A 56,655-nucleotide genomic window follows, 5' to 3' on the forward strand; every position below is an offset into this window, starting at 1 on the left:
GTTCAGCCTTGTGGTACAATACCACAGAGTCCAGCCTCCAAACCATTTTCTCCAGAAAAATTGATCTCTGTAGTCTTGGAGATAAACTGTAATTCCAGGGGATCTCCAGGTTCCACCTGGAGACTGGCATCCCTAGCTGGATACAATGGATAGTTTTTGTGCTCACAATAGCTCTTGTGAAAGTGCTTAAAATGCCTGCTCGTTGTCGGCTTGCACTTAGTGAAAGTGATTATATACCTGTGATCTCCCTGTGAATAAGACACAGCGCAACGCATTTATTGTGCTGCGATTGCAAAAACATAATCCCGCCGGCCATCTGTTGCACCATAAGAAGACCATTCTTCTGTTTAAAAAAAATCACATAGCAGCACTATGTGTAGCTGTCAGTTGTGCGCTGTTGCTTGGACAAATGCAGGACTTTTTTTGTAGAAAAACCCCACCAGGGACTCATTTACATATTAGACCACACCCCCTGACATCACCATTGCTTTGAACACGGCTTTTTTGGCAGAAAAAGCCCAGCAAGGACTCATTTGCATATCAGGCCCCCTGACATCACCATTGTTTTGCACGGAGCTTTTTTGGTAGAAAAAGCCCAACGGACTCGTTTACATATTAGACCACGCCCCCTGACATCACTATTGTTTTGTGGATCTGCACTAAGTGTATTTTCGTTTCGGCTTGCGCATTGCTGGGTCCGAGCCCATCTTAGATGAAGACAAGCTGGTGATGGGGGGACAATTTGGCAGTCCTTTCCGCTCCAAAATACCCACAGGGAGCAGCAGGTTGCTGTATTGGATATGGTGATCCTAAACCACAAACTCGAGGCAATTTGTGTTGAAAGACTATGACAAAGTCCATTTCAGCTGCAGAACATGTTAATCATTTCTGCCTTTAGTTTAAACCGGAGAGTGATGGGAAATTACCTTCATGTTTCTTTTGCCAGCACAGAAGCAATTGTTTTATACCAGGGGTGGACAAACTTGCTTAACGCAAGAGCCACAGAGAATAAACATCAGATGTCTGAGAGCTGCGAAACATGAACATTAGATGTTTGAAGAAGAAGACTGCAGATTTATACCCCGCCCTTCTCTCTGAATCAGAGAGGCTTACAATCTTCTATATCTTTCCCCCCCCACAACAGACACCCTGTGAGGTGGGTGGGGCTGAGGGCTCTCACAGAAGCTACTCTTTCAAGGACAACCTCCATGATTGCTATGGCTAACCCAAGGCCATTCCAGCAGGTGCAAGTGGAAGAGTGGGGAATCAAACCCAGTTCTCCCAGGTAAGAGTCCACACGCTTAACCATCACAGCAAACTGGCCGCAAGACATGAACATCAGATATGGGAGGGAGGGAGGGAGGGAGGGAAGGAAGATGATAGATAGATAGATAGATAGAGAGAGAGAGAGAGAGAGAGAGAGAGAGGAAGGAGAGGTGGAAAGAAAGCAACTTTAACTTTTACATGCATTTTCCAAGCCACCGGCTGGCTTGGAGAAGGGATTGAAAGAGACAAATGCCTTCTCCAAGCTGGCCAAAGGGGTGGGGGCGGTTAGAAAGCCATACAATATGTATGAAAGAGCCACATGTGGCTCCTGAGCCAGTTTGGCCACCTCTGCTTTATACTGATTAGTCAGTCAACAAAGCAATGATTCCTGGATTGGGAAATACCAGGAGGGGTTTTTTGGGGGGTGGGGGGATCCAGGAGAGAGAAGGGAGAGCTCAGGAGAGCTCCCGCCACCCTGCAACGATCCCCCCTCTCCCACTGCACAAAAAAGCATCCTGGTTTTCATTTTTTCACCTCTTGTAAAGCCATATTTAAGCAAGTTATTAATGTCGGCGGGAACAGGATTGCCTGTAGCTCTGCACAGGTGAAATATGGTACCTTTATACATTGAGAAAGAAGTGATTTTCTCTGATGGAAGCAACTTTTGAAATTGCTATTATTATTAAGAAATTCTCGACTTCTTAAGCAAAGAAGACATCGTTTATTGGAGAGGCGGAAGTTCATGTGCCGTTAGTGGATCAAGCAGGCAAGCCGGCTGAGAAGGCGCAGCTGCTTTCAAAACGCGAGTTTTTTCCAAAGCAGGAAATGTGAACTGAATGAGCAGGAAGGCGATCCGGAAGTCATTTTTCAGTTCTGTCCACGAAGCTAACCGGCCACCAGCCGAAATAGCTCAGTTGGGAGAGCGTTAGACTGAAGATCTAAAGGTCCCTGGTTCGATCCCGGGTTTCGGCAAGTGGGTCTCCTCCCCTCCCCCCCCCCCTTCCTTTCGGAGTTCTGCATTTGCGCAACTGAGCGAACTCTTTCCTCCGGGGGTCCCGCAGAGAAGCCTTCTGGAATCTCAGCCTGAAAGCGAAACTCTTTCGCCCTCCCGAGCTGATGCACAAAACCTCCCGGGGCATTGCAACATCCGCTGGGCGGCGAGGCTTGCAACGGCGCGCCCCTCTGCACAAAAGCCTCCTGACTTCTCCAGCCCGAGGGCTCGAGCTCAGCACCGCTCGCTCTGAGACCCTCCCCCCCCCCCGGGAGATTTTTTGGGGGGGGCAACTTCAGGGTTGGAAACAGGGATCCTCTGGGGTCAGCGGCGGGGCTCTCCAATCTAGCCATCCTGAGCACCCCCTCGGCCCAACCCTTGTCTACCCCATCTCGAATTTGTACCGCAAACCTCCAAAGGGGCACCAGGAGCCCACCTCCAGAAAGTGGGGCCGGCCTTGGAACCGATTGTCAATGTGTCCTCAGGGCTGGCCCTAGACTGTCTGTCACCCTAGGCAAAGCTAGCTTCTGGCGCCCCCCTGCACTGATAAAGTCACCCAATCACAGGGGAGTTGCCCAATTTCGCCCCTCAGAAGGCTGGCGCCCTAAGCAATTGCCTAGTGGCAGGGTCAGACTTTTCCACCCTCCGCCCCCCCCGCCAGATGTGTCTAGAGGCCCTCCACACTGGAAAAGCGGGGGGGGGGAGCATGTGGAACGGAGCCCCCACCCCGTGCTTGGTTGCATGATTGTGTTTTTTGTTTTGAAAGGATGCACCTCCTCCCACCCCCTGTAAAAATCTGGAATTAGTATTACATTTCTTAAAAGTAGTTTCAGTTGCTGATGTTGGAAAGGAGGCGGAAGCCGTGTCCTTTTCAGATTTACTTGGAAGGTGGACCCCCCCCCCCCCCACACTAGGAAGAGCACTGCACTTTCTTCACAAAAGTTCTCTTTAAAAAAATTAAGTATCAAAGAAACTCCTTATTTGCATGGCCTTATTCAAGGAGAAGTGGATACTCTTTAATGGATTTCTGGAATAACAAAGTGGTATGTTATATACCCGTTCATATTTTCTTCAGGCTTTGTAAATAGGTTTTTTTTTTCCCTTTGTATTTTTTTTTCTTATTTTGGCTTTGCATTTTGTATTCCGTTGTTGTTATTAGGAATAATGAAGTGATAAGATATATACCCTTCCATATTTTTTTTCAGGCTTTGCAAATAGTTTTGTTTTCTTGGTATTTTTTCTTCATATTTTGGCTTTACATTTCTTCTTCTTCATCGTTCCTCCCACTACTACAGTTTAGGGAACCCAGTTTCTGTCATGGCTGCCCAGACAATTTACTGTTTTCAGGTAGACAGAAACCGGTGGTCTTGGCAGCATTTGTTTGAGCTGGGATTACTTGCTTCAAGGCTTCTCTCATTCTAGTTATTCGTATGGTCTTTTGGCTGGAGTAGATTTGTTGGTTTAGAGAATTCATGTCTAACCACTCATTGGATATCAAGATGAAACATTTATGGGACCAAGAAGCAACCAAGAAATGCTCATTCTCCACTGAAGATTATAAAAGTGACATTAAATACAAAACACCTTTGTATGCTCCACTAGTGACCCACTGAGGGTCTGGGAGTTTTCCTTTTCCGCATGGGTTTTTTCATCCCTATAATCAGAAGTTGCCACTACGAGAACAAAAGAGATCTCTGGAAAATGAGGAACGTTCCCATAGGTCCAATTTGCGGGTGGCTTTGAGTCCCTTCCACCACCTTTCAGAATTATTTATGATATTTTCTGCCAGTTTTGCTCACAGTCACAATGTCTTTACCCTGGTCTTTTTTTGAGAAAGAACACACAGGAATGCAGTTCTGGCTGGCTTGGCATCAGGGTGTGTGGCCTAATATGCAAATGAGTCCCTGCTGAACTTTTCCCAACAAAAAACCCTGTGTGAAACGGTGATGTCATGAGGTGGGGCCTAATATGCAAATGAGTTCTTACTCGGCTTCTTCTATTAAAAAAAGGCTTGCCGTTATCTTTAGGCATTCATATAATCTAACAATGACAAGTTTTTCTATCAAATTCTGAGGTTTGATCCCACTGTGGCATTTGGTGTGTCCTTTTCCTTCCTGTGCGCATTTCCTTGATGTGGCACATTTTGCTTTCTCTCACATTCCATGCACAAAGTGAACTCTGTTAGGATTCAGGATGTCTTCCTCTCTTTTTCAGGACATGGAATAGTCCTGATGAGTGTCATGTTGCTTCCAGGTATATGATGCAAATAGCGCATGGTTCCGTGCTTCAGGAAAGTCTTATGACTTACAGAAAGATGTTTGAATTTGTAAAGCTGCCATTATTTAAGTTTGTTCCAGACGATCAATGGTGCCATTGTTTCATGTGTCAATGAATTCCAATAGGATGTGGATAACAGGACATCTGTGCTTGCTAACAACAGCTCCAACAACCAATATAAAAATCCTTATGTGACATGTGATTATTTTATATGGGTTTGCTCTTGCACACAGACTGGAGTACAGGAGGGGCTGTGGCTCAGTGGTAGAGCATCTGCTTGGCATGAAGAAGGACAAGAAGAAGAAGAAGATATGAACATATGAAGCTGCCTTATACTGAATCAGACCCTCAGTCCATTGAAGTCAGTATTGTCTACTCAGACTGGCAGTGGCTCTCCAGGGTCTCCAGCTGAGGTTTTTCTAGGGTGGCCATAATGTCTGAAGGCCAGCCAGGGACACCTTGGGGGGGGGAAGGCAGGAGTGCGCGCGAAGCGCGTGCGCCGCCGGAAACAGGAAGTGACGTCACTTCCGGCGACGGCACTTCCGGCGACGTCATACCACCGCCGGAAACAGGAAGTGACGTCACTTCCGGCGACGGCACTTCCGGCGACGTCATACCACCGCCGGAAACAGGAAGTGACATCACTTCCTGTGACATCATTTCCCCCGCGCCACCTGCCGGAAACGGGAAGTGACATCACTTCCTGTGACATCATTTCCCCCGCGCCACCTGCCGGAAGCAGGAAGTGACATCACTTCCTGTGACATCATTTCCCCCAAATGGCATCATTTCCCCCAAATGCCACTGCCGGAAACAGGAAGTGACTTCACAGCACTTCCTGTGACGTCCCCAAAAATCCCCCAAATATCACCGCCGGAAACAATTTGTTCTCAAATCCTGTATATACTTCATCAGTATATGGGATAAGGCACTTTCTCAACTGTGCTGCATAATGCAGCCTATTTATTTTGTCCTGTTGGCTCTGTTGGCTCTATCTGCGCCACCTTCATCACTTTCGGGGTGTGGATCCCCCAGTGGGGTGGGCTCCCGACTCCCTCCGCCGGCTGTTTCTGATAGCCCTGCGCCCCCTCTTTCATTTGATATGTGTCCCGTGCGGGTGCCACCCTCCTGCCGGGAGATGCCGCAAAATGAGCCCCCTTGAGGCTTATGGCGGCAGGGCTCGGGGGAAGCAAGCTAGACTGCTGTTCTTTTGAGGGGTTATAGAGTGTTTCGAGCCCCTCCCTGTGGCATTGGTCCCATCGTCGTGGGACCCAGGGGGCCGGCGCAGCAGCCTGCCGAAGCAGCCTGTCACTAATAACACAGGTCGAGATGCGGAAGTGACTGACAGGCTGCTTCAGCGGGCCGCTGCGCCGGCCCCCTGGGTCCCACAACGATGGGACCGATGCCACAGGGAGGGGCTCGAAACACTCTATAACCCCTCAAAAGAACAGCAGTCTAGCTTGCTTCCCCCGAGCCCTGCCGCCATAAGCCTCAAGGGGGCTCATTTTGCGGCATCTCCCGGCAGGAGGGTGGCACCCGCACGGGACACATATCAAATGAAAGAGGGGGCGCAGGGCTATCAGAAACAGCCGGCAGAGGGAGTCGGGAGCCCACCCCACTGGGGGATCACACCCCGAAAGTGATGAAGGTGGCGCAGATAGAGCCAACAGGACAAAATAAATAGGCTGCATTATGCAGCACAGTTGAGAAAGTGCCTTATCCCATATACTGATGAAGTAAATACAGGATCTGAGAACAAAATTGCACCAGAAGACACAAACACAAAGCTCCCTTACACTGAATCAGTGCTTGGGTCCACCAAAGTCAGTATTGTCCACTCCAGTCACAAACACAAAGCTCCCTTACACTGAATCAGTGCTTGGGTCCACCAAAGTCAGTATTGTCACATAAGAACATAACAGAAGCCCTGTTGGATCAGGCCAGTGGCCCCATCCAGTCCAACACTCTGCGTCACATAAGAACATAAGAGAAGCCCTGTTGGATCAGGCCAGTGGCCCATCCAGTCCAACACTCTGCGTCACATAAGAACATAACAGAAGCCCTGTTGGATCAGGCCAGTGGCCCATCCAGTCCAACACTCTGCGTCACATAAGAACATAAGAGAAGCCCTGTTGGATCAGGCCAGTGGCCCATCCAGTCCAACACTCTGCGTCACATAAGAACATAACAGAAGCCCTGTTGGATCAGGCCAGTGGCCCATCCAGTCCAACACTCTGCGTCACATAAGAACATAACAGAAGCCCTGTTGGATCAGGCCAGTGGCCCATCCAGTCCAACACTCTGCGTCACATAAGAACATAAGAGAAGCCCTGTTGGATCAGGCCAGTGGCCCATCCAGTCCAACACTCTGCGTCACATAAGAACATAACAGAAGCCCTGTTGGATCAGGCCAGTGGCCCATCCAGTCCAACACTCTGCGTCACATAAGAACATAAGAGAAGCCCTGTTGGATCAGGCCAGTGGCCCATCCAGTCCAACACTCTGCGTCACATAAGAACATAAGAGAAGCCCTGTTGGATCAGGCCAGTGGCCCATCCAGTCCAACACTCTGCGTCACATAAGAACATAACAGAAGCCCTGTTGGATCAGGCCAGTGGCCCATCCAGTCCAACACTCTGCGTCACATAAGAACATAACAGAAGCCTGTTGGATCAGGCGAGTGGCCCATCCAGTCCAACACTCTGCGCCACATAAGAACATAAGGAGGGAAGGAAGGGAGGAGGGAAGGGAGGAGGGAAGGGAATGGAAGGGAAGGGAAGGGAGAAGGGAAGGGAAGGGCAGGAGGGAAGGAAGGAAGGAAGGAAGGAAGGAAGGAAGGAAGGAAGGAAGGAAGGAAGGAAGGAAGGGAGGGAGGGAGGGAAGGGAGGGAAGGAAGAAAGAAAGGAAGGAAGGGAGGAGGGAGGGGAGGAGGGAGGGAAGGAAGGGAGGAGGGAAGGGAGGAGGGAAGGGAAGGGAGGAGGGAAGGGAGGAAGGAAGGAAGGAAGGAAGGGAGGGAGGGAAGGAAGAAAGAAAGAAAGGAAGGAAGGGAGGAGGGAGGGAGGGAAGGAAGGGAGGGAGGGAAGGAAGGGAGGAAGAAAGGAAAGAAGGGAAGAGGGAGGGAAGAAAGGAAGGCCGCCCCCCCCCCGCTTTCGGCCCCCTTACCTGCGGTGGCGGTCGGCGGCGAGTCGGGCGGCGGCGGCGGGTCGGGCGGCGGCGGCGAGTCCAGCGGCGGCGGCGGCGAGGCCAGGGAGGCGTCGGAGAGGCCTTCCTTGGCCGGCGCTGGCCCGGGAAGGCCTTCCAGAGGCTCTGGAAGGCCTTCCCGGACCAGCGCCGGGTGCTCCGCGGCCTCCCCGCGGCCTCCGCTGGTCGCTGGGGGCCTTCCAGACACTCTGGAAGGCCCCCAGCGACCAGCGGAGGCCGCGGGGAGGCCTTCGTTGGCCGGCGCTGGTCCGGGAAGGCCTTCCAGAGGCTCTGGAAGGCCTTCCCGGACCAGCGCCGGGTGCTCCGCGGCCTCCCCGCGGCCTCCGCTGGTCGCTGGGGGCCTTCCAGACACTCTGGAAGGCCCCCAGCGACCAGCGGAGGCCGCGGGGAGGCCTTCGCTGGCCGGCGCTGGTCCGGGAAGGCCTTCCAGAGGCTCTGGAAGGCCTTCCCGGACCAGCGCCGGGTGCTCCGCGGCCTCCCGCGGCCTCCGCTGGTCGCTGGGGGCCTTCCAGACACTCTGGAAGGCCCCCAGCGACCAGCGGAGGCCGCGGGGAGGCCTTCGCTGGCCGGCGCTGGCCCGGGAAGGCCTTCCAGAGGCTCTGGAAGGCCTTCCCGGACCAGCGCCGGGTGCTCCGCGGCCTCCCCGCGGCCTCCGCTGGTCGCTGGGGGCCTTCCAGAGTGTCTGGAAGGCCCCCAGCGACCAGCGGAGACCGCGGGGAGGCCTTCGCTGGCCGGCGCTGGCCCGGGAAGGCCTTCCAGAGGCTCTGGAAGGCCTTCCCGGACCAGCGCCGGGTGCTCCGCGGCCTCCCCGCGGCCTCCGCTGGTCGCTGGGGGCCTTCCAGACACTCTGGAAGGCCCCCAGCGACCAGCGGAGGCCGCGGGGAGGCCTTCGCTGGCCGGCGCTGGCCCGGGAAGGCCTTCCAGAGGCTCTGGAAGGCCTTCCCGGACCAGCGCCGGGTGCTCCGCGGCCTCCCCGCGGCCTCCGCTGGTCGCTGGGGGCCTTCCAGACACTCTGGAAGGCCCCCAGCGACCAGCGGAGGCCGCGGGGAGGCCTTCGCTGGCCGGCGCTGGTCCGGGAAGGCCTTCCAGAGGCTCTGGAAGGCCTTCCCGGACCAGCGCCGGGTGCTCCGCGGCCTCCCCGCGGCCTCCGCTGGTCGCTGGGGGCCTTCCAGACACTCTGGAAGGCCCCCAGCGACCAGCGGAGGCCGCGGGGAGGCCTTCGCTGGCCGGCGCTGGCCCGGGAAGGCCTTCCAGAGGCTCTGGAAGGCCTTCCCGGACCAGCGCCGGGTGCTCCGCGGCCTCCCCGCGGCCTCCGCTGGTCGCTGGGGGCCTTCCAGAGTGTCTGGAAGGCCCCCAGCGACCAGCGGAGACCCTGGGGAGGCCTTCGCTGGCCGGCGCTGGCCCGGGAAGGCCTTCCCGGACCAGCGCCGGGTGCTCCGCGGCCTCCCCGCGGCCTCCGCTGGTCGCTGGGGGCCTTCCAGACACTCTGGAAGGCCCCCAGCGACCAGCGGAGGCCGCGGGGAGGCCTTCGCTGGCCGGCGCTGGTCCGGGAAGGCCTTCCAGAGGCTCTGGAAGGCCTTCCCGGACCAGCGCCGGGTGCTCCGCGGCCTCCCCGCGGCCTCCGCTGGTCGCTGGGGGCCTTCCAGAGTGTCTGGAAGGCCCCCAGCGACCAGCGGAGGCCGCGGGGAGGCCTTCGCTGGCCGGCGCTGGCCCGGGAAGGCCTTCCAGAGGCTCTGGAAGGCCTTCCCGGACCAGCGCCGGGTGCTCCGCGGCCTCCCCGCGGCCTCCGCTGGTCGCTGGGGGCCTTCCAGACACTCTGGAAGGCCCCAGCGACCAGCGGAGGCCGCGGAGAGGCCTCCCCCACCGCTGCCGGCCCCGCGCGCGGGCGGGGAAGGCGGGGAGTGAGGGAGGGAGCGTCCCTGCGCGTGCGCAGGGGCCCTGCGCAGGCGCAGGGACGCTCCCTCCCTCACTCCCCGCCTTCCCCGCCGGCGCCCGCGGCCCACCGGCTCCGGGGCTGGCTAAACCGGGACCTTTAATGGTCCCGGTATAGGCAGCCCGGGAGCCGGGATTGGGTGGCCAGAACCGGGAATGTCCCGGGAGACCGGGACGGTCTGGCCACCCTAGGTTTTTCATGCCTGTTTGCCTGGACCTTTTTTTTTTTAGTTGGAGATGCCAGACAGATGCTGGCAAGCAGATGCTCTACCACTGAGCCACCATCCCTCTCCAAGAAGAAGAAGAAGATATTGGATTTATATCCCACCCTCCACTCCGATCTCAGAGTCTAAGAGCAGCCACAATTTCCTTCCCCCCCCCTCTCCCGCACAACAGACAAAAAGCCTTGTGGCGCAGAGTGTTAAAGCTGCAGAACTGCAGCCCTAAGCTCTGCTCACGACCTGAATTCGATCCCTGGAGGAAGCTGGGTTATCAGGAAGCCAGCCTGAGATTGACTCAGCCTTCCATCCTTCTGAGGTCGGTAAAATGCACGACCTGAATTCGATCCCTGGAGGAAGCTGGGTTATCAGGAAGCCAGCCTGAGATTGACTCAGCCTTCCATCCTTCTGAGGTCGGTAAAATGAGTAACCAGCATGCTGGGGAAAAAGTGCAGATGAATGTGGAAGGCAAAGGCAACCCGCCCCATAAAAAGTCTGCCGTGAAAACGTTGTGAAAGCAACATCACCCCAGAGTCTGAAATGACTCTGCTGCTTGCACAGGGGGACCTTTCCTTTCCTTTCCTTTCCTCTCCTTTCCTTTTCCTTTCCTTTCCTTTTCCTTTCCTTTTCCTTTCCTTTCCTTTCCTTTCCTGTCCTTTCCTGTCCTGTCCTCTCCTGTCCTCTACCTGTCCTCTTCCTGTCCTCTCCTCTCCTCTCCTCTCCTTTCCTCTCCTTTCCTTTCCTTTTCCTTTTCCTTTCTTCCTTTCCTTTCTCCTTTCCTTTCCTTTCCTTTCCTTTCCTTCTTTCCTTTCCTTTCACAACAGACACCCTGTGAGGTAGGTGGGGCTGAGAGAGCTCTTACAGTAGCTGCTCTTTCAATGACAACTCCTATGAAGAGCTGTGGCTGACCCAAGGCCATTCTAGCAAGTGCAAAGTGGAGGAGCGGGGAATCAGCCCGGTTCTCCCAGATAAGAGTCCACGCACTTAACCACCACACCCCAACTGGCTCGGGTTCAAATCCCTGGCATCTCTAGTTAAAAAGATCTGGCGGTGGGTGATGTGAGAGACCGCTGCTTGAGACCCTGGAGAGCTGCTGCCAGCCTGAGTAGACAATACTGACTTAGATGGACCAGGAGTCTGATTCACTATAAGATGGCTTTATATGTTCATGTGTATTTAAATACTGACCATGATGAACTGATGGTCTGTTTCAGTATAAAGATCCAGATGGGCATCCGTGTTGGTCTGAAGCAGTAGAACAAAGTAGGGAGTCAAGTTCACCTTTAAGACCAACAAAGTTTTATTCAGAACATAAGCTTTCGCATGCAGGCATACTTCTTCAGACAAGGGTGCCTTATCCCCTCGCCTGAAGAAGTATGCCTGCATATGCAAGCTTATGTTCTGAATAAAACCTCATTGGTCTTAAAGGTACACTTGACTTCTTCGTTTCAGTATGAGGCAGCTCCATGTGTGAGTTTCGGATATATGTGAGAAGTATACATTAGGCTGGGTTTTGCTCAGTTTTGTCCAGTTCTTCTCCTGACTACAGTCCCCAGAGCTTTTGCCTGGGTGGGTCTCCTCAGCATAGCCTTTTTGGGTGGTCAGAGGAGATTCCTTCTCCCCCTTTTTCACCAGGGGAAAAAACAGTTGGATTCAGCCTTGTATGGTCTGCCAATAGAGTTGCCAGATCCTCCCTAGACACTGGTGGGAGGGTGGTGAGGGGGTCAGGTTGCCAGCTTTGGTTTGGGAAGCTCCTCGATATTTGAGGGTGGAAGCCTCAGGACAAGGACCAGTGGAATAATAAGCCATAGCACAGGGGTGGCCAAACTGCGGGTCAGGAGCCACATGTGGCTCTTTCACACATATTGTGGGGTTCTCGAAACCCCCCACCATCCCATTGGCTGACTTGGAGAAGGCATTTGTCTCTTTAAATCACTTCTCCAAGCCAAGCCAGCTGGCAGCTTGGAGAACACATTTAAGGTTAAAGTTGCTTTCTTTCCACCTCTCTCTTCCACAATCCACCTTCCTTCCTTCCTTCCTTCCTTCCTTCCTTCCTTCCTTCCTTCCTTCCTTCCCTTCCTTCCTTCCTTCCTTCCTTTCCTTCCTTCCTTCCTTCCTCCTTCTTCCTTCCTTCCTTCCTTCCTTCCTTGTGGGCTCTCAAACATCATGTCTTGTGGCTCTCAAACAATCTGACATTTATTCTATGTGGCTCTTGCATTTGGCCAGCCCTGCCATTGAGTCCACCCTCCAAAGCACCCATTTTCTCCAGGGGAACAGATCTCTGCAGTCTGGAAACAAGCAGTAATTCCTGGGGACTCTAGGCCCTACTTGGAGGCTGGCATCTCTGGCTGTCTGGCTGACTTCCCATGTGTGATGAGCAGGAACTCCCCTACAGGCCTGTAAACCTGGCAAAGCTGGAAGCTTTCTTCCAGCCGAAGGACTTGCTTTCCAACTTAAAATGACTCTTCTTGCTGCAGTAAGAGTCGCTTAAATTGGAGCAAGATGCCTTAGGCTGGAGGAAAGCTTTGCTGAGCAATGAGGTAAAAAGAAGAGAAGACATTGGACTTATACCCTGCCCTCCTCTTAGAGTCTCAGAGCAGCTTACAATCTCCTTTCCTTTCGCCTCCCCACAACAGACAGTAGGTAGGTGGAAGGTAGGTGGAGCTGAGAGAGCTCTGACAGAAACTGCTCTTGAGAGGAATAGCTCTTGAGAGGGTTATGACTAACCCAAGGTCACTCCAGCAGTTGCATGTGGAGGAGTGGGGAATCAAACCTGGTTCTCCCAAATAAGAGTTTGTGCGCTTAACCATTATACCAAACTGGTAGTAGGATAGTAGTAGCAGAAGCAGTAGTAGTAATAGGGTAATAGTAGTAGGATAGTAATAACTAAAAAGGTAAAGGTAGTCCCCTGTGCAAGCACCAGTCGTTTTTCGACTCTGGGGTGACGTTGCTGTCACAACGTTTTCACGGCAGACTTTTTACGGGGTGGTTTGCCCCTGCCTTCCCCAGTCATCTACACTTTCCCCCCCGAGCAAGCTAGGTACTCATTTTACTGACCTCGGAAGGCTGGAAGGCTGAGTCAACCTGGAGCCGACTACCTGAACCAGCTTCTGCTGGGATCAAACTCCCGGTCGTGTGCAGAGGGCTCTGACTGCAGTACTGCAGCTTTACCACTCTGCGCCACGGGGCTCTATAGTAATAACTAGCAGGATAGCAATAACCAGGGCTTGTTTTGTAGAAGAAGCCCAGCAGGAATTCATTTGCATATTAGGCTACATTCCCTGATGTCACCATTGTTTATGCAGGGCTTTTTGTAGAAAAACCCCAGCAGGGAACTCATTTGCATATTAGGCCACATTCCCTGACACCAAGCCAGCCGGAACTGCGTTCCTGTGCATTCCTGCTCAAAGAAGGCCTGGTAATTGCTAGCAGAATACAAGCTAGAATCTTATTGGAAACAGTAACCAGTCCTTAACCAATTTCAAGTAACTGGAATGCTGATCGCTCACAAAATATTATGACTTGAAAGCATCCGAATAGACTGATTCACATGATCAGGTTTTGGGGGGTTGTTTTACACACAAGCTAATTGTTTGTAGGGAATTTGCTGTAAATGATTTAGAAGATTGGTGTCAACGTCAGCGTATTCAGACTGCCTGGAAAAGTCAATATTTATAAATGCACGAAAACTAACAACATTGGCTTTAATTGTGTCCCACCAAATTGTTGACTTGGTGTTGATTCCGCAGATGTCGCTGAATTACATCTGTACTCTTGATGGGCGCGCTTCTTTGGAGGATTTCTTTGCCGTCTCTTCAAGGGATAATTCTCCATGAAGTGTACTGTAAGATGCTGGTTGGTCGAATGGTGGTGAATATGGGATACCTCTTTGATAAAGTGGCTTCAAGAAATGGTTTTATATGCTGGCGTTTCTGTCAGAGGCGAACCATGACTCGCTTTGAATATGGAAATCGTCTTTGAACTTGACTGAAAAGTATCTAACACAAAAGAAACATCAACAGAAGGAGTTACTTAGAGATTCAAATTTTACACACTGCTAATAGTATCTTTTGTTTTAGTATCTTCTGTTTGAGAAGACCGGCACAGGCAGTTTAAGTCAATCCGTAGAGGCAGGGGCTTGGCTCTTTGATACCTGAACGTATAGGAAGTTTTTTTGGAAGTCCCTCGGGACGGACTTCTGACCGTTTGAAAATATAGGATGAGTATATGTATGCTGCTCACAGCGTGTAACCAAAAGTTTTGAGGAGCCCCATGGCGCAAGAGTGGGTAAAGCTGCTGTACTGCAGTCCAAGCTCTCTGCTCACGACCTGAGTTCAATCCTGGTGGAAGCTGGGTTCAGGTAGCTGGCTCAAGGTTGACTCAGCCTTCTGAGGTTAGTAAAATGAAAACCCAGCTTGCTGGGGGGAAAGTGTAGATGACTGGGGAAGGCAATGGCAAACCACCACCGTCAAAAGTCTGCCATGAAAACGTCATGATGTGACGTCAACCCACAGTCAGAAACAACTGGTGCTTGCACAAGAGACTACCTATATGTATTAGAGGTTTTGTATAAGTCTGCCGTGAAAACGTTGTGAAAGCAACATCACCCCAGAGTCGAAAATGACTGGTGCTTGCACAGGGGACTACCTTTACCGTTTTTTTTATAACTGTTGGCACTTTAAATTATTTATGCACTTAAAGAAGTAGAAATTACAACATACAGTGTTAAAAAATTCCTTACTTGTTTAAGTCCATTCGTTATTATTCCACGGTTTGGTATTCTTGGTCTCTCCGGGGAAGCCTGGCTGAGCCAGCTTACAAAAGAAGCAGAGATGTACAACTCTTCCCTTGAAATTTGACTGCTCCCTCTCAGCTGCTCCCCCAGCTAGGAATTAAAGTGTTGAACTTTGTACCATTCCTGTTGAGCAGACAGATTATTCTTAGACTGACCTCATGGGTGACATATAAAGCACTTTTCACTTCAAGTGTTTATGCAAAAGATGGAAACATGGTTTAAAATGTATCAGGCTAGGTCTTTTATAGCAGCCATGCAGGACGAGGGACTTTTGACCCCATTTCAGTCTCCCTGTGATTTTTGACACTTGCGACTTGAGGTAATCTGAACTATATTTTTAACTGTCCAACTTACATCCCCTCCTCTCTCCCTTAGGTTGCACACATGCCTCTTCACACATCACAAGTACACAGGTTAGGTAGGGTTGCCAGGACTGTGTTGGAAAATAGCTGGAGACTTTGGGGGTGAATGTGGGAGAAGGTGGGGTTTGGAAGGGGAAGGGCCTCAGCATGGTACAATGCCACCCTTCAAAGCAGCCATTTTCTCCAGAGGAGCTGATCTCTGCCAGCTAGAGATCAGTTGTAAAGGCGGGAGTTCTCCAGGTCCCACCTGGAGGCTGGCAACCTTATCAGCTTCAAACAGGGTTCTGCTCTCCTATGAACTACTACGGCCTTCTAGTCAGCTGACACTTTTCAGTGATGATTATCCAATGAAGGGTTTCTTGGCCAGGGTTCCTTTAAACAATATATATATTGTTTACCTCACATTAAATATACTTTATATATATACACACACACACACATACTTTACCTCACATTAAAATGTTATGTATCTCTTGGCTTGTGGCATGATCTCTGATATTAGTAGCTCCATAAACCACATGAGAGGAAGATGTGACGAGGGGGCGCAAATCAAAGGCATACTTCTTCCCTTGCCACACCGCCAAAGTCCTTCACGACTCACTTCTCCCATCTCCCCCACGGGCCTCTCTTTGCCCTTAAAGTCATGTGCTAACCATGAGGGCTTGTAGAAGTCTAATCCTTCTAATGAGGGCATTTCTGACCCCCACGTAAAGCCCCTGAGCTCTGGCATCTTGGCAGGCAACAAAGAGATAAATTGTCTGCTTTTTCAAACCCCATTCAAGGGAACGAGGGATTAAGCAACCTTCCAAACGTCTACTCTAGTAGGCAGAGAGGAGGAAAAGTTAGCTTATTTGGTCAGGTAGGATCTGGCTGGCTCGTTCGGCCTGGAGGCAGTGAATGAAATTGCCTTTGCTCTTCTTATTTGTGAGGTTCAGTGTGAAGCAGCTGGATAGGAGGAGTGACTCTGGAGTGGCATCCCCATGGCCTTTCTGTCGCACTGGGGGAGGCTGCTCTGTTGGGCCGTTTTTGGATGTCTGAACCTTTGGTGGCCCCAAGAGGCTGAGGCGCAATTCCCACGAGCGTGTATGACTGTGGAGGCACTGAAGACCAAGCAGTGCTGCCCGCCGTGGGGGCCCAATCCCAACAACACGTGTGGGTGGCAGCAAGGCAGGGGGGTCTGTAGAGAGGTTCAAGTGGACACCAGGCCCTGGGGTGGCCCCTACACGCTCCGCAACGTGGATGACCGGGAACGATGGCCCCTGAAGTTCTTCAATAGAAGTTGCCAGTGCACAGGTGAGGAGAAAAGGAAGGGAGGGTGAGTGGGGGGAAAGCTCACGAAGCCTGTTCCTGTTTTAGCCATGAGAAAGATTCAGAATATTCTGGAAGATTCCGGAATATTTGGGAACAGGGCGAATTCCAGGTGACTTAAACTAGGCGACAGATAAACTTAAGACTTTTCAGGAAGCAAAACTATTCTGTGTGTAAAGTATTTTTTGTCTTACTAGCATCCAGAATACTTCTAATTCATGACCATTTCTTAGGTTACCTTCCTCCATCCCTGTTCTGAAAATGCTGTAAGGAAAGAAGAGACTAAATAGGGTTGCCAGGTTCCTCCCCACCATCACTGGCAAGGGACGGGGTAAGGTTGCCAGATCCAGGTTGGAAACTCCTGAAAATCTGGGGATAGAGTCTGGGGAAGACAAGGATCTCAATGGTGTACACTGCCACAGAATCCACCCTCCACAGCATCCATTTCCTCCAAAAGAACTCTGTGTTCTGGAGATGAGCTGTAATTCTGGGGGATCCCCAGGTCCCACTTGGAGGCTGGCATCCCAATCAGAGGTTCATCTCTTGTAAATGTGTGAATATTCAGACCTAAATTGAATGGCAGAGAAAATGGCAGAAAAGCTTTCCAGAGGGGCGCCAGGTGCTTGTTTCAGCCCTTTCCCACAAATATATGTCTGTTTCGAGTGCTTTATTCGTTGAACTTCTTATGTGCCTATTAAGAGAAAAGGTTAAAGGTGCAAAGTCCTTATGTGGGGAAACATTCCAGGATTTAGTTTCTTGAAGATGAGGAAGTACTGGAGACTCATGGAGTCCTTACAGTATATTTGCTGTATTCAGAAAATGGTAGAGAGTATTGGAAGCAAACATGCACTCTTGTAGCAGACAGCAGAGCCGATGCCACTCACAGTTCCAGAATACTCTCTTATGCTGCCTGAATGCAAACTACACACTGGTCGCAACTGTTCTTCTACTTACCACCTTATTTGGGCTTAAATTGGTATCAGAGAACCAGAGGGGGAGTGTCAGGTTAGGACTAAAGATTCCCAGGCTCCAGACTTTACTCAGTGGGTGATCTTAGGCCAGTCACGTTATCTCAGCCTAACCTGCCTCAACGCATTGTGATGAGGATAAAACAACTGAAGGGAGAACCACGTATTCTGCCATGAACTCAGGGCTGGTGTGTGGGAGTAGGCAAAGTAGGCACCCACCTAGGGCACCACCTGGCCTACAGGGTGCATTGCTTTGGGATTGTTTGTTTGATTCATCCTGAGCTAAATGGCTAACCACTGAGATTTGTGTAGACTACGGGTGGCCAAACTCTGGAGCCACATGTGGCTCTTTTACACATATTGTGTGGCTCTCAAAGCTTCCACCACCCCACTGGCTGGATCAGAGAAGGCATTTTATCTCTTTAAATCACTTCTCCAAGCCAAGCCAGCCGGCAGCTTGGAGAATGTATTTAAAGTTAGAGCTGCTTTCTTTCTACCTCCACTTCTCCCTTCGCTATCTATTTTCCTTCCTTCCTTCCTTCCTTCCTTCCTTCCTTCCTTCCTTCCTTCCTTCCTTCCTTCCTTCCTTCCTTCCTTCCTTCCTTCCTTCCTTCCTTCCTTCCCCTTAAGCATCTGACATTCACATTGCAGCTCTCAAACATCTGACATTTATTCTATGTGGCTCCTCTGTTAAGCAAGTTTGGCCGCCCCTAGTGTAAACTGTTGACTTTAAAGTGCTGTTGTGCTATCCCATCTTTCTCGCTTGTGCCCCCCTGCCCAGCATTGTACATGAAAGATGCTTTTTTTTGTCAGCTGATTGGAGCCTTACCTACCAACTGCTCAGAATCATGGTATCTCCTCCAAGTAGGGGATCTGGGATCCCTTTTTCTTGCTCAGAATGGAGCATTAGAGATGAGGAAATACTTCATACTCCATTACCACTTTACATTAATACTAAGAGCATTAGAGATTGGAAAATATTTCCCAAAGCTCCATTGCCAAATCTCTAGGAGTTTCCCAACCTAGTTTGGTAAGCCAGTTTGGTGTAGTGGTTAAGTGCACAGACTCTTATCTGGGAGAACTGGGTTTGATTCCCCACTCCTCCACTTGCACCTACTGGAATGGCTTTGGGTCAGCCATAGCTCTGGCAGAGGTTGTCCTTGAAAGGGCAGCTTCTTGGAGAGCTCTCTCAGCCCCACCCACCTCACAGGGTGACTGTTGTGGAGAAGGAAGATAAAGGAGATTGTGAGCCGCTTTGAGATTCAGGGTGGTGGGTGGAATATAAATCCAATGTCGTCTTCTTCTTCTAGTTTTCACAATCTTTAAAAGAAATTACTTATTCTCACGATTTTTTATAACCTATCACAATTTTTGGAAAAATTAAAAATCAGTAAATTAAAAATGTGGAAAGTTTCAAGTTGGGAACTTTTCATTTTCCCTACATTTTTTTTATAATGGGGGGGGGGGGCTAGTGGGTAATTCGCCTAGGACACCAGAAAGCCTAGCATCAGCCCCGCCTGAACTCCATGGAAGAAAGGGGGGGTGGGAAATGCCATGTAGATATTTCCATAGGTTGGAGAAAGATCACCAGTGATGAAGAGACCGTTTCATTAGCTCCTGTCAATGGGAGTCTTTCTGAATCTAAACCATTAGCCATTGGTTTATCTATTGGATAGTCAGCCAGCGTCTGAAACAGTACAATGAAACCACCACCAACAAATAATATAAGATTCAGGTGGATTGTTGTGTTGTCCTGAAGGAGCAGAATAAAGTTTGAGTCCAGTGGCATCTTTAAAACCAACCAAGCTTAATTCTGGTATCAGCTTTTGTGTGCACGCAGACTTCTTCAGGTATCTGAAGATATTCTTCAGGTATCTGATGATGTGTGCATGCGCATGGAAGCTGATGCCCAGAATAGAAGAAGAAGAAGATATTGGATTTCTATCCCGCCCTCCACTCCGAAGAGTCTCAGAGCGGCTCATAATCTCCTTTATCTCCCTCCCCCACAACAGACACCCTGTGAGGTGGGTGGGGCTGGAGAGGGCTCTCACAGCAGCTGCCCTTTCAAGGACAACCTCTGGCAGAGCTACGGCTGACGCAAGGCCATGCCAGCAGGTGCAAGTGGAGGAGTGGGGAATCAAACCCGGTTCTCCCAGATGAGAGTCCGCACTCTTAACCACTACACCAAACTGTCTCTCTACACCAAACTGTCTCTCGAATAAAACTTCGTTGGTCTTAAAGGTGCCCCTGGACTCAAACTTTGTTCCAATGAAGTAAGAAACTAGCTTTAAAATAAGCAAAATAGAAGCAAATGTTCAGGGGTGCCTCATCTACCTCTTACATCATACAATGGGCTTTTGGGCTGCAAGCTTATGCACTATTGAACACAGTCAGGTTTTCTTGCCAGTAAACATCCACATGCCCTGATGTAGTGAGAGATGCAGTTCTTCCTCCCCCTGCTTGTCATTGTTCTGTTATCCGTCCTTTACTTCACTTACTGGTTGTAGGGTTGCCAAGTCCCTCCACTGTTGTGGTGGGGGCCTTGTTCTTCGTACTAAGACTCTATGGTACCATGGAGTTTTACCATGATTCTTACAGTGTCACAGCGGAAACGCTCTAGGAATCATGGTAAAACTCTATGGTACCATAGAATTTTTAGCACGAGTCCTAGAGCGCCCCCACACAATGTTCCCGGCACGATGACATAACTTCCAGGTGACGTCATTGTGTCGACAACGGCGCATGACGACAGGGCTCTTCAGGGGTGGGGATTTTCCCGGTGGCCTGCTCTCTGCCGGTGTGTTGGGGCCCTCCCAGGTGGTGGATCCCTTGCCCCTGGCGGGAGCTTGGCAGCCTTAAGTGGTTGACATTCCTGGAGTTCTGCTTGTGAACAGGAGGCCAGGGAGGGAAAGAACAAGCTTGTTGTATTACTTGTTAGTAGAATTTTCCTTGTTAGAGTGGGCTTTGTTATTTTACATATTGTTCTCAATTACAGATGTGCTGTTAAGTCACTCAAGTCTTTTGTTACCCTGGGGCTTTTCTTGTATTTTATAGCCATGTAATTAACCCCAGGTCTCCTTTGCTTGTTGATTGTCTCTCAATCGCACAGCAGAGCTACTGAGCCAAGCCTCTCTTCCTTCTATTGTCTGAGGCTCTTCCCCCTCCTTGTCCCCTGGGGAAGGAAGGAAAGAGCCAGAGCTTCCTTTACCCAGTTCCCTGGGCCCCATGTGAGAAATACAAAGAAAGCACCTTTAAGACCGAGTGCTAATGTTTTAAGGATGTTTTAAGGTTTTAAAAAAATCTTTGTGTTGGTCTGTGTCCTTTATAAAGTTTATATCTCTGCTCCCTAATCATAAATAGGCATACACATAGCCTGGCCCAACGTGACATGGCCTGGCCCGACAAGGTCTCATTTATTTCAGATTCGTCCCTCATAACAAATGAGTTTGACACCCCTGGTCTATTCTGTCCCTGGAAAATTTCAGCTGTTCTTCAGACCAATTCCTCACTAGCAATTGCTCCATCTGTGGGCTTCTGCTTTCTCTGGCTCAAGTGATCCATTCCCCACCAGTTGCTGCGCGGGTGCATTTTGATTCTCGGCTCCTCCAATTCCCATTGCAGCTTCTTGCCTCTTGCTTGTTTGGAGATCCGGAAGCTGTGAGGGAAATTGGAAGGAGCTGCGGATCAAGATGCACCTGTACAGCAACCGGTGGGGAATCAATCGCTTGAGCCGATGAAAGTAGAAGCCTGGGGACAGAGCAACTGCTAGTGAAGAATTAGTCCTAGTGTGTGTGTCCCAAACAAGAAGCTTTTAGGGTACTCTCTGCTCCTCAGTGGAGAAATGTGAGCGGGGCTTTTTTTGGTAGAAACCCCCCCAGCAGGAACTCATTTGCATATTAGGCCACACCCCCTGATGTCACCATTGTTTCACACGGGGCTTTTGGGTAGAAAAACGTCAATCAGGAACTCATTTGCATATTAGGCCACACCCCTGACACCAAGCCAGCCGGAACTGTGTTCTTGTGCATTCCTGCTCAAAAGAAGCCCTGGGTGTGAGGAAGTGGAGGGGGGCGGGAATGCAAGTAAAACATTTATCTGCAAATGCAACATTTTTCAAATGACACCAGTGCAGTGATCAGATTGCAAACTGGAGATCCACATCTCTGAGCTGAGGAAGCATGCCCTGCTCAACACCTTCTGGACATGGAGGGAGCTAGACTGAGCACATGGTACATTTCCTCATTTTGGAGGTGTTCAGAGCTGCTCCAAATGCCTCTGAGCTGAGGAAACACACTGCGTGCCACTCCTGCCCAAGTCTGGGTGGAGACAGTGGCTTGGCACATTTCCTCAGCTCAAAGGCATTCAGAGCAGCTCCAAATGCGTCCAAGATGAGGAATTGCACCATGCCCGCCACTCAGCCCCTTCAACCCAGGAGGGGCTGGGTGGGGCACATGGTATCTTTGTTCACCTCAGAGGGATTCAGAGCTGCTCCGAATGCCTCAGAGATGAGTGAGAGGTGTGAGCGGGGACAGGAAGGGGGAGCCCACCCCCCACCCTTGTGGCTAGTTGGCACTCTAGGTGGCGGGCTATATGGCCTACTCTCATGCACTGGCCCTGCTGGTAGTCCTTCATTGTGTTTTTTATTTTTTATGTTAAAACTTTAACAGTTCGTCTTATTAACACAATCTTTTATAATGTTATCCTCAGTGCTGAGATAGATTGGACATGTCTCATGAAAGAGGCTGCCTTCATGGTTTAGGTGCACTTAAGCTTCCCTAAATGGGGCAAATAGTAACTGCTAACCCAGCACCTGACAGAACCAGGAGGGGAAGAAGAAGAAGAAATTTGATATATATCCTGCCCTATACTCTGAACCTCAGCGTCTAAGAGCGGTCACAATCTCCTTTAACTTCCCCTCCTTCCACAACAGACACCCTGTAAGGTAGGTGGGGCTGTGAGAACTCTTACAGCAGCTGCCCTTTCAAGGACAACTCCTGTGAAAGCTATGGCTAATCCAAGGCCATTCCAGTAGCTTCAAATGGAACAGTGGGGAATCAAACTTGATTCTCCCAGATACGAGTCCAACTGGGGTTCTATCTGATTCTATCTGATTCCATAGGCCTAATGTTAATAAAATGACAAAATGACAAATACAAGTCCATAATGTACGGCAGCCCAGTAGTCACATCCTTTTCTCCCAGGGCTGGCTGCTCCTGGTTGGAAAATACCTGGAGATTTTGGGGGTGGAACCTGGGGAAGGACTGCAGTGGGGTGTAATGCCACAGAGTCCACCTTGAAACGCAGCCATTTCCTCCAGGTTAACTGATCTCTGTCACTTGGAGATCAGTTGTAAGCCCTGGAGATCTCTGGCCACCACCTAAAGGTTGGCAACCACACTTTATGCCAATCATGGACACAGTTAATCTTGATGGACGTTCATAGGACATCTTTTGATTATTTGCCTGTTTTTGTTTGTACACTGTGGCTTAAAGGTCGTTCTCTTTGAATGTAGGAAACTTTGATGGATACAACTGCGGGGATTGCAAATTTGGCTGGGCCGGCCCCAACTGTGACGTGAAGAAGCCTCTGGTCGTTCGGAAAAACATCCATGCGTTGAGCGAAGAAGAGCTGGCACAATTCTTGGATGCTCTAGACCGCTCAAAGACCACTGTCCACCCTGACTATGTCATCGCTACCCAGCATTGGCTGAGCCTGCTTGGCCCCAGTGGAAACGACCCACAAGTTGTGAACTGCAGCATTTATGACTTCTTCGTGTGGCTTCATTATTACTCGGTCAGAGACACCCTGTTAGGTAGGTACTTTCCGTTCCTGAGGGGCGGGATATAAGAAGAAAGAGTGAACAACTGTGATTGAAGCCAGGCAAGCTGGCTTTTAAACTGGGACTGATTCCCCACTAGCCTTTTGCCGCTCTCACTCTCCTCTTCTCCGCGGGGCTTCTGTCTGATTTCACACTTTCTGCCCTGGAGCTGCAACTCGCTCCACCTCTTTCGTGCAGCAAACAAGATCCTCTAAAAACCAGTTTCTGTTTGCCGCACGAAAAAGGCAAAGCTAGTTGCAGCCCCGGGGCAGATAGTGTGAAATCCGAAGCCCTGTGGAGAAGAGGAGCATGAGAGCGGCGTAAAGCTAGTGGGAAATTGGTCAAAGAATATTTCTTTGGCTTGTATCCTTCTGCTCCACTCAGCCCAATCTGAAGCCTTCCTCTAGTCCAAAGGGTCTCCTTCTGACAGAAAAAGCCTCTTAAGGCTTCACTTTGGCTGAGGAGAGTGGTAGGATGCAAGCCACTGTAGATAAGAATTTCTGGCATACTGTTTGCAATTTATTTAGGCCCATATTTGCAAGATGGAACTAGTTCACGGCAGATCCATCTGTTTTGGGGAGCAGGGGAACTGCTTTGGAGGAGAAAGCCACAGGTGAATAGGAAGGCCAGCAGATCCAAATAAATAGATTGACTGACTCCTGGACCTTTTAAAGCAGCTCCAGCTGCCAATCGCAAGAGGTGCAGTTTTTCACATCAGAGGGATGAGCACTTTGCTTGTTAATAAATATTGATTAAGGGCTATTAAGAGCATCAGAATAGAGGCTGGCAGATGTGTTGACATCTCTGCTTTTGAGAGATTGTAAGTTTTCTTCTCCATTTTCTTAAAGAAATGGAATATGTGTTTATCCTTCAAAGGTTCTCTTCGTATAAAGGAGTTCTCTTGGTGAGGGCGTTTTGTTAAACAGAACAGCTGGCTGGGGAAAGAAGATGTTTTCCCTTTCTGATTTTTCACACTTGTACTTTAGGTCCTGGCCGCCCCTTCACAGCGATAGACTTCTCACACCAAGGACCCGCCTTTGTTTCTTGGCACAGATATCACTTGCTGCTGCTGGAGAGAGATCTGCAGGTGAGCTAAAGAAAACCCCAACCTACCTATATCTTAAGGCTATAACTGGGACAGCTGCTAGCCTCCACATTACCCAGAATTCTCAGCATTGTGAGTGTTCCTAAGGATATGATCATCATCTTCAAGTACTTGAAGGGCTGTCATACAGAGGATGGTGTGGAATTGTTTTCTGTGGCCCCAGAAGGTAGGACCAGAACCAATGGGTTGAAATTAAATCAAAAGTTTCCAGCTCAACATTAGGAAGAACTTCCTGACCGTTAGAGCAGTTCCTCAGTGGAACAGGCTTCCTCGGGAGGTGGTGGGCTCTCCTTCCTTGGAGGTTTTTAAACAGAGACTAGATGGCCATCTGACAGCAATGAAGATCCTGTGAATGTAGGGGGAGGTGTTTGTGAGTTTCCCGCATTGTGCAGGGGGTTGGACTAGATGGCCCTGGAGGTCCTTTCCAACTCTATGATTCTCTGATTTTGGAACTTCCTGTGGTTTCTGCAGCAAAAACTGGAAATGCAAGAAGAGGTTTCTGGGAAAAGAGGAACAATCTGGTGCAGGGATTTGGAGTGTTTGTTTACTGCTTGCGTCTGCTGCACTGACAGGCAGATCACTGGAGGCTCGTGTGGGAATTCAGTGGCCTGAATGAATGCTTTTGAGAGGTCATAACTATCCTGACTGTCTGACAGTCTTACAAGATTTTTGTTTTTGAGATTCTGCCAGTGTCAGTAAAACTGACAGGCCAACAGGTGGTATCTGTCACTCTTAAACTGGCTCCAGGGGAAGGCAAATCAAGAAGGGAAAGAAATCCTGGTATGCCCATTAAAACTTGCTGTAAGTTAATTATACATTGTAAAGAAGACAAATTTCCTTTTTTGGAGAGTTTTCTGACAGTTTCACTGGATGCTCATGGGATCTAATATTCTAAGATTGATATAATAATTTCCCTCTAAATACCCTTGCTACATAATTCCGAATTTTGTAACCATCTATCATGCCTCCCCCTGTTTTTCCCTCTGAGTCTAAAACATTCCAAATATTTTTAGCATTTCTTCATGGGGTGGTGGGGGGGGAGAACCCTCCATTAGCAGATCAGCAATTCACATTTGAGTTCCTTAAGAACCCTTGGGAGAATGCCACCTGGACCTGGTAACATTACTTTTCCATTTTCTTAGTATTCCTGGAATGTCATCTCTTGTCACCTCAATTTGACTCAGTATTCCAGACACTAGGGCTGCTAAGCCTCCAGTACAGGAGGAGGTTCCCCCACCCAGGAGGTTCCCAACCCACCAACCCACATTGGGCCAGCGGGGGGAACCTCCCCCGATGTCGTTGACATGATAACATCACCCAGAAGTGATGTCATTGTGGCGGTGTGTGGTGGCTGCTCTAGGCGTTTCCAGGAGAACTCTATGGTTTCCCTGGACACTCTAGCCATTTGGGAGGCGCCACGCACCGCCACCATGATGACGTTACTTCTAGGTGATGTCATTGCATTACGCACGTGTCAAAGTCCCCCACCGGAGAACACGGGGGACTTGGCAACCCTACCAGACACCGTCCCCCAAAATATATATATATGAACATATGAAGCTGCCTTATACTGAATCAGACCCTTGGTCCATCAAAGTCAGTATCGTCTTCTCAGACTGGCAGCGGCTCTCCAGGGTCTCAAGCTGAGGTTTTTTACACCTCTTTGCCTGGATCCTTTTTTGGAGATGCCAGGGATTGAACCTGGGACCTTCTGCTTCCCAAGCAGATGCTCTACCACTGAGCCACTGTCCCTCCCCTTCAAGCTTGGGTACAGGCTGAACATTTTCCATAGTGAAAACAGACAGTGAAAAATCTAGATTCATATCAATATGCTTACAAAGTTAAGACATTTTGTCCCTATAGCGACAGCTTTGTGTTTATATATAATGAATCATGGCAGCCATTTTGATGACCAGTTGTCTAGTCCTTTGGACTTCTCTCTAGGCTGGTCGGGATTTCATCACAATACATAAAATGACATCATGTGAAAATTGGAAACTTTACTGTTAAGCTTCAGATGGTAGATCAGACTTTATGAATAAGTTAAACAGGATCAACTTTTGTTGGGGCTGCACCCATACATCTGGGGATATTGTTCCATTAGCCAGGGCATTTTTTTGTAGCAGGAACTTCTTTGCATATTAAGCCACACACCCCTGATGTAGCCAATCTCCCAAGAGTTTACAGTAGGCCCTGTAAGAAAAGCCAGTTTGGTGTAGTGGTTAAGTGCACGGACTCTTATCTGGGAGAACCGGGTTTGATTCCCCACTCCTCCACTTGCACCTGCTGGAATGGCCTTGGGTCAGCAATAGCTCTTGTAGGAGTTGTCCTTGAAATGGCAGCTGCTGCAAGAGCTCTCTCAGCCCCACCTACCTCACAGGGTGTGTGTGGGGGGGGGAGGTAAAGGAGCTTGGGATTGCTCTGAGATTCAGAGTATAGAGTGGGATATAAATACAATATCTTCTCTTGGAGGATTGACTAAATCAGGAATTCTGATCTAATATGCTAAGGAGTTCCTGCTACAAAAAAAGCTCAGCCATTAGCAGTATGCTCTTCTTGAACCATAGCAATCAACTTCGCTGGATCTTCCTATGAGAACAAAACAATCTAGGAGGTGAATTGTTGTTATAATGTAACAACAGCATAATACCAAAATGAACATTTACTGGAGTCAGTGAACGCCAGCTTTTCTTTCAAACACTGGGGGTGGGGGGGGGGAAAGGAAGGAGAGGCAGCCCATCTCCTCATTGCACAACACAGAGACGAGGGAAGGAAGGAAGCCAAACAGAGCTCAGATTTTGCAGCCTGTGTCAGTCTTCAAGGCTAGCTTTTCTCTGCACAACAGAGAGATGGGGGAAGGAAGGAAGCAGAGCAGAGGTCATGCTTTGCTGGCGGTGGGGCTAGCTTTGTCTTTTCTTGTGACTCGGTAGTGAGGCTTCCGTGGCCCTGTACCGGGTCGTGACCCTGCAGATGGAAAGCACTGTTCTATAGCTATTCCAGAGAACATCCATGCCATTTATTATTTCAGCATTTCATTGCACAACACAGAGACGAGGGAAGGAAGGAAGCCAAACAGAGCTCAGATTTTGCAGCCTGTGTCAGTCTTCAAGGCTAGCTTTTCTCTGCACAACAGAGAGATGGGGGAAGGAAGGAAGCAGAGCAGAGGTCATGCTTTGCTGGCGGTGGGGCTAGCTTTGTCTTTTCTTGTGACTCGGTAGTGAGGCTTCCGTGGCCCTGTACCGGGTCGTGACCCTGCAGATGGAAAGCACTGTTCTATAGCTATTCCAGAGAACATCCATGCCATTTATTATTTCAGCATTTCAAAGCTGAGAGAATTCTTCATCGAGTAGGTGAGGAGGATAAAACGAAAAAAAACACTTGCTCCTCATCTGCTTCCGGGCTCTTCAGTCTTCTGGTGCTGGTAATTCGGTGTTGATTTGATTGGTTGCTTGACAGCCGATCAGGAAAGAGCTTTTTCAGTTAGGTAGCAGGTCCATCTCAGAGAGGTCCTCCACTAGATCGTAAGTGCTGGAAAGAAGAGTAACGGACCTGGCAAATGTTATATATAGATTTTTGGAGTCTTGTATAAAAAAGGCTATATGGATGTTATTGTTGTGAAGAGAATTTTATCGGGTGTTCTTGATTTGTGCATCCCAGCAAAGAACTGATTCATGGAAGTTTCTTCTCTCCCCTCCCCTCATATTTTCCCTTCCACCCTGTTACTCAGCGGATGATTGGCAATGAGTCCTTTGCATTGCCGTACTGGAATTTTTCAACAGGGAGAAATGAATGTGATGTGTGTACTGATCGACTCCTTGGAGGATCAAGACCAGAAGATCCAAGCCTAATCAGCCAGAATTCAAGATTTTCACGTTGGGAAATAATATGCAACAGGTATCGAAATGCTGGAGTACTGAGACATTGGGCATAGCTTTGTGTTTCTTAACTATTTTTTCTCAGTACTGTCAACTTGTTAAAAAAACCCAGTTGATTACTTATCTGCCTTTTCATTGAATCTCAGGAAGGTGGACTATAAATGAATACATTGATCATTTTTTGTCATAGTTCAATACACGTGGATCTTATTGATACAAATCAATTTCTGAGGTTCTGAAGAATGTTTACTTTTAACGTTTTGAGTAGAACCCAACCCCTCCTGTAACATAGCTTCCAGAACTCTGCGTAGGAAGAGAAATGAACATAAGAGAAGCCCTGTTGGATCAGGCCAATGGACCATCCAGTCCAACACTCTGTGTCACATAAGAACATAAGAGAAGCCCTGTTGGATCAGGCCAGTGGCCCATCCAGTCCAACACTCTGTGTCACATAAGAACATAAGAGAAGCCCTGTTAGATCAGGCCAGTGGCCCCTCCAGTCCAACACTCTGTGTCACATAAGAACATAAGAGAAGCCCTGTTGGATCACGCCAGTGGCCCCTCCAGTCCAACACTCTGTGTCACATAAGAACATAAGAGAAGCCCTGTTGGATCAGGCCAGTGGCCCCTCCAGTCCAACACTCTGTGTCACATAAGAACATAAGAGAAGCCATGTTGGATCAGGCCAGTGGCTCATCCAGTCCAACACTCTGTGTCACATAAGAACATAAGAGAAGCCCTGTTAGATCAGGCCAGTGGCCCATCCCGTCCAACACTCTGTGTCACATAAGAACATAAGAGAAGCCCTGTTGGATCAGGCCAGTGGCCCCTCCAGTCCAACACTCTGTGTCACATAAGAACATAAGAGAAGCCCTGTTGGATCAGGCCAGTGGCCCCTCCAGTCCAACACTCTGTGTCACATAAGAACATAAGAGAAGCCCTGTTAGATCAGGCCAGTGGCCCCTCCAGTCCAACACTCTGTGTCACATAAGAACATAAGAGAAGCCCTGTTGGATCAGGCCAGTGGCCCCTCCAGTCCAACACTCTGTGTCACATAAGAACATAAGAGAAGCCCTGTTGGATCAGGCCAGTGGCCCCTCCAGTCCAACACTCTGTGTCACATAAGAACATAACAGAAACCCTGTTGGATCAGGCCAGTGGCCCATTCAGTCCAACACTCTGTGTCACATAAGAACATAAGAGAAGCCCTGTTAGATCAGGCCAGTGGCCCATCCAGTCCAACACTCTGTGTCACATAAGAACATAAGAGAAGCCCTGTTGGATCAGGCCAGTGGCCCCTCCAGTCCAACACTCTGTGTCACATAAGAACATAAGAGAAGCCCTGTTGGATCAGGCCAGTGGCCCCTCCAGTCCAACACTCTGTGTCACATAAGAACATAAGAGAAGCCCTGTTGGATCAGGCCAGTGGCCCCTCCATTCCAACACTCTGTGTCACATAAGAACATAAGAGAAGCCCTGTTGGATCAGGCCAGTGGCCCTTCCAGTCCAACACTCTGTGTCACATAAGAACATAAGAGAAGCCCTGTTGGATCAGGCCAGTGGCCCCTCCATTCCAACACTCTGTGTCACATAAGAACATAAGAGAAGCCCTGTTGGATCAGGCCAGTGGCCCCTCCAGTCCAACACTCTGTGTCACATAAGAACATAAGAGAAGCCCTGTTAGATCAGGCCAGTGGCCCCTCCAGTCCAACACTCTGTGTCACATAAGAACATAAGAGAAGCCCTGTTGGATCAGGCCAGTGGCCCCTCCAGTCCAACACTCTGTGTCACATAAGAACATAAGAGAAGCCCTGTTGGATCAGGCCAGTGGCCCCTCCATTCCAACACTCTGTGTCACATAAGAACATAAGAGAAGCCCTGTTGGATCAGGCCAGTGGCCCCTCCAGTCCAACACTCTGTGTCACATAAGAACATAAGAGAAGCCCTGTTGGATCAGGCCAGTGGCCCCTCCAGTCCAACACTCTGCGTCAAATAAGAAAATAAGAGAAGCCCTGTTGGATCAGGCCAGTGGCCCCTCCAGTCCAACACTCTGCGTCACATAAGAACATAAGAGAAGCCCTGTTGGATCAGGCCAGTGGCCCCTCCAGTCCAACACTCTGTGTAACATAAGAACATAAGAGAAGCCCTGTTGGATCAGGCCAGTGGCCCCTCCAGTCCAACACTCTGCGTCACATAAGAACATAAGAGAAGCCATGTTGGATCAGGCCAGTGGCCCATCCAGTCCAACACTCTGCGTCACATAAGAACATAAGAGAAGCCCTGTTGGATCAGGCCAGTGGCCCATCCAGTCCAACACTCTGTGTAACATAAGAACATAAGAGAAGCCCTGTTGGATCAGGCCAATGGCCCATCCAGTCCAACACTCTGTGTCACATAAGAACATAAGAGAAGCCCTGTTGGATCAGGCCAATGGCCCACCCAGTCCAACACTCTGTGTCACATAAGAACATAAGAGAAGCCATGTTGGATCAGGCCAATGGCCCATCCAGTCCAACACTCTGTGTCACATAAGAACAGAAGAGAAGCCATGTTGGATCAGGCCAACACTCTGTGTCATGCAGTGGCCTAAACCCAAGTGTTATTGGGAGGTCCTCCAGTGGGGGCAGATCCTCCATAAAACCCTTTCATTTGCCCTCTTCTCTCCTCTCCTCCATTCTTTGCTGTAATTTGGACTTCTCATTGGTAAATTAAACAAGACATTCCTTCCTGAAGCCCTAGCAAGCAATTTATGCATGCATCTTTGTTAAAATTTGTCTCCCATAACTAATTCCTGGAAGCATTTCCCTCCATTGATCTGATTCTACCAAATAAAATTTATGGCCCACCTTGCTCTCTTGGCAAATGTTGACTACACTTAGCAGAAAACTGAGTTTAAATATTCCATGTTGCTCCATTTTTTATGTAAGTCTGGATGATTATAACCGTCTGGTGACGCTATGCAATGGATCCAGAGAAGGTCCTCTGCGGAGGAACCCGTTCAGCAATAGCGGTGACCGGCTGCCGACCACAGAGGATGTCCGGAACTGTCTCTCACTTCAAGACTTTGACAAGCCTCCTTTCTTTCGGAATTCTAGTTTTAGCTTCAGGTTAGTTCTTTGATTCCCATTGGTGGTTTTACGCCACAGTAACATTTCTTGGAGAGAAGCAGATCTCTAGATGGCGGCAACGCTTTACTTATTCTTATTCTCTGCCTCAGGAACGCTTTGGAAGGGTTTGATAAACCCGACGGAACTTTAGATGCACCAGTAGTGAGCCTCCACAACTTGGTTCATGGCGTTTTGAATGGTACTAGTGCACTGCCTCATGCTGCTGCCAACGATCCTATCTTTGTGGTATGTCGTCGTCTTCTTTTGGCTTCCTTCAATTGCATGTAGCCAGGGGTGGAATTCTAGTGGGAGCTCCTTTGCATATTAGGCCACACACCCCTGATGTAGCCAATCCTCAAAGAGCTTACAAGGCTCTTTTTTGTAAGTTCCAGGAGGATTGACTACATCAGGGGGGTCCGTGCCACATCAAACCCTGTGGAGGTCCCTAGGCAGTCAAAATCTTGGGGGGGCCTCTTGCAAATTATCTCAGATTCTGAACGTCTCTGGACTAGACTGTAGCCCCCCCCCCTTTATTCTGTGGTACAGACATGGCTTAAAAGGACTCTTTGAATGAGCTTTTTCTTCTCACTCCAGGAGCTCCCCTTCCTGCTTCCTGTTTTAGGGTGCAGAGAAGTACATGTGCTCCCTCTAGTGGCTATATTAAAACTTGACCGTTGTAACTTGTAAATCAACGATCCCCAACATTTTTGGCACCAGGGACCGATTTTGTGGAAGACAATTTTTCCACAGACCGGGGGGGGGGGGGGGATGGTTTATGGATGATACAATTATGCACTTTATTTCTATTAGTATGGTATGGTGGTTAAGTGCTCGGATTCTTACCTGGGAGAACCGGGTTTGATTCCCCACTCCTCCACTTGCAGCTGCTGGAATGGCCTTGGGTCAGCCATAGCTCTCACAGAGGTTGTCCTTGAAAGGGCAGCTTCTGTGAGAGCTCTCTCAGCCCCACCCACCTCACAGGGTGTCTGTCATGGGGGAGAAAGGCAAAAGAGATCGTGAGCAGATCTGAGACTCTGAGATTTGGAGTGGAGGGCAGGATATAAATCCAATGTCTTTTTCTTCTTCTTTTTATAACTACATTGCAATATATAATGAAATAATTATACAACTCATGGCTTGGCTACTAACAGGCCACGGACCGGTACTGTTCCATGGCCTGGGGTTTTGGGACCCCTGTTGTAAATAAAAATACTGTTACATGGAAGAAGAAATTTGTCGCCTTCATCTTATCTGAATTCTATAACGTAACGTCCAAGGAAAGATATCTACTGCCAAGATGGGCTGTAAACAACTGCTTGATAGAATGTCTTCTAAAGAAGAAGAGATAATCTCATTTTCTGTTACTCAGAGAACGGCCTGCCCAGGCCACAGAAGATGCTGTTTGTTATTCAAACTAGTTTGACCAGCGGCTCAAAAGGAGACCTCAGGGATTCCCATATAAAATGCTGTAAGCCTCAAAGAAATATAAGAATGATCAGGGGTGGAATTCTAGCAGGAGCTCCTTTGCATATTAGGCCACACCCCCTGATGTAGCCAGTCCTCCAAGAACTTACAAGGCTTTTTTTTGTAAGCTCTTGGAGGATTGGCTACATTAGGGGGTGTGGCCTAATATGCAAAGGAGTTCCTGCTACAAAAAAAGCCCTTGGTCCAAACAATCCTGATTGTATGCTCAGAACCCTTCAGGGGCTTTTCTACATTTGTGTTTCTGGCTTTCTGGGGGTTCTTGGAGAAATACTAGAATGCAGGGGTGGAATTCTAGCAGGAGCTCCTTTGCATATTACACCACACCCCCTGATGTAGCCAGTCCTCCAAGAGCTTAAAAAAAGAGCCTTGTAAGCTCTTGGAGGATTGGCTACATCAGGGTGTGTGGCCTAATATGCAAAGGAGCTCCTGCTAGAATTCCACCCCTCAGAATGATAAAGAATACTAATGCCAAACTGAAAGTATCTCTTGAAATTGGATGGAAAGGAAACACAGATATAATTGTCTACATAATTCTAAATCATAATGCCAAATGTTTTAAATGAGCGGATAAATACTGCCCTCCATCCTCCTGCTAAAGCAATTTTGGAGTGTATAAATGGCACAAGGTCAGTGCAGGTTGGAGCACCATTTTAACAAGCTAGTCAGCTCTGCCATCATCTTTGCCTGGACGCAGTAATATGCATTTAAGATTTGTGTGTGGATTGAATTTCCAGCTGCTTCATTCCTTTACTGATGCTATTTTTGATGAATGGATGAAACGGTTTCACCCCTCTGACAGCGCATGGCCGCAGGAGCTGGCGCCCATTGGCCACAACAGGATGTACAACATGGTTCCTTTCTACCCGCCTGTGACCAACCAGGAACTGTTTCAAAGTGCAGAACAACTCGGCTACCAGTATGCCGTTGAGCTGCCAGGTAATTATATGGGAGACTGAATTCTGGTGCAGTTTGTTTATCAAAATACTGTAGCATTTGCTAGCTGCCACTTCATCCTTTGTTGGAAAGGAAAGGTCCCCTGTGCAAGCACCAGTCATTTCCGACTCTGGGGTGACGTTGCTTTCACGTTTTCACGGTAGACTTTTTACGGGGTGGTTTGCCATTGCCTTCCCCAGTCATCTACGCTTCCTTCCCCCAGCAAGCTGGGTACTCATTTTACCGACCTCGGAAGGATGGAAGGCTGAGTCAACCTCAAGTCGGCTACCTGAAAACCCAGCTTCCCCGGGGATCCAACTCAGGTCGTGAGCAGAGCTTAGGACTGCAGTACTGCAGCTTTAACATTCTGTGCCATGGGGCTCTTCATCCTTTATTACACTACGACTAAAGAAATGAGGGCCACAGTCTTAAATTGTAGGGCCGTATAGCCCATGACAAAAGTATTATCATAATTTATTATTAAGCAAATAGGATTAGAGTTGTAATGGTGAGAAATGATGAGTTGTAATGAATGGTGGTGAGAAAAGGAGAAATGCAAATAGATACAGTTTTTTTAAAAGCACAAACGCAGTCTTTAAAGGCAGTTACACAGGGAACAGGGAGAGGATAGTGACTGGTTTCAGGGTTAAAGATTTTTATTATTACACTGGTAGAAAACTGCTAGTATGCAGGTAAGTGGGTATCTTTAAAGAAGCAAATTCTTAGCAACTTCCTAATAATGTTTGTATGAAGCCTGCCCAGGTGAAATGTTTTGAAGTAACCAAAGAGAGATCACAGGATTTGTAAATTGAAAGTAAATAATAACATTGGGGAGTGTAGAATCTTTCAGGCTCAAGTGCCATGTTCTACTGGAGAAAGTTTTTCTTCCAGACGTTTCGTTCTCGGCTGCGGAGAACATCCTCAGTGGTGTTGCAGCCGGAGCAGGCGCTCTGACCTTCTTGGCTGCTCCGGCTGCAACGCCACTGAGGATGTTCTCTGCAGCTGAGAACGAAACGTCTGGAAGAAAAACTTTCTCCAGTAGAACACGGCACTTGAGCCTGAAAGATTCTACAATCCCTAATGATGTTACCAGCCGTGAAAACCTGAAATCTTTGATAAATAATAAGAATAGTGATATATTTATGAAAAAACTTAAGTACAATTATCAAGTGTTTGATAAGTAGGAATGCATTCTGTGTATTCACATCGGCATGAATATCAATAAGTTGCTCGACAATGTTAACAAGCCTGGTCCAATCATCTGATGTTCTTCTCTGTTACAGGAGACTGCTTGAGCCTCTTCCCCTCAAGCGTCGTCCAGTACAAACAAAGTGCAAGAGCCAATAAAAATGTCACTTCTTACTTTTGTATTAAGCTGCAGACAGATGCCATAAGAGGTCACGATTCTGCAACAGGCTTGTTCAATAGGTTTCCACAGGGCAGAAGACGTATAGCTACTAGGCCCGGCGCTGGGGGTTCTGCCACCCCAGGCAGAGCCCCACCCCCTGCCCCTGGCCTGGGCAAGGTTGGGGTGGCAGTGGGCACGCTCAGAGCCAGGCTCTGAGTGCACTCACTGCCACGCCTCCCCACGACCTCGCTGAAGCTTCCTGAGTCTTGGGAAGCCTCAGCAAGATCAGGACAGCAGCAGTTGCATTCAGAGCCGGGCTCTGAGCGCGCTTGCTGCCATGCCCCCCATGACTTCGCCCAGGCTTCCTGAGTTTCGGGAAAACTGTGCGGGGAGGGGGGGGGCGGCACCTGCGCAGTGCGGTCCTCAGACTCTGAGGAACTCACTGTGAAGAAGGCGCCATCAGCTTTCGCATTCCCCGGGTCTGTAACAGCCACATGAACTCTCAGAATAGGGCTTTCTCTTGTATCCCCCACTAAGAACAGCACATTAAACCTGGCTAAAAAAAAGGCTCTTTTATAGGCTGGAATGGTCAGAAAATCTATTTAGGGACGATAGGACTTGGAGTATGTAAAACCAAAGAAGGCAGGAGAACACACGCGATGAGCACGGAAGACCGTGCTGTTTGCTCAACATTGTAATGTGAGAACGGACCTTTCTTGTAATATTGTTATGCGAATGCACATTTCTAGTGTTGCTGTAATGCCCAGAAAGATGATATGATTCTAAAAAGGTTTTTCTTATATGGTTTTACTAAACGTTGTTAGCCAGTACATCACAGTGTTTGTTTCTCTTATTGCCTGTAATATGAATCCCCAGGTGGGGGCAGGGGATCCCCCGGTCTGAAGACCCTCCCCCTGCTTCAGGGTCATCAGAGAGCAGGGGTGGGGGAAGGGAAATGCCAGCTGGGCACTCCATTATTCCCTATGAAGACCAATTCCCATAGGGTACAAGGGAGAATTGATCTGCGGATATCTGGGGCTCTGAAAGGGTTGTTTTTTTGAGGTAGAGGCACCAAATGTTCCGCATAGCATCTACTGCCTCTCCCCAAAACACCCTCCAAGTTTCCAAAAGAAGATAGAACTTTAATATGGTACTTGCTCTCAGCTGCTAGGACATTGTATGCGCAGCTGTGGAAGCAAGAAAAAATACCAGAGAAATGGGACTGGATTATAAAAGTTATGTCATGGAGTGAAATGGACAAATTAACAAGAAAATTAAGAGGCTATGATTTGGAGCTCTTTAAGTTGGAGTGGAAGAAGTTCAGAAGATACATAGAAAAAGAGTGGAAAATTAAAGAACATTGGACAATCTTTGATAATGATTAAGTTTTTAAAATAAGAATATAACTGTTGGTTTTTTAATAGCTAAGGGTACCTTTAATATTTGTTTCTTTTAAGTAAATAACATTGGCGGGGGTCAAGTAACGGGGGGAGGGGTGGGGGAAAAGTAAGATATGGGGTAGAAGATTTTTTTCTTTTTTTAAGTCTTTATAAGATGTAGATATAGGTTTGCTACCATATGTTACTAAAAAAATTGTTTATTAAAAAAAAACACCCTCCAAGTTTCAAAAGGAAACTTTTGCACCCCCCCCCCCTCGCCAGCACCCAGAATACAGAGCATCACTTGCCCCAGACAGAGAGTTCCATCTATACCCGGTGGCTAATAGCCCCTAATGGACCTCTGCTCCGTATGATGGAGCAACACCTCCATATAAGACACTGAAAGGGAATTCCTGCTTGCCTTTTTGTGTGTGTGTGTGTGTGGGGGTGTCTTTCTTTCACAAATTGATTTTTAGGAGCAAAATTCTTTCCCCGTTTACTACTGACTTTGTTTCCCACCTTTGCAGAGCCATTGCAGGAAGTCAGCGGTTGGGCTGTCATGGTCGGGTCCACCATTGGGGGCGCCCTGATCGCTCTGCTGGTGCTGGTGGCTTTGCTTGTCGTCTTCCAGCACCGGAGGCACAGGAAGGGCTTTGAGCCCCTGGTGAACGCCCGGTTCAGCGCGAAGAAATACACCGAGGAGGCCTGAAGGGGGCAGCAGCGAGTTGCTGGGCCTGCCCCTTGTGACCTGTTCTCCAGCTGGTGATTGGTCTGACATGGTTTGTTGAGAGCTTGGCAAATACCAGTGCGTGGGCGTATTAGTGCAGAGCAAATCCCTCCACTGAGTACCCATTTCTTTATGGTTTGGGGTTATCATAGATGACTTCGTAGAAGGACAATTGGAGGTTCAGGGTGTAGACCTGGCCCTTGAGTCCTTAAGTCGCAGCTTCTCCATCGTTTCCCCTCACCTCAGTCTGCGCATATACATATACCTATACGGGGGTGGAATTCTAGCAGGAGCTCCTTTGCATATTAGGCCACACCCCCTGATGTAGCCAACCCTCCAAGAGCTTACAAAAAGAGCCTTGTAAGCTCTTGGAGGATTGGCTACACCACGGTGGTGTGGCCTAATATGCAAAGGAGTTCCTGCTAGAATTCCACCCCTGCACCTATAGTGGTAAGACTTGATGTACATGTTCAGAATAAGCAGAATCAAACCTTGTTGAGGTTGTACAGTTTATAGTTCCAGAGGTGGGGAAATGCTACTCTTGTAGCTAAGAACTTAAGACAAGCCATGTTGGATCTGGCCAATGGTCCTTGCCCTTTGGCTGCTTACAGATGGCCAGTTTAACCACTCTGGGGACAGCAGGCAGGTGGATCCAAAAAGTGCATCTACATTGTCACATCTGCCTGCCGTCCCCATCCCATCCCCACCTCGTCCTTGGCCAGCTGAGAGCTGTCTCAGAATTCTGAGGCCACTTCCTGGCTGTCTGGATGGCTGGGAAGTGCCTGGGGAGTGGCCAATGGATCCATGAAGAAGAAGAAGAGTGTAGATTTATACCCCACCCTTCTCTCTGAATCAGAGTCTCAGAGTGGCTTACAATCTCCTTTATCTTCTTCCCCCCACAACAGACACCCTGTGAGGTAGGTGGGGCTGAGAGGGCTCTCACAGCAACTGCCCTTTCAAGGACAACTCCTGTGAAAGCTATGGCTGACCCAAGGCCATTCCAGCAGGTGCAAGTGGAGGAATGGGGAATCAAACAGGGTTCTCCCAGATCAGAGTCTGCATGCTTAACCACTATACCAAACTGGCTCTCTACACCAAACCTGGCCCTCTAGTCCCTAAGTAACAGCCCCTAAGTACCCAAGGTTCACAGTGCATGCAGCCCCCTAAGTACCCAAGGTTCACAGTGCATGCAGCCCCCTAAGTACCCAAGGTTCACAGTGCATGCAGCCTGTCCCTGTTCCGGGGGTGGGCCGTACACTGTCTGGACGCTCCCGGGTGCTCCTTTTTGAGTCAGCTCACTTCCAGGTGGGCTTGATGCTGCCCTGAGCCAGCTATCTCACCCTGGGGGGAGCGGGAGGCCAAAACCCAGGTGCCATCAGAATGTCCACCAGCAGGGCCAGAACTCCAGAAGCCCTCCCGCTGTTAGATAGATTACAATTATTCTCCTTGAAGTCCTAATTTTCTAGGACCGGGGATTTTTTGTGTGTTCACCTGGGGAGAAGGTCAAAACAAGTAGTCCCGCATCTACAGTTTGAAATGTTCTCAGGGGCTCAGATCCAAAGCACCACCAGCATGATGAAGCAGTACTGGGGGAATTCCTCACCTCCCCTGCTCTATGATGACTCTCTTGAAATATACTCCTGAAAATCAAGGCACCTTCAGAAACAGCATGTGAACAGGGGTGGAATTCTAACAGGAGCTCCTTTGCATATTAGGCCACACCTCCCTGAAGTATCCAATCCTCCAAGAACTTACAAAAAAGAGCCTTGGAAGCTCTTGGAGGATTGGCTACATCAGGGGTGTGTGGCCTAATATGCAAAGGAGCTCCTGCTAGAATTCCACCCCTGCATGTGGGCAGTAGCAAGTGAAGGTCCCCAGTGGGAGGGGGCAATCGCTGAAAACTGCTCTGTCCTCCTCTTGCCTCCAGAAGTGCCATTCAGTTGATATTCTGTTGCCTTTGGCTCCAATGCACAGTTCTGAGAAAGGCCATACCTTGTGATTAGTCAGAGAGCAAAGGTTGGCTTCAATTTCACACTAGGCGTCTTCCCAGTGCTTCTGTCTAATTTCACACAAGCTGCCGCGGAGCTGCTACTTGCCCCGCCCCTTTCCCGCAACAAGCAGAAACCAGTTTTCAGAGGATCTTGCTTGCTGTGGGAAAGAGGCGGGGCAAATTGGAGCCCCACAGCAGCTTGTGCAAAATTGGACAGAAGCCAGTTTGGTGTAGTGGTTAAATGTGCGGATTCTTATCTGGGACAACCGGGTTTGATTCCCCACTCCTTCACTTGCACCTGCTGGAATGGCCTTGGGTCAGCCATGGCTCTCACAGAGCTGTCCTTGAAAGGGCAGCTTCTGGCTGATTTCGCACTCACCTTGCTCCAGGGCAGGCGTCTGTTTCTGTGCGGAGCAAGCTGGCGATTTCGCACCAGCTGCTCCGTGCTGCCATTTTGCGCGGGGCAAGAAACCAGGTTGGCACAATGAGTACCCAGCTTGCTGGGGGGAAAGTGTAGATGACTGGGGAAGGCAATGGCAAACCACCCCGTAAAAAGTCTGCTGTGAAAACGTTGTGAAAGCAACGTCACCCCAGAGTCGGAAATGACTGGTGCTTGCACAGGGGACCTTTCCTTTCCCTTTTATCTCAGGGAGTCTCAAAACAGCTTACAATCGCCTTCCCTTTGTCTTCCCACAACAGGCACCTCGCGAGGCAGGGTCACCCAGCTGGCTTCATGTGGCGGGGCGGGGAATCAAACCCAGTTCTCCAAATTAGAGTCCTCAGCTCTTAACCACAACAACAGCACTGGCTCTCATGAAGGCTCAGCTACCTTCTCCTCAGCCACTCCTCCCCTCAGAATCATAGCCTTTTGAAGCTACTTTCCCTGAACAGAAACCCACAAGCCTTTGCGATGTCCATATGGTGTAGCTTGTCGCTAAGGGGCACCCACAAATCAAAACAGCAGGTTAGGTTTCGAATGTCAATAGGGAAAATACGGAGCCGAAATTCCTGTTTTGTCAGGAAGCTCACCAGAGGGTCTTAATCGGGGCTTTTTTTGAGGCAGGAACTCCTTTGCCTATTAGGTCACCCCCCCCTGATGTAGCCAGTTCTCCAAGAGCTTACAGAAGGCCCTGTAAGAAAAGTCCTGTAAGCTCTTGGAGGATTGGCTACACCAGTGGGGTGTGGCCTAATATGCAAAGGAGTTCCTGCTACAAAAAAAAAAAGCCCTGGTCTCAATCAAGGCCACTACCATGCAGCTTGAACTATCCCACAAGCTGGTTGGGATGGTGAACGAAGACCCTTCTTGGAAGAAGGACAGACTTAAAATGCAATAAATAATCAGAGCTACTGTAAAACAGGTATGGTTGCCAGATCCCTCCTAGTTACCAGTGAGGGATGGGGAGTAGGGTTATCAGATCCAGGCTGGGAAACTCCTAGGGCGTTTTCCCACATAGCTTACCTCGGAGCGACGTCCCTCTTCACCACGCAGCGTCTGCGCGGATTTCCCACCAACTGCTCCGCATAACCAGGAAGAGCCGCGGCTTTTGCGTCGCTAACGTAAACTGCTTTTAAGCGGTTTACATCTGCGACGCAAAAGGTCCGGCACTTCCTGGTTATGCGGAGCAGTTGGTGGGAAATCCGCGCAGACGCTGCGCGGTGAAGAGGGACGTCGCTCCGAGGTAAGCTCTGTGGGAAAACACCCCTAGAGTTTTGGGAATGGAACCTGGAGAGGACAGGAACATCAGTGGGGCAGAAGACCCCAATGCCACCCTCCAAAGTATTCATCCCCCCCTCAAGGGGAACTGATCTCTGTAGCCTGGAGATGAGCTGTAATTCCAAAGGACCCCCAGGTTCCAATGGGAGCTCGGCACTCCTAGAAACGGGAGAAACTCAGATGTCCCAATGCTAGCTGTCAGGGGGTGCAAAGCTTGGCTGACATGAACTAGCGACTCCTCTGAAACTGACGTGACAACATAGAGTGATGAATTGATACGGAAATCTGACAAACATAAGAAATCTGCCGAGTCACCTGGTTCAGCATCTTGTTTCTGACAAAGGCCAAATAGACCTCTCTGGGACACACTACAGAGTCCATAGGCCTTCCCTGTGGGTACCCCCACAATGAATGACTGGTATACTGTCTCTGAACATGAATGTTCCATTTAGCCAGCCACTCGCAATTGACAGAAGAGCCCCGTGGCGCAGAGTGGTAACGCTGCAGTACTGCAGTTGGAGCCCTCTGCTCACGACCTGAGTTCGATCCCAGCAGAAGCTAGATTCAGCTAGCCGGCTCCAGGTTGACTCAGCCTTCCATTCTTCTGAGGTCGGTAAAATGAGTCTCCAGGTTGCTGGTGGGAAAGTGTAGATGACTGGGGAAGGCAATGGCAAACCACCCTGTAAAAAGTCTGCTGTGAAAATGTTGGGAAAGCAACGTCACCCCAGAGTCAGAAACAACTGGTGCTTGCACAGGGGACTGACTACCTTTACCTTTTTAGCAATTGACAGACTTATCCTTCGTGAATTGAATTTAGCAAAAGCTGTCAAAGCCAGTGGCGCTCACCGTATTTTTACCCACACAAACACAGGATGCTGCCTTATAGTGAATCAGACCCTTGGTCCATCAAGGTCACTCTCGTCTACTCAGACTGGCAGCTGCTCTCCAGGGTCTCAGGCCAAGGTCTTTCCCATCACCTACTGCCAGATTCTTCTAACTGGAGATGCCGGGGATTGAACCTGGGACCTTCTGCAGGCCAAGCAGATGCTCTGTCACTGAGCCAGGGCCCCTCTTAAAGGACACGAGTTTGGCCAGTGGGCCCAATAGGACTTCCCCCTGATTGTTTCACATTGGGAAAACATAGTGGAGGGGGGAGGCTGAAACCCTTATTTCATCTTTGCCATAATCCCAATCCTAAATGGGCACTAGATGCAGGGGAGTAGAGGAGAACTTGCAATTCACATCTGTTATGGAGGGTAAAGATATCCCCAGACACAACCTATGAAGTTTGGAATGTGTGAATCGATTTCTTCCCTCTCTCTCTTCCCCCAAAGTAATGTGTACTGTTGGAACTGACATTCTTCGTTGTTCAGGGATGTCTACAAGAAGCCCCGTTCCCTCCCGCATGCATGCAGCTCTAGATCTTGGAGGGTACTTCACACACTACCGGGGGAGGGGGTGGTGGTAGAAAAAAAAAACCCAGCAGGAACTCATTTGCATATTTGGCCACACCCCGACACCACCATTGTTTCATACAGGTGTGGCCTAATATGCAAATGAATTCCCGCTAGGCTTTTCCTACAAAAAGTCTATCAGGAATTCATTTGCATATTAGGCCACACCCCTTGACATCACCATTGTTTCACACAGGGCCTTTTTTGAAGAAAAAGCCTAGCAGGAACTCATTTGCATATTAGACCACACACCCCTGACGCCAAGCCAGCCAGAGCTGCGTTCTGGTGCGCTCCTGCTCAAAAAAAGGCCCCCACACTATCATTTTGTATACATGGGACTACAGTGAGAAACCAGTTGGGAAAATTTGCTTTCATACACTGACTCTCATTGGTCGATAAGGTTACTTAACTTTCTTTTTCCAAACTAACTTGCTTATTATATACGAGGATGTGTGTTTTGAAATGTGCTTTCATTCTTAATGAAACTGCCCTTAATTAATATACGTTGAGCAGCTGCGGAGTGGAACATAATCTATCTTTACCCTAATGGCTTATTACTCTGTCTCGCCAAGGAAAATTTGGTTGTTCCACTTGCAAATTATTGCTCTGTGTAATCATTCCTCTAATGAGGTAGAGATGTTACAGCAATAAAAAAAATGTAAATTATGCTTATATATTTTTTTTACCACTCTCCCTCTTTCATTAAGTAACACTGACCATCACAAAGTAACAAGGAAAAAAAATGTAGCGGGAAGGGAAATGTGTTTGGTTTGAAAGCGCAGAGTACCCTCTTGTGGCCTGATGGAAAACTGCATCGAGATGTCGGAAATCATCTTTTCTTACCTGTTGTTTCTGCCAAGTTAATAGCAATCAAGGTAGAACTGGACTCCAAATATAGTAATCATTTCAGAACCAGTCAGTCTGCACAGGAGAGATTTTCTTAGAAGAAGAGAAGAGATTGGATTGGATTTATACCCCGCCCTTTGCTAGCCAAAAAAGTCTCAGAGCAGGTTACAAATCTCCTTCCCCTTCCCCTCCCTACAACAGACACCCTGCATGGTAGGTGGGGCTGAGAGAGCTCTCCCAGAACTGCTCTTGAGCGGAACAGCCTTGAGAGAACTTGTGGCTGACCCAAGGCCACATCACCAGGGAATCAAACCTTGTTCTCCCAGATAAGGGTCTGCACACTTAACCACTACACCAAACTGACTCTTAGGATGATGGAGGAGCCCAGTTCAAGGAAGGAAGCCTGTGGGACAGGGCTAACTCAGAAATAAGCTCCAGTGAATGCAGCAGGACTTATTTTGTAGTCAATATACTTAAGGCTGGGCTGTAAGTCTTATTAAAATGAACAAAGCCCCAACCAATGCTTTCAAAAAGCTCAAGTCATTAGGACTTAATTCTTTCTCCAAACTATTTTGAAAAATTGCGATGCAACAGAACGTGGTGTCAGATGGGACTCACAGACCCCCAAGTGAACACAACATCCCAAAGCCATCTCCCCTGTGCACATCCAGTACGGAGAAAATACCAAGTCATTGAAGGCTGCAAGACATTACAAACTCTAGGTTGCCAGCTTCAGGTTGGGAAATACCTGGAAATTTGGGGTGGGGAGATGGAACTTAAGGAGGGCAGGGTTTGGAGAGGGGAAGAACTTCAATGGGGTATGAAGTCATGGAGTCCACTTCCCAAAGTGGCTGTTTTCTCCAGGTGAACTGATCTCTGTCACCTGGAGATCAGTTGTAATCCCAGGAGATCTCCAGCCACCACCTGGACTCTGACTCACCAAGGGAGAAGCACAGGGAAGTTGCTCACCACCTGGAAGTTACTCACCACCTGGAAGCTGGCTCTGCCATTGAGAAGAAAACTGGTTGAGGTTTGGAGAAGATGGGAGCATTGTTCCCATGGCCTATAAGCAAAGGTTGAAGCCTTCCTTTGGTCTAGTGAAACTTCCTCCACTGTAGTGCTGCCATGTTCCCTCTGGGAGTGGGAGATCCCCCAGTTTGGGGGGCTCCAACCCACTGGCATGGAGCAGGCTGCTGGCGGGGGGGATCCCTGACCCCAAAGAGCCCCATCATCATGAGATGTGCCCTGCATGATGATGTCACACGGAAGTGATGTCATTGCATCAGAAACGTCATGCTGGGCATGCTCTAGGATTTGCGGTAAAACTCTATGGTACGAGAGAGGAGTCCCCCGTCACAGCAGTGGAGGAATTTGGCAACCCTACTGCAATGGGACCTTTCCTGTAATGCAACTGGCTGTTTCCACTGGAAGAAAAGCCATTTAAATTGGATGAAGTCTCCTTAGATGGGCGGAACTTCCCCAGTCTATGTTAGCCCTGTATTTCCACATTTCTAAGAAAATGTGGGAGAAGGCAAAAAAGAGTTTTTTAAAAAATAGATTTTCCTTTGACAGACAGGAAAAGGTTATAGAAATAGAAAAAGTGGACGTTCAGTGAAAGGCTAGCTGGAGACTTCATTTATGTTCAGTAACTGATATGTTATCAGGATTCAAACCATGGCAAGTATTATTAAAACAAATCCCCAGATCCCCTTTCCTCAGGTCTGAATGTGTATTATATATTTTATCAGGGCTTTTTTTTGTAGTGGCAGGAACTCCTTTGCATATTAGGCCACACCTCCCTGATGTAGCCAATCCTCCAAGAGCTGACAGTAGGCCCTGTACTAAGAGCCCTGTAAGCTCTTGGAGGATTGGCTACACCATGGGTGTGTGGCCTAATATGCAAAGGAGCTCCTGCTACAAAAAAAAGCCCTATATTGTATATGGTTCAAAATACATCTATTATCTCATGAACGTTGTGCAGTTTGGGGGCAGACCACTCAAATAGAGGAACAGTCCAGTCCCTATAATGGCCCATAAGATCTATTCAAGGGAAAGGGGTCTAAGCAGGAAGGTGACCCTGTGGCTGTTCCAAGTACAGTCTCTAGGAGATACCCCTCCCCAGTAAGTCACACACCTCCTGGTAGGGTTGCCAAGTCCAATTCAAGAAATATCTGGGGACTTTGGGGGTGGAGCCAGGAGACATTGAGGTGGAGCCAGGAGCAAGGGTGCGACAAGCATCACTGTACTCCAAAGGGAGTTCTGGCCATCACATTTAAAGTGACCGCACACCTTTTAGATGCCTTCCCTCCACTGGAAATAATGAAGGATAGGGGCACCTTCTTTCGGGGCACATAGAATTGGACCCCTTGGGTGGGAGCACAGCCCCAGGAAGGCTGAGTGGGTGCAGTGCGGCATTGAAGGTGCTTGGAGGTGATTAGTGCTGCACTGCTTGCCCTCGCTGCCACAGGAGTGAGGGCAGCTGGGGGCCTAGGGCACCGAGACCCTGGTGCTGGCCCTGCATAGAATTGGACCTCTTGGTCCAATCTTTTTGAAACTTGGGAGGGGGGGTTAGGAGAGGCACCAGGTGTGATGCTGAAAATCTGGTGCCTCTACCTCAAAAAACAGCCCCCCCAAGAGTCTCCGATACCAGTCTTCATAGGGCATAATGGTGCGCCCCGCTTTTTGATAACCCTGAAGCGGAGAGAGGGTCTCCAAACCAGGGGATCCCCTGCCCCCAACTGGGAGTTAAAAACTTACCGTACATCATAACAGCAAGACATACCACAAAGCTGAATGGAAATAGATAATTTTTCGTTTTTTAAATTGTTAATTGTTGTTAAAAACATACATACGTTTTGTGAAATCTAGTCAGCCCAAGCAGGCCTCGCTTGCCCGGGGCTCCCCTTTCTTCCATTGGGTTGCTTTTTGGCTTACATAAGTTTTTAACAACAATTAACAATTTTAAAAAAACTAAAAATTATCTATTTCCATTCAGCTTTGTGGTATGTCTTGTTGTTATGATGTAAGTTTTTAACAACAAAACAATTTTAAAAACTAAACATTATCTATTCCCAACTGGGAATTGGCAACCATAGTATGATGCCATAGACTCCACCCTCCAAAGCATCTATTTCTTTCAGGGCAACTAGGGTTACCATGGGAGCTGGAGATCACCTAGAATTATAACTGTCTCCAGATGACAGAGATCAGCCTCCCCTGGAGAAAATGGCTGATTTGAAGGGTGGGCTATATGGCATTATACCATGCTAAGGTAGCTTGCTCCCCCAAATCTCCAGGAATTTCCCATCATGCAGCTGGTAACCCTAAGAGGGAATGGATCTCTATAGTAAAGAGAGCTGTTGTGATTCCGGGAGATCTCCAGGCCTCACCTGGAGGTTGGCAAACCTAGAATCAGAGAAGGAAGCAGGAAAAAGGGGAGAGGCTACGGGGCATTTCTGGAAAGGGGAAGAGGAAATAGCGGGGAAAGGGAAATAAGATACTTCCTGCAAGTCCCCACTTCTTTAATATATCCGATGATTTGCCACGCTTGGTTTCATCTTCCTGTATTCCCCACCAAGGGATGCTGCTGTACACAAATTAACAAATTAGATTATGAATTCAAAGACAGCTCAGTTTTTAATTGCATTGAAACTTAATTGTGACTTCATCAGCATCTTCTAATTTCCACACATGGTCTGATAGGTAGGGTTAGCGGTGGCATTTGGCAACTAGAAACACTGGCTGGAAAATGAGCCCCATTGAGTTCAGTGGCATTTCCCTCTAATCTCAATTCTAACTCACCTGCTGCAATTCCAGAATGAAAAGATACAGAGGAAAGAGATCTGAATGGGCGTATTTAAGGGGGGGGGGGGAGCAATCTGTCCCATGTGCTTCAGTCACTATTGCCTTGATTCAGCTACGTGTGTATAAACATATGCATCTCTCTTCTACCACCAGACTTCCTTACATAATCTTGTAAACCTCAATCATGTCACCCCTCAGTTGATGTCTCTCCAAGCTAAAGAGCCCCAAGTGTTTTCTTCATAGGGAAAGTGTTCCTTTAATAATTCTAGTTGACCTTTTCTGCACTTTTCCCAATGCTGGAAATTACACATCCACCTCCTTATGACTCTTCATTAATAAAATGAACCACAATCTTCTGTAAGATTTCAGAGCTGCTATCCCAACCCCTGCAGACTTGTCTGTAAGACCTTCCTGGGAACACCGACTTCAGCTTGGATTGCTGTATCTTTACCACCGCTAGAAGAGAAAACAAATTGACTTACAGCCCAGAAAGCGTTTGGCACTTTCCTGTAGACAAATAGTTATGATAAGCAAAGGAAGTGTAAAGAGAGGCACTTCAAATGATATAGAAACTTGCATTTAGAAGCACCAGGTTTTTAAACTTTTATTTCCTAACTCCGAAATTCAATACGCTCTGTAGATTTAATAGCGCCTTCACATTCCGAGACAATGTGAGGTGTGAAAAAAAGAGACATTTCAAACTGTAGGGAATATCTGAGCGTTATATGCACGTCTCGTACACAGTGATCACCGTGTCTACTGTGGAGGGAAAAAAAACATAGTAACATGAGCAGACAAATTCATCCCTGATACAATTTCCATGTTAATCTATGGACTATGATCACACCATGGGAAATGGAGACGTGTTTACCTTTCCATTCTTAGGATCATCAGTCAATGGTTGTCTCACAATGCAGAGGGACCATCCTTCACAATATGAAGCACCTGCCTTCTTCCCCAGAGGGGCCCCGATACTCCCCTGAATCAGAATCAACATTTCCATCTTAAGAAACTCAAGATGCTGATGTGTCCCACCGTTAATCATCATCTGTTCTTTTGAGACAGTAATATATGACTTCATCGGCTCACTTGTAGAAAGTCCCCTGCTCCTTTCAAAGACAGTTCTCAGTGAAAGTCAATATGAAGAAGAAGACCACAGATTTATACCCCGCCCTTCTCTGTGAATCAGAGTCTCAGAGCAGCTTACAATCTCCTTCCCCCACAACAGACATCCTGTAAAGTGGGTGGGACTGAGAGAGCTTTCCTAGAAGCTGCCCTTTCAAGGACAACTCTGGTGAGAACTATGGCTGACCCAAGGTCATTCCAGCAGCTGCAGGTGGAGGAGTGGGGAATCAAACCTAGTTCTCACAGATAAGAGTCTGCACACTTAACCACTACACCAAACTGGCTCTGCATCAAACTGGATGCTAAACAACTGTTGGGAAAGCTGCTCTCCATGGTCTCTTCCACTGAGAGCTTCATGCCTACCTCCTTTGCTCAGTGAGCTTGCTCATCTCCCAATGTGGGACTGCATAGAAGCCATGATGATGAAACAGGGCTGCATTTACCCCCACAGTTGTCCATTGAGTAGGCTTCGCTGCAGGCACACATTTCTCTTTCCTGCCCTGCTGTGAATTCTTTGGAACTTTAGTTTCTTGGTGTCTCCAGAGGTGGCATGGAGAGAACTGAGGAAGTAGCACTCCTTCTCCTGGTCATGTGATCATTTTGGTGGGAAAGCGCCCAAGGGAGGAGGGGCACTCCTAGCCTACTACTCCTAGCCTACTTTGGAAATCTTTTCCACGGCTGGCCTGCACACACCCAGAAGGAAGACTGTATCATAAATTTCCTGAACTAAAATTATTCAGCAGCTTTGATAGTATTTTATTTAGGGCTCAAGTCAAGACTGGATTTTTTTTCTTCATTGAGGGTAGTCACAGAGGGTAGTCATGTTGGTCTCCAGTAGAGCAGCCAGATTCACATCTTACAGACCAACAGAAGAGTCAAAGCTTCCTTTTGATAAAGGGATACCCCAACATTCTTCTTGGCCTCTAAGGTGCTACTGGGCTTGTATCTAGCTGAATTTGTGGCTGGATCACTACCACCAGGGCTTTTTTTGTAGCACGGATATTAGGCCACACTCCCCTGATGTAGCCAATCCTCCAAGAGCTTACAGGGCTCTTAGTACAGGGCCTACTGTAAATTCCAGGAGGATTGGCTACATCAGGTGGGTGTGGCCTAATATGCAAAGGAGTTCCTCCTACCAAAAAAGCCCTGACCACCACCTTCATTCATCCCTATGAGAATCAATTAATTTGTCAGTGGATCACACGCCTCTTCAATTAGCGTGTACAGAACAGGGGTCAAGACAATGACTTGGTTCCTTCCCATGCCACTGGTGCTAGTGCCCAGAGGAGTGGTGAAGTTGGTTCGGCAAACAACTGTATCAGCCACCCAGCCTGCCTACAGACACTGCTGGAGCAGCAATGCAGCCGTTCAGAAGTAATCTGGTAATCAGACTTTAAGGCTCGTAATCAGATCTTATCACTCTGGTAAATTAGACCCTAAGGTAGCATTTGAATGTGATGCCGGTGAGAAGAATGTGTGTAATTTTGCATGGCCTTTGTACTGGTCTGTTGGAGCTGCAATCCCATTATGCATGCAATGTTAGCATGCCAATACAATGCCTATGCGAGCAAGAGTGAGCTAAGGATATGCATGCAGTGCCTGAGGATCCCGTTAAAGCACAACGCCGCATCCCATTTACATGGGGTCATAACTATAGACAATCTTTGTAGCTGTAAGCAGCAGGCTGTGTTCTGGGAGGAATAGGTAGAATGGGTGGGTGGTTTTCATATGCATTGAGAAGCATGGGCTTAATGAAGCAGAGAAGACACCTGCCCTGTTTAGGCAATATCTATAAAGCAAAAGTGTCCCAAGGCCCAAATGTAGATGCAGTCCATTGAAAAGGGGAAATTAGTGGAGATTGATTTTATACATTCTGCCCTGCACATGATTTGCCAGCAGGAAGTCATCTTAGAAGGAGAAAGTTTGTATGGCAAGCAGCCTTTACTATGGGTCTTAGTTAATGGCACCCCCTATATTATGACAACGTTACTGATGTAACTAACATGAATTTGAGCAGACTTTGGAGGATGGTGGAGAACAGGAGGGCCTGGCATGACTTTGTCCATGGGGTCGCAAAGAATTGGACTCGACTGTGCGACTGAACAACAACATGGTTCTAAACAACATTGTCTTAAGAGGCCCCATGCAAACAGACCCCCCCCCCCAAGCTTTCTTATTCTCACAGAACCTACACTGAAAATATGACAGCATATGACAGTGTAGGTGGATGGTGGTTGTGAACTTGTGACACTAGATGCAACAGAAGCGGACTATATGGTATAATTAGGGTCGCCAGGTCTCCTTGCCTGTTCAAAAGGGGGATTTGGGGGTCGTTTTGTGGATGGGAAGGAACATTGTGCAATGTTTCCAACACTATGTCCTTTGGGGATGTCGCATGTGGGATGTTCTGGTTTTTGGGCAAACTTTATGGTTAAATTGGACTCAAACCACAGAGTTTGTCCAAAATCCAGAGCATTCTGCCACGCGACATCCCTGTTTAGGGGAAAGATTTTCCCCGGGAGCTAGCTGGCATGCAGGGGAACCTTCACTGGAACCTGGGGGCTAGGAGGCGATATTATATTCAGGGCTTTTTTGGGTAGAAAAAGCCCAGCAGAAGTTAATTTGCATATTAGGCCACACCCCCTGACATCACCACTCTTCCACACAGGGTTTTTTGTAAAAAAAATACTCAGCAAGAACTCATTTGCATATTAGGCCACACCCGCTGATGCCAAGCCAGCCAGAACGGCATTCCTGTACGTTCCTGCTCAAAAAAAGCTCTGATTATATTTAAGTAGAGCATAATTAGGTGAAAGTGATATTGGTTTGTTTTATGACTGGCTCATTACATTGCCAAAAGTGAAGGAAGAATCCTGGGATTCTAGAACAGGTTAACAGATGATGCTTTGCAGCTTAAGGAGGGCAAGGATAAGAAAAAGAGATTTTTTGGGAGGGGCACAATTTGTATACTTTTTTAAAAAAAGTAAAACAAACAAACAGCCAAAAAACAAGTAGCCTAAATAGCCCAGGCTGGCTTGCCCTTGTCAGAGCTGAGAGAAGTTAAGCGGGGTTGGCCATCATCAGTTCTTGGATGGGAGACCATAAAAGAAAACCGGGGCTGCTATGCAGAGGAAGGTAATAGCAAACCACATCTGCTCATTTCTTGCCCTGAAAATACCACGAAGTGGAACTTCATGGGGTTGCCAGAAGTTGGTTGCAGCTTAATGACACTTATTGTAATTAGATAAATAAATAACCCACTTTAAAAAAATGGACTGCAATTGAAGGAGCGCTCAATAGGACATTATCTTATAAAGAGCATCCCCGAGAAAGAACAAGTTCTCCACATCCAGCCATAGCATGGGGAGCCATGGTTGGGAAGCATATCTTTATTCCTGACAATAAAGGTGGGGTTCAGAGATAGGTAGGTGGACAGATGTGGTGAACATAAGATGCAAGATGGCTAATGTGCAGAGTTACGCTCTTCTAAGTCTTCAGAGGACTTAAAAGGTTGTGATTCTGCTTAGAGCCTAAGAATGTTGACTTAAGAGGACATAGAAGGTTGTGACCTAAGAACATACGATGAGCCCTGCTGGATCAGACCAGTGGTTGATCTAGTCCAGCTGAGGTCTTCCCATCAGGATGGCGCTAGACAGAGCACAGCAGAGGTGGAGGCAAGACTAAGACTAGTAAGTCTATGAGGCAGACCTAGCTATGACCAGAAGCCCACCAAGGCCTTAGCTATTCTGCACAGGCCACCTTATTAAACCTTATTAAACATCAGCATTCAAGAGCCAGAGGTGGAATTGTAGCAGGAACTCCTTTGCATATTAGGCCACACACCCCTAATGTAGCCAATCCTCCAAGAGTTTACAAAAAAGAGCCTTGTAAGCTCTTGAAGGATTGGCTACATCGGGGGGTGTGGCCTAATATGCAAAGGAGCTCCTGCTAGAATTCCACCCCTGAGAAGAGCTAATGGAATTTTGGGGAAGGGGTGGTGTCTAACAATAATACAGGGGTTCTCATCACAGTCGCTTGGTGTTCCCTTCTTTCTGTCATTATCTAAGGAAATCTCTGCAGGAGAAGGTTCCCTGGAGATTTCCCCCCCACCATGTCCACAATTTCCCAATATTCCTCCTCCAATGCAAACTTTTCTTAGCCTTGTTCCTAGGCCTGAACATCCATTCTCATGTGAAAAATCGCTACGGCCCTGAGTAGGGAGTGTGTTTGTTGCTTTTCACGATGACAAGCCACAGACTAAGATTTATATATTGCAGCTGGGGAAGGAATGGGAGCCTGTATCAAAGGGATCCGTTCAGTTGCATCTCCATGGACATTAACACTGTCAGTGGTTATTTGTCATTACACAAGCGCTTCCATACATTCTGAGTGAACTGCAGAGAATAAGATATGACACTTGAGATGTTTAACCACACACAAAAAAAGGTATACAACACTTCCTATAGTAGCATTTCCCTGTAAAAACTTAGTGTATAAACTGACCCTGGGCTTGGGTCAATCAGTTTTGCAAGAATGTAATGATAGCGGGTGAATTAAGGAATGGGTAAACTTAATAGGTGAATTAAGGAATTTGGTTGGGGAATTTGTGAAAGGGTTTATTCATCCCCCCATTTCAAAAGTTCAGATAGGCCCGAGGGTGGAGCACTTGAAAGGTTCCAGCTTCAACCCGAACATCTCCAGTGAAAATCAACCAACAGCCCCCTGGGGCACCTCTGCTGAATGGGCCACCAAATGGTTTCAATATAAGGCAGCCCATTATATCCATGTCCTCTGCTAGATATTCAGAATGAATGAGGTGGGAGTGGGAGCTATCAAGGTCCCAGCCCAGAAGAAATTAGCCATTCTTTTCCCATTAAAATTAACAACATTTATGTTGTGATCTTTGACTACAGTCTAGAGCAGGGTTACTTTCCGGATTCTGTGTTTGAATTTCAGTCAATGCCACGTCCGTGAAATGAGAGAGATACAGTCCAGAACGTATCTGTAAAATGGGTGTAACTCCAGATAGGGCTGACAAGGTTGGATTGTATAAAATTTTAAATAATAAAAAATAGAATACAATCTCTTTTTGAAAATCAAAAACTCTACATTTCGTTTTCGTATTTGACAATAGCATATCATTATTAATGGTATATACTGTTCATTTCTTTTTGCGTTGCAAAAGTGCTTTAAGTATACTTTACACATTTGTGCTGTGAGCTTACTACTTTCATTACTAAATCGATAGCTAATTATAATTAGATGAGGAAACGAGTTTTTGAAATCATGTACAATTTACACCGCTGATGTCCGAACTGCAAGGTGAGCAGCTTGCTTGAAAGCATTCCGTTAATGTTTTATTTACCAACTCTAAAAGGGTTATCAAAAGCCTGTTTCTATCAAGCAAGCAGCCCATTTCGATCGGCTTAGGTAGTAAGGGCCTGCCTTAGTCCTGCTGGCTCCTGATCAGTCATCTGGGCTGTGACTGTACTTCCCGTACACATGGAGGGCAGTGGGTTGAGGAGCCGGCACACATCAGCATAAACCTCCTTCCCCTTGCCACGCTTCCTCCATGCTGAGTGCACTGCTGCAAACCCCTCCCCTTGTATCAATCCAGCAGCTCGCACAATACAGGCCACCAATGAACAGGACTACTCATTCACAGCATACGGAGGCCGGGCAAACAGCAAGCTACTGGATGTTCGGACAACTTGGGATAGTTGAGAAGAGTGGGGGAGTAGCGTAGCAAACAGGGCTGGCTCATCATCCAAACAACCGGACACAGGAGGTGGCGACAACATGTGCTTCACTGTGTTCCTGTGCTGCTGCCACCTGGAGGTCCAAGGAAAAACAGTGGCAGCACAGTAGGAACCAGAAAAACAAAAACTGTGCCCCAAAAACAATTACACTTTCATCTTGATATAGAAATATTTAGAAACTTTTATAAGCAAACAAGCAACAATGATACTATATCTCAATACAAAATTTTTAAAAACATAGTCTCATGAAACTATACAATTTTCACTGTGTGACCTCAGGAGAATTATTAAATATCAATGGGTGGTGATAACTTCAAATATTTTTCCAGCATGAAGTCTTTCCGCAGAACTCGGCTCCAAAGGATAATTCGCCGTCACGTGATTGCCAGCTTGAGATTCATGTTTCACTGTATTCAGCTTATTCATAAGCCGAGAAATTTAACTTGTAATATTATACAGACCACAAACGGCCATTTCTTTACACCATGTTCTTCATTCAAGCTAGTGATCATGTGACGGAGAATTATCCTTTGGAACCGAGTTCTGCGGATGGACTTCACGCTGGAAAAATATTTGGAGTTATCACCACCCATTGACATTTAATAATTCTCCTGAAGTTGCACAGTGAAAATAGTATTGTTCTTCATGGGACTATGTTTTTAAAATTTTTTGTATTGAGATATAGTATCATTAGGGTTTGTAGAATCTTTTGGGCTCAAGTGCCGTGTTCTACTGGAGAAAGTTTTTCTTCCAGACGTTTCGTTCTCAGCTGCGGAGAACAAACTCAGTGGCGTTGCAGCCGGAGCAGGCGTTCTGACCTTCTTGGCTGCTGTGCATTGAGCCAAGAAGGTCAGAACGCCTGCTCCAGCTGCAATGCCACTGAGGATGTTCTCCGCAGCTGAGAACGAAACATCTGGAAGAAAAACTTTCTCCAGTAGAACACGACACTTGAGCCGGAAAGATTCTACAAACCCTAATGTTGATGCCAGCCGTGAAAACCTGAAATCTTTGATATAGTATCATTGTTTCTTGTTCACTTATAAAAGTTTCTAAACATTTCTATATCAAAATTAAAGTTATTTGGGGCACAGTTGTGGTGCAGAGTGTTAAAGCTGCAGTACTGCAGTCCTAAGCTCTGCTCACGACCTGAGTTCGATCCCCAGCGGAAGCTGGGTTTTCAGGTAGCCAGCTCGAGGTTGACTCAGCCTTCCATCCTTCCGAGGTCGGTAAAATGAGTACCCAGCTTGCGGGGGGGAAAGTGTAGATGACTGGGGAAGGCAATGGCAAACCACCCCATTAAAAGTCTGCTGTGAAAACGTCATGATGCGACGTCACCCCAGAGTCGGAAACGACTGGTGCTTGCACAGGGGACCTTTCCTTTTCCCTCTTTTTGTTTTGCTGCTAACCTGGAGGCCCAAGGCAGGCAGTGGAGCCACTTCCTGTACACCCTTTCTTGGACTCAGCCAAGATGGTTTTCAAAAAGCGCAGCTGGGGCAGCTTAATAGTGTGGATCAGTGCTGGTGGCAAGAGGGGAGACATTTATGCTGATGTCATATCCAAAGATCCGAGTCCCAGGCTTCCAAAACATTCTTTCATATCAAGACTGCAATCCAGATGTGTACTTGGGATAAATGGGTGCAGTTGCCTTCACCACGTTACACTGTTCAAAGTGAGCGTCCTCTTGCACACTTGCCCAAATGCACGCACAAAAAAGGGGATAGGTACCACCCTCTTGCAACCCTGTATGAAGCAGACAAGTGAAACTGCAAAAAAGAAAAACAAAACCCTCTTCTTGATTTTTTGCGTCTGCCGATTTCTAGAGGAAGGGCTCCTTTGTCTAAGCAGCACAACAAAAACAAAAGCTGGTTGACAAAACATTTTTTTCCCTTACAAAGATGTGTCAACCCTGAGCTTGTAATTAAGAAGTTAAAATCTGTGATTTATAGATATATACATATACATATATTTATATATATAAAAATAGATGATCATACTAAGACTAAAAAAGTGAAAGAAATTCTCCATGTCAGTATTGTATCTCTTTTTGGGTCAATGGTCTGGCAACAGAGAACCCTTCTGATACAGAAACTAATAGATATGGAGGATGCTGTGTCTATGCAAAACGAATATATCGATCTGGTTGTTATTCTCAATTGCTTTGGAGAGTTGCCACTTTGGTTCGGCAACGAACGCAGTGGCCGAAAATTCTGCTTGATGCCAAACCTGCAGCTAAAGAAAGGAGGTTATACCAGAAGAGATCAAATTTTGCTATCCAAACCCTTGAGGCAAAATGTGTCTGAGAAGTGTTAAGACTTCACAGCAAACAGGTGATGATGGGCAGTTGGGTGGAGTCCCGTGTCATTTACATATTGCGGATAAAGAAGAAACAAATTAGGACAAAGAGTGTTAGGATCCCAATTAAAACTGGGGTAAACAATGTGAATATCGCCAGAGGAATGAAGTTGCTCAGTGACTAGAAGACAGTCCTCCTGCATTTTTTGCTGTGAACATATTGGCAAATCTTGTATTTATGGCTACGGAGTGCAAACCATACACTTAGATATGTGTGACAAAAAGGAAACAAAACTCAAGAGATATTCCCTCAATGGTAAAGATAATTTTGGTGACCTGACTTCTTGTATAGCAGCACCCCCAATAGAAGGCCTCACCTTCTCCTCTTGTTTTGTTTGGCCTTGGGTTTAGCTTGATTCTGAATGTTGATTTTCTTTTTCTTGGTAAAGGGGGGGAAAAACACCCCACCATACAACTTGTATCCCTCCCCTTCCCCACCCTTTTTTCTTCCTGCAGCATAAAAGCAAATTAAGTTCTGAAAAATCTCCTGTAATAAAAATCTGAGAAAGAGATTTC

General features: G+C 47.9%; 1 protein-coding gene and 1 non-coding gene across 2 annotated transcripts; both read left to right on the forward strand.

The window, feature by feature from the left end:
• Nucleotides 1-2,165: 2,165 nt before the first annotated feature.
• On the forward strand, nucleotides 2,166-2,238 carry TRNAF-GAA (transfer RNA phenylalanine (anticodon GAA)). The gene has a single exon. It is a non-coding gene; the product is annotated as a tRNA-Phe (tRNA).
• A 13,763-nt stretch (nucleotides 2,239-16,001) lies between these two features.
• Nucleotides 16,002-37,346, forward strand: DCT (dopachrome tautomerase). The gene is made up of 8 exons (XM_060233618.1): nucleotides 16,002-16,335; nucleotides 22,831-23,130; nucleotides 24,123-24,223; nucleotides 27,969-28,135; nucleotides 31,044-31,223; nucleotides 31,334-31,469; nucleotides 33,443-33,644; nucleotides 36,896-37,346. The coding sequence occupies exons 1-8, from the start codon at nucleotides 16,023-16,025 to the stop codon at nucleotides 37,075-37,077; spliced, it is 1,581 nt and encodes a 526-aa protein (XP_060089601.1). The 5' UTR covers nucleotides 16,002-16,022; the 3' UTR covers nucleotides 37,078-37,346.
• Nucleotides 37,347-56,655: the final 19,309 nt, after the last annotated feature.

This window comes from Heteronotia binoei, chromosome 3 (genome assembly GCF_032191835.1).
Source record: "Heteronotia binoei isolate CCM8104 ecotype False Entrance Well chromosome 3, APGP_CSIRO_Hbin_v1, whole genome shotgun sequence".
NCBI classification, from domain to species: Eukaryota; Metazoa; Chordata; class Lepidosauria; order Squamata; family Gekkonidae; genus Heteronotia; species Heteronotia binoei.

Bases quoted from the DNA above. Each gene is read 5' to 3' on its own strand.
- DCT (XM_060233618.1), top strand. From the start codon at position 16,023: ATGGCCTTTCTGTCGCACTGGGGGAGGCTGCTCTGTTGGGCCGTTTTT. The intron at 16,336-22,830 runs GTGAGGAGAAAA...CTTTGAATGTAG, and splicing joins TAGAAGTTGCCAGTGCACAG to GAAACTTTGATGGATACAAC. The intron at 23,131-24,122 runs GTAGGTACTTTC...CTTGTACTTTAG, and splicing joins GGTCAGAGACACCCTGTTAG to GTCCTGGCCGCCCCTTCACA.